We start from the raw sequence: 72,089 nt of genomic DNA, 5'->3' as shown, positions 1-72,089 counted from the left end.
TTGACAAAAACTAAAAGTGATCTGCTAAGATGACAAGAATTCAGGTACGCTTTCGCAATGTACGTAGTTTTACATTCTTGATGATTTGACATGATAAATCTTGGGAAACAATGATGGGTAAAATTTGGTCTTAACAATTGGTATTAGGAGCCAATACCCTGTTAAATTATCGAAATATTTGTTTGAAGTATTATTCATATTGAAAAGGAAAAGTTAAGCTGTTGCATTGTGGCAAAATGTTTCGGTTTGTATGCCTTAAGATTTCTGTTTTGGTATTATACATAATTAAAAGCACTTATTTGTTGATGTCTCTGCCGGAAAAAGAATCTGGAAATTTGAATTTTCTTTAAAGGCATCACCTGATTTGCAAAACAAATATCCGTTTAATTCCTTTTGGGTTAATATTTAATTACCAAAAAGAGAGAGAGAAAGAAGGAATTGGTGCTCTTGGTAGGCGGCTTCTGCCCAAACGATAAAATCCAACGTTTGTTATTGATCTCTAGAAAAAATAATTATGCTTAATTGATAAAAGGTAATTTTGAAATTCATTCAGTTCTACTCAAAGGTCTAACTAAGGTATATATTTTGCATAATTTAGACTTATTCTAAATTTGATATTCTGATTGTTGATCAGGTTTGAATGGAACCTTGTAATTACTCTCTGTCAATACATTAAAGTGTTAATTGATGAAAAGAATAATTTTAAGAGATTATCGTTTCGATATCTTTGTTAATTAACTATTGATTAAAATTCAAGTTGATAGATATAATCAATGAACTAAGTTCTCATGGAGCCACTATTCCTCATGCTATAAGAATTGAGAAACTGCTTGATACATTACCCAACTACTGAGCGAGCAAACTTGATGTCATTATGGAAGCAAAAAGTCTGAAGACAATGACAATTGAAGAACTCATGAGAAATATGGAAACCTATGAAAATAGGAAGCTCCAGATTTACAAAAATAGTAGAGATGTGAATCTTATCCTTACCCAAAATTAAAATCATGATAGAGAAGACATGACATTACTCACAAGAGAATTTCAAAGAATAATCAGGAGAGGTGGATTACTAAATAAAGGAGGCTCTTCAAGGCCCAAACCTAATAGAAGCAATACAAAAGGTTGCTGCAAATTTCATAGCTAAGACCATTTAATTTGAGATTGTCCACAAAAAAAAAAAAAGAGAAGATAACCAGAGAAATAGGGATCCCAACAAAAGAAAAAAGGAACAAATTCCTAAAAATAGGATAACAACCACGAAAGTGGATCAAATTGTGAAAAAAACATTAGCTATCATGGAAAATTTCTCCACTAATGATGAAGAAAATGAAACATAGGAATAAACAAATTCATGTTAGTTGACGAAGACTAAAATATTTTGGCATTAGTGGCTAATACAGACCAAGATTTTAAAGATGAGAATAATGAAACACATGTCTCTGTGATCAGAAATGACTAAGAAAATCTCCAAAATGCACAGGAAAAAGAAGTGGATTCATATACTTCCTTTGAGACAGAGAATAGAAAGATAGCCTAAAAATTGACGATCTAAAGAAATAACTTATCTCAATGAACAATAAAAATTACACATTAGGGACGGAGAAAGGATAACTTACATCTGCTCTCTTAGATTTCAAAGATTGGGCAAAAAAAAATTGAAAGGAACAAAGGAGCATGCTTAAAATTATCAATAAAGAAAGCTGTGTGATAAGATTAAAAAAAAAATGGTGCACAAGAAGATTTGAGCAGAGAAAATCGAAGTATGAAGAAGAGAAAACACTTAAAAAGAGTGTTGGAAAAACGCGGATTAATAAAAAATATATATAGTTAAAATAGTGAAATAAAATGGAAAAAATAATAATACCAAGAATTTTACGTGAAAAACTTTTTAAATAAGGGAAAAATCACGGGCCAAGAAGAGCAACTGATATTACTATGGTAAGAAATTTTATATCGTGTAGTCACAAGTACAATACTTAAAATGACTACTACACACTCAAAAGGAAATAACACTCTTTTAATTTAATACTTTACTAAAATATCTCTCACACTCTATTTTTCTTCACAGACTATTTTCTTATATATAATCTGTGAAAACCTCACACCTCTCTAAATATTTTTCTCTCTGTGAATTGGTGTGTCTTAAATGAGGAGCTGAAGAGCTCCCTTTATAGGTGAAATTTGCATTTCACCATTCACAGTTTGTCGAAGAAATTATGTCACTTTCCATTGAAATTTTGCATTGCTGCACTTTGTTGACAAAAGAAGAGTGAGCTGCAGCTGCACTTTGTTGACAAGAGGAAAAAAATAGGGCTGAACCCCATAAAGAGTAGGGTGTTCATATCTATTCAATGCAATCATTCTGCCATTAGACACCATAAATACATATTAACGATTAAGTTCAAAATATGACACAGAGGAAAAAAACTTGATCCTTTTTCAATGAAAATATAGTCATCTGGAATACACACTCCCTATAGGAGAAAGCTATCAAACAATGATTGGATTCCTAATTTTGAATCACTAATCATATTGAAAGTTCCAAGGTAGGAGAAAGTAAGAAAATATGTAAAAGTTTTTATACACGAGTGGTACGCTTAAAATTACATCTTAAGATGATGTAACACAATTGTAAGCAAATATAGTAACTCAAACAGGGTTAGGATTGAATCTTACAGAGAATAGGGAGAAATACTACTGATTGAATAAATACTAAATTGACAATTGATTTCTATTACGTAGGGGTTGAAAAGAGTTTGGAGTAACTAAAAACTAAAGAATATAGTAATAACTTTGAGTTGTAAAATATATATTAAAGAACTAAGGTTGTATTCTCACAATGGGATGCTGCGATCTTCGATTTTTATGCAATTAGAGATAATCAAATTTTTAAGTATGCACTCCGTATCTAAATCATCACTCAATATTTTTTAAGAGTTGAACGATTTATCTTTGCATGATGGTCCCACAACTATAAGAGTTATTTAAATAAGAATGATCAATTATGTCATATAAATTCAACTTATTCCTCAGCGAATTTATTAAACAAGGATTAGCGTCTTGCGTTCATGAAAATTTCTTCTCCCAAACCTTAATCCACTTTTTCAAGCTAAACTATGATATTATGGCGCAAGTTAATGTTGCAACTGTCAACCAATCAATAAGAAAAAGAAGAAGGTTGATATTTTAATTCTAAAAAATTATGCAAAACACAAAAACCTATGAATTTCAAGCCCTCATTGGGTTCACAACCTTAGTAAAAGATTTAGCTACTCATGATTGAAGACAAATAACAAGAATAACAATTGAATGAATTCATACAACTTACTATGAATATAAATAATAAAAGAAATAATGATTATTTTTCGTTCTTCACAGAAAACTTAAAATTAAAGAGAAAGACGATGAACTAAACTCCAAAACTAAAAACTCTGAATTATGCAATTCTAATTAGTCTTGTAACTCTTTAAAAGAATAATCTTATAAATACTATTGATAATGGTCCAGAAATTTAAAATTCTAACAACTTTAAATTGTTTGCCGACATGATCCGCGCGATCCAATCCACTGTGAAGGTTCAGAAATCCTAAAAGGCAATAGATGGCGAGCTTAAAAGCAATTCACGATCGTACCTTGCTCCAAGTTTTGTGGATTGCCTTTAATCTTGCCATATATTGTCTTTTAGGATTTTTGAATCTTCCCTCGTGAATTGAAGTTTAAATCCAACATCCAAAACTTCCATATTTTCTCTATGTTCATATACTTTTTGATTTCACTATATTTAATATATTCTATCCGTGTTTGATTAATAAGTGTAACTTCATCGAAAACGTTAAGTGTAACTTCGCCAAATATGTAAATCCTCATATATAGTATTGTGTCTACATTCCTTATATGTAATGTTATTGTGTATATTATCCCTTTTGATTTGTGTTAAATGAGTATATTTAAGGTGAGTGTGGTGTCATATCATATGTGTGTGTGTAAGAATTCTTTTTGTGTGAGTGTACTGTGTCAAACAATGAAATACAAATTATAAAAAATTGCAGAATTTTGTAAAAGAACTTCGATTTTCTACATTAGTGAAAAATGCTAGCATTCTTATGAGAAATGAACTTTCGATACATATCATTATACCAATGATTATACTTATACCTCTATATCAACAATTAACAATGATACATTCATTGAAATAAAATTTAAAACAAAATAATATGTCACGTGAAATTGTATGTGTTGATACAATTAGTTGAGTAAAACTTAGGAGTGTAACACCCCAAAGTATCCTAGCTCAGACCCCTTAGAGAAAAGCCAGAGGAAACTGAGCAAAATTCTTTGAAATTATGATCCACGACCAAGCATCTACAGACCGTAGATAGAGCTAGGGGTCATAGGTGAGATTCGTGGATCACTCCAGACTTAGAGAAATTTAAGCTTCCTTCAACTTTATACGAGTGGCTTTTATGTCCTATAGGAGTTCCTACGGGTGATGCTGGTAGAAGTGGTTCAGAGATTCAAAACTTAGGCATGCAGGATGATCAGGGTTTATGACCCGTAGCAAGGTCTACAACCCTTAGAAGGGACCATAGACACTAAACCTCAGAGACCCAAAACTCTTCCATGAGTAGCTTTGTACAACCCGTAGAAGGATCCACGACCCATAGGAGGGACCCATGGACCCAACCCCTACTTATTCCAGTAGATCTAGTAACTGGACCTAGTTTCTACGAGAGAGCTCCTATGGCTCGTAGAAATTTTTATGGTCCGTAGGAGGGTACCCGTAGATGGCCCTAACAGTTTTAATGAAGGGTAATTCCATCTTTTTCACCCTTTTTCAGTAAAATCCTGACGTTTTAGGACTATTTTAAGTCTCTTAACAACATCCTACGATCCTTTTTCTCTCATAATCACTTCAAAGACTTAGAGCAAGGATTGAAGAGGAGATAAAACTAGGATTCAAGCGTATCCGTTGAATTCTTCGAGTTTTGCAAAGAACATCGTTCTTTCAAGTATGTAAGGATAATCATAGCATTCGTCTGAGTTAGTTATCGTGCCCTACATCTCAATTCCATCATTAAAGAGTTCAAGTTTGAGTTTTAGCTCTATTGTGTTGAGTTTTGAGTGAGTTATAAATTTCTTTTGTTGTGTTCTTTGTATATTATTGATGATTGTGAACACTCTAATGATTCAAATTATTGAAGTTGCTATTCATACTTCTTCCACATGAATCCAATTGAGTTACTATTATGCATTGTTTTAGAATAAGGAGAGAGTATTTCATGCTTCGACTAAAAGAAGTATTTTAGGGAACATGAGTGTCCCAAGTGCATCACATTACTTTATTAGTTTATCAGAAGGGGTGTTGGACAAGAGTTAAAAATATTGTGCACTAATTCTATATTTCAATTTTCATCCATTTCCTTATGATTAAGGTCCTGAGAAAGATTTGTTTTGTGTATTCTCTCCATGTAACTTTTTTAGTTTGAATGTTTATAATTTTATTATTATCACATGTTTGTATATTTGCTTAGATGCAATTTAGTTATGATAACTTTGTCAGAAATATACTAATTACTAACCAAATCTCAAACAACATTATTGATACTTTAAAATCAGAATAGAGAAGAAATTCGAAAATATTTATTTGAGATAAAGATGTATTACAACAACTTAATGAAGAAAATAAAAAAAAATGATATATGATTAATTAAAACACCCCACTAATTAAGAATATGAAAATTTGCTTTACCCCTTTGATGACTGATCAACTATTTCAAAGTTACTTATCAACGGTCGAAAGTTGAGATAAGAGGATGATTGTTCAATGTTGGAAAAGGAATTTGATTTTCAAATCAAAGTTGAGAGGAGTAAAATGATTTTAACCCATAAGAAAAACAATTATTTCATTAAATTTGATTATCTCATTTACCTATTTTCTTGGCTAAACCCATCGGTGGCCTCCTAAAGTTGGCACCAACTTTCAATTAGACATCTCAAATAAGCTTTGTTCATTTTAAACACCTTATGTCAGGGTTCACTGTGTCATTTTAATACTTTTTGGAAAAGTTTTTTAAAGTTTCATGCGTGGTTACAATCACTTCCAACATGGATTAAATGACCAATTGAGTTTTGCCAACTCATTACTAATTTCCACATCATTACACACATACAAAAAAATTAAAAAAGAAAATAATGGCCAAAACATATGACAAAGTATCCGATAAATCAATGACACATGGAGTTTTTTGTTCAAATAATTAAAAAGAGGTTTTGACCAATTTTTTTTGAAAAGCTCTATTTTTCAGCTCCCCTATTCCCATTACAGTCACTCTCTGAGCTTTAACTCCATTAATGAAATTTGAATTTTCGAGTCAAGATTGTTCTTCAATCGTTTCTTTAGTTGTAGTAATCAAATTGAAAGAAAATGGGTCATTTCATTGTTAATTTTACATATAAAGAAAATCAAAATTCTTAAAAGAGAAAAATCAATATTTGAGATTGGATGGTTTAAAGGAGAAAAACCAAAAAATTTATGTCTGTGATTTTTGTGGCATGAAGTGTGTTCTTGATGAACTTTTTCTTCTTTAAGAATTATTTCTTCCATTGATACGATTATGCACTCCATGTAATGAACTCAAAATGTATTTATTTTTAATTTCTTGTACATATATTTTCAGACAAAGTTTTATTCACTTTTTGGGTTAAAAGTGACATGAAAAAAAATTAAATATTTTTTTCTCAAAGAGATGGAAAGAGCTTCAGAGTGCCATTGAAGTAATTTAAGTTTGAAAAAATGGTGGAAGGTAATAGTTGAATAAAGGGGGAAGAAGAAGAGAAAAATAAAATAAAACATTGATTAAATAAGCCTTCACGTGCTGATTTCGAGTGTACTACGCTCACCATGCCATATCACCGAAAAGTATTAAAATGACGCAGCAGACCCTAATATGAGATGTTTAAAATGAACAAAGCCTAATTGAGGTGTCTAAGTGAAATTTGATGCCAACTTTAGGGGGTCACCGATGGGTTCAACCTATTTTCTTTATCAAGTATATGCATTTGTAATTCAGAATTGTAGAATAAAACTACGAGCATTTTATGATAATAAATAATTAAACAATTGAACATAATATGTGCCCACATGAAATGGTACAATATTTATTAGGGGTGTTAATGGAACGGTTCGGATGGATATTTTATAAAATTTATATCATACCATTTATTCGGTTATTTTACTTTTTATAATCAAAATTAGACCTTTCAAAACCATCTCATTATCTTGGTTTCTCTTTGATATTGGTACGGTTCGCTTAATTTTCGGCATAAAAAATATGAAAGTTAGAACACGCTACTATGTATACTTGGGATGACTTTAACAAAAAATCTCTAGACATTTTTATTGTTTTAAATGTGATGAATCAAGAAAATAAAAATAGTGTCACAACTCGAGTTTATTCCCCAGTAGGTACTCGAAATCACAAGCGGTCCCAAGCTAACCCTTGACATAACATATTAAATCATATCATATGAAACTAATGCAGAGTCAGAAACATATGCTTAATAATTCTTAATAAGAAATCATTAAATCCAATCATTAAATCCATGATGACTGAACAACTAATGTCTGAAATAAGTCTCTAACATTTAGATTGAAGGAAATAAGTTTATCCGGACATGACCTCCACTTACCTCCAACCAAATAAACAAATAAATTACTAAAATCTGACTAACAACTAATCCAGGAAGTCCCCGAATGAGAAGGACAAACCAACTGTTGGTTGGAACTACTGAAACCTCACTAGCCACGAGTCTTACTGTGGCTGCCGAAATCTACATCATAAAAGGATACAACACAGAGAAAAGTATGTATCAGTACGTGGAATGTACCGAGTAAGTAATAGACACTAACATAATAGTAAGAATGGCATAAAAAAGGCAGTGAAATAAGGTTCTCAAAATCATATACATAGTGAGAGAACCGAAGAGAAAACAATTGGAGTTCATATTTAAATGCCATTAAACATCTTCTTTCAAAATCATATATAGAGATGAGTCTATTTCATTAATCTTTCATAAACATATACATAAAATAGCATACTTAAAATGACCATATATAATAAGTGAAGATCATACCGCAAAATATGCATAAAACTGGAGAGTTTCTTATAACCAACATACACCACATGAGCTCGTGATGTCCAACACCTAATCCAGTTCAGAGGAATGCCCTACACCTTGCTAGAGTATAGTATCATATCATATCTATGTGGATTCACTAGTCTGTGCCTCTCAGGGCCATATGGAGTTATTTGACAAAGAGATATACTCAAGTCCTGCGGTGGCAAGTGGACTTGAATTTTCTAAACTCATATTCTATCGGTGCTAAATAGTCCTTCCAATATACATAAGTACATAATAATGCTCATAAATATAAGAACTATCCATATATCTGAATTATACGCGAGACTAAGATCAAAAGTCACATCTTAAAATAACCTAAATTGAGATTATAGTTCATATCATGAAAATTATCATGCTTAAGAATCATAAGGTTTAAATAAAAACGGAAATCATGTTAATTCAGTATAGTAAGGCTTTAAAAATCAAAAGAAAACAATGAAAACTTGAGTTAATGAAAGAAAGATCATAATTTCATAAAAGCCTTAGTTTTGCTTCTAACAATCTTGAGAATTCTTAAAAATCAAAATACTTTAAGCATAAAAGTGAAGGGATATTCTCATTATAGCCTTACATACCTGAGAGATTGATATTTGAAATAAGAACTTGCTTAAAAGACCTGAAACCCTAACTTCTGTGTTGCTTACAGTAGTTTCTGAGTTTGAGGGAGTTAAAGAGTGTAGGAAGTCTTGAGCTTGAAAAGCCCATTTAGGATATGTATAATGTTGTGACTTAGACTTTGGAGAAGTGGAAAAAGAAAAAATTAACCCTCTTAAAAATTTGGGCAGAGCCATCTACAGTCCGTAGATACTTTTATGGGCCGTAGAAGTCGATCTTAGAAGGCTGACTGAAATTCTAGGATTTCTAAAGTTTGGGTTTATGTAACCTTTCACTATCCGTAAGCCCTTATATAGGTCGTATAAATCATTGATGCAAAATATTTTGAGACTGGGTTATATGACTTTGGGTTTACGAGACCATCTACGATTCACAAACTCTTTTACGGATCTTATAAAGGGCCGTAGAAAACATACTAAGAAGTGGAATTTCTAGACTTTGATCTACGAGCCCATCTACAAGGCATAGAAAAGTCTATGAATTGTACAATAACTCACCCTGTATATTGGAATTCCTAAGTCTCTGAACTTTTTCTACGACCACTATCTATGGTCCATGATTCATTCCACGAGTCGTAGACACCGTCAGTAGAAAGAAAAAAAAGGTAGTCTGAATATGGAATACGAGCCTCATGTGTGTCCCATGGTTTCATCTACTGTCCATAGATGCTGCTCATTGTTCTCAACTTCAGCAGAATTCCTAACTTTTTCTAGGTCTTTCTCATCAGATCTGAGTTAAGATTTTTAGGGTGTTACAATATCTCCCCCTTGAAATCATTCATCCTCGAATAATGACCAAGCTAGGAAACTTTACAAGGTGTGAATACAAAGCAAGAACTAAAACACTCATACACACGAATTGACATTGAATCTGAATAGGGAGAAAGAACATTGCCTGCAACATCAACACTAGGAAGGCTGAATAGATGAGGATATCTTATTTTTATATCTTCTTCGGCTTCATATGTAGCCTTTTCAACAAACTGATTCCTCCAACCTTAAATGATGCAACCTCTTTGGTCCTCAACTTGAGAACCTACCCGTCAAGAATATGAATCACAATCTCCTCGTAGGACAAGCTATCTTTCACACCAATGATTTCTATCGGCACAATGAGTGAAGTATCGCCTTAACAATTTTTGAGCATAGAAATGTGAAAAACTGGATGAACGGCCGTTAACTCTGATGGTAGATCCAACTCATAAGATACATTCCTAACTGTCTTCAAAATCAGGCAGAGATCAATGTAACGGAGATTGAGCTTCTTCTTCTTCCCAAATCTCATAACACCCTTCATGGGATAAACCTTCAAATATACCCAATCATTCACCTCAAACTATAAATCCCATTTGCCTAATATCAGTGTGGGGTTTTCAATCTCTCTTGGATGATCTTCACTTTTTCTATAGCCCGATGAATCAAGTCAGCTTGACCAACTTCGAACTAATCAACCGGATATCTAAGTCTTCACCCATAAAGATCCTTATATGGATACATCTGAATTCTAGAGTGGTAATTGTTATTGTACGCAAACACTATGAGAGGCAAGTAGTCATCCCAATTACCTTTGAATTTGATTATGAAATCACTCAACATATCCTCTAGAGTCTGAATAGTGCACTCTGATTGACCATCGGTTTGTCGGGGAAAAGTTTTATAAGGGTCCACATGAGTGCCTAACCCTTCTATAAAGGCTTTAAAGAATATGATGTGAATTGAGTACCTCTATCGTATATGATGGACAATGGGACCCCATAAAGCTTTACTATCTCTCGAATATACAATCTTGCATAATTGTTGAAAGAATATGAAGTCTTAACGGGTAAGAAGTGTGCTGACTTAGTCATCCTATCTACAATCATCCAAAAGAAGTCATAATATCAGTGAGTATGAGGTGGACCTATGATGAAGTCCATATTAATAATATCCCATTTCCACATTGGAATAATTATATATCTTGAGCCTTGCCATCAAGTCTCTGATGTTCCACCTTTACTTGCTGACAGTTAGGACACTTTCCTGAAAAAATCAGCAATGTCCATCTTTATACCACTCCACCAGAATACCTCTCTCAAGTCGCGGTACATCTTAGTGGATCCTAGATGAATAGAGTATCTGGAACTATGAGCCTCTATAAAAAATCGATCTTTTAACTTGTTGCCTCCAAAGCACATACAAGTGTACGTGGTCTTACAAGTAATACAGTGGCTCCTTTCAGAACCGGATTGTCGAACCCAAAAGACTTTAATCAGGAATGAATAATATTTCCAATTGACTAAATTGTTCGCATGTGTTGCAAAAATTTGATTTCAATTATATTATCTACTAAGTTATTAAAGATACTATTAAGAAACAATTAAGAAATTCAGTGAGTTGTGATCAAATAAGTAAATAATTCCAGGGTTGTAGCACTTGCAGATTTCAGGTCTAACATACTTCACTCTGGAATTTAATTGCCTACCTATGTTGACAACCTAACTACATTATTGAGCGGGGATAGTCATGAAATAACACAGATGATTTAATCTTATCATCCTGTCTAATAACCAAGCGTGGTGTATAGGTATGTGTCACGGATATCCTACACACAAATTATCCTAGACTATTCTAGAACGAACACACTCCTTATATTCTAGTGTTCTATCTCTATCCTATTTCTCGAATTTTGAGTCGACAACTAATATATTTTAATATTGATTAGGCATTAAAATAGTATAAATGAGAATATAAGAGCAATTATATGAAAAAAAAACCATTTTCAACCAAAGCAAACTATATTAAAACCTTCATCTTGTGGCTACAACCCTAGAACAAGGGATTTTAGCCACTCATAATATTTTGTAAGAATCTAAAACATAATTAATAGAATGAAAAACTCACTTACAAATGAAAGAGAAGAAGAAATAAAATCCAAGGAGAGTTCTCATTTTGTCTTCCTTCATCAGAATGTCAAAAACAAATTGAATGTTTTAAAATAAAATACAAGTGGACTATTTATAGCCTCAGAAAATGCAAAGTTTCAACCCCTGTATTGAAATTTGTGATGCGGATATGGTTCTGCATAGTGTAATTTTGCATTTTCTTCCTCGACAGATTTTCTCTATCTTGAACCAGGTTCGCGACGTGGACCTGGCGCATACTCCTCTGTTTAGCTAAATAAATTTCAAGTGTTGGAATTAAATAGCAGCAGTGAACTGCGCGGAGCGAAGGCACTTCAGCATGGTGTATTTCCTTCACACTTGTTCCCAACTTCTTCTCCAAGCTCCACTTTTAATTCAATCCTTTTTAAATGTTCATTGTTCCTCATTTGGACCTGAGAGTGTCTAATCATGTTGGTTAGCTATATTCACATACAAGTATTCTAAAAATGAATTAAGTATAAGAATTTGCTCTCACACTCTACTATGAACATGGATTATTTTTGCTATTGGATGCATAAATGCACCCAAGATCACCATCCCACACTTATAGTTTTATTCGTCCTCGAACAAAATCTCAATCCTATGCGCACAAAAAACACATATCATGCATGTAAAGTAGTCCTACCAAACCATAGTGATTTCACAAATAGTTTACTTTCATAGCACGTTATTCAAACAATCGACTGACCCAAAATGACCTAACCTCCAGAGTTGACTCTTACATGCAGCAAACTCACATGAATCACTTAATCAAAACTCATTCAAAATGACTATTCTTTTACTAAAAAGGTGCCCTAAAAAAAGAATTACCCATATACTCTCATAGTTACATCCAATGCCAATAACAATGGGTATTAAGCAGAATTCGTTCACTCTCTCAAACGAAGTCACAAGTTACTCGAGATAAACCATAGGCTTGCCCTTAGTGTACTATGCAGCTCAATTAAGGTGGGTAAGACTTAAGAATCACTTAGGAGTTTTTTGGGTTGTAATGTAGGCTAGGGGAAGAGTAGGTATTAATCTGGACATGTGTAGTGACCAAGTTCCCAAGCGCTTTTAATACACTACATTTATTCATTCCATGCAAGTTCTTCATAACCTCATTCTCACCACTTTATTCTTTTGCTAGCTTGCCCTTTCTCTTTTCAGCTCATTTATCTGTGTAGGGAATGTCTTCTTATTCCTACTCTTGTTTTGTTTTTCTCTTTTTGTTTTTTTTCTTCAAAACCATAATGTAGTCGGATTTATTTTAACTTTAAAAATGCTTTTCTTCCATCACACAAGATTTTATTTCATTTTTGCACCAATGGCTTTACTCTTCGCAACACAAGGTTGTAACTCCCCTCCCCCCTAATTTTTTTTGCTTATTCTTTCCTAAAGCGCTTAGGCTTTTTGGATCAAAATTATGGTCTAAGAAAATATAGGAATAGGCTTCAAATGAGGCTACCAAAGAATCAAGTCAAAGCCTCAAAAGGGCTAACTATGGCATTGCATCACAGTGGGTTTTTACAATTAGTCATTTTGAACTGAGGCTAACTAAGAAATACCTAAATCCTTTTCCTAATTCTAACCTTCCTTTTTTTCCCACTACATAAACACACTAGGCAAATTCTAGCAATCAAAAGTAACACGGATGTAACACCCCCCAAATTGTTTCCCTAAGATTCGGATCCTTCTCGTATTCGTGTAGGGTTGAACTCAATTATTTTGAAGTATATGCATGAGTTAAGATGAGTCTCTGAGTAATTGAAGAGCATTGGAGGTGATGTGGGGTCACAAAGGACCCCTAGGACCAAGCTAAGTCCGAGATTCGTCGTGGCTATGTTTTAGGATGAGTTCGTATAAGGGGTCGACTTCTAACGACCCTATATTTTGTAAGATGATAATTTGGATGGCCCACGACCTATTAAATTGAAGGTCATCGAGTCTTCTTTCTAACGCCACCAAGAATGTATTTTTTGGAGTTTGGAGTTCAAAGATATGACGATACTAAGACGAACTAGCACGACAGGAATTTCAGGCCTGGGTTGCAACTGCTGGGAATCTGGACTTGGCGTCACAATGGCGCGACACGCCACTATCGCGCCAGGAACAAGCCTCAGTAGTTCGGCTCCTGGCGCGGTGCGCCACTGCGAGATGTGCAGGGTTTTCAAGCCTATTTTCCAGAACCCAGAAAACTTGGGCTTGGCGCAGTAAGGGCGCGATGCGCCACTATCGCGCCATAAAATAGCCTCAGTAGTTTGGTCCTTGGCGCAATGTGCCACTAGCAGATGTGTAGGTTTTAAGCCTAATCGACATGGCGCTATAATGGCGCGACGCACCACTATTGGCCAAGAGTGTTTTTGGCCTATTTTTTAGAATTTTGGAGAAAGGGCAATTTGGGAATTTTCCCAAATTATATATGTATCAGCCTTAGAACGTTTTGGACCATTATTTTCAGCTCCTCTCTCTCTCTAAAAGCCCTAGAAATCCCTCTCTTCTTCTTCAATCCTTCTCCAACAAAGATTTCATTCAAGAGCTTCAAGAAATTCAAGTTTCCCATTGAAGACCCAACATCAAGGTTTTTTTCAAGTCTTCACTAAGGTATGTAAGGCTACTCAAAGCATGGGTTGAGTCCACCCATGTGCCCTATACTTTCTTTGAGGTTAAATGTCCATAAGAATGGAGTTTCTTGGTAGGTTTATGTTCAAATGAGTCTTGTCACCTATTTAATTAATTTCTATTATGTTGATGTTGTTGAGCTAAGAAATTCCTAAAATCTTCTTATTAGCATGAGTCGATGGAGATGAGTTGTTAACATACTTTGTTAATTTTGTTAACCATGTGATTATGTTAAATATGTCAATTTCCTTAAATGTGTTATTCCTCTTGAATTGTTGATTTTAAAACCTTGGAGTTGTGATGAGTCCTAAGGATGTGATAAATGAGAAGAGAAACGGTTGGTTATATTTGTAGGTTTCTATAAATGAGACTTGTCGTGATGACTTATTTGAGATGATTGAATGGAGTCTTATGAGCATGGAGTCATGGGAGGAGTATCGAGCACCAAAGCGGGTGAGAGTATATTCCATACTCGAACCCCATAAACTACGCCGCCAATGTAGGTAGGGATGGAATCGTTAAAGTCGGATGCTTCCCATGGGATCGAACCGTTAAAGTCGGATGTTTCCCATTTTATTATCCTGAAATAATAGGACTTGACTGATTGATGAAATCCATGATTGGTGACTCGTTCATACCCTGGCAAGGTATGAACGGACGTGACAACAACGTCGGCTTATTGTACTATTACTGGCTCATAAGTGATGGTTGTCGGATAAGAGAAACTCCCATTTAGGTCTGCATAGTACTCTGATTCGGTTTGAGTTGAGAGACATATGATTTGGTTCCGTCTAACCCATTTCTTGTTAGACCTAGGACACTTGATTGAGTTATTTCCTTCCTTCTGAGTTGAGATTTCCGAGATGGTTTTACCCTTTTTTGATGTTGTATTATTCGGTCATTTTACATACTCGTACATTCCATGTACTGACGCCATTTGGCTTGCATCATTTCATGATGCAGAGACAGGTACCAGAGATCATCAACCGGCGCACCATTGAGGATCTACACACTCCCAGCTACTTGGTGAGCCCTCCTAGCTTCCGGAGGATGCCAAGACTTTCTTTATAGTTTTGTTTTGTTTCCTTTATTTTTGCTTGTTGGTAGCCATGGGCTTATCATTGGCACCTCCTAGATTATTGATAGAGGCTTCATAGACCAGAGTGTGGGAATGTTGGACTATTATTTTGAATAGTTTTATTATACTTGTTTGTCGATTTGATAGTGTTTGGCCTTCGGCCCTATAATAGGAACAGTATGTCTATGTTTGAGTCTTCCGCTGAGGGAATGTGAATGAATGAAAGTGTGATCGGACCAGATGGTTCGCTTGAAGGCCAAAAATGGCTTTCGAGTGCCGGCCACGCCTAGGGTATCCTCCCGGAGCGTGACAAAGGACTGCACAAAATCAACCTTTCACACATGGCACATGCTTAATTTAAGAATGACAAATTTCCTGATATTTTAACCCAATCACTCACATGAATTCCAAATTAAGCTTACATATTCAAAGTCTAACAAAAGAATTGTAGATGTCATGACTCAGTCAATGCTTTCTTTGATTACATGCTTTTCAACTCATTTGTTAGCTATTTATGCAGTCTCGTGGTCTAGCAAAATACTTCACATACACATTATCATAATGACAAAAAGAACATATCATATATAAATAATAATTTTTTTGTACGGTTCAAGGGGACTATTCACAGCCAAAGAACCAAAAACAAATGCCGTAAAACCCAAAATAAAACATCTAAATAGTTCAACTAAGATAAAAATAGCTAAAGAAGTTCCAGAAATCAACACATATGTACAAAAGTAAATACTCAATCCCCCACCCCACACTTAAAGAAGTGACACTACCCTGTCTACTCATCTATCTCTTCTTCCACAGCCGGACATCAATGTCCAATGGTGGGAACTTCGCAGCCTCAAAGTACAACTCAACATCTGAGCCTTCCCTCCTTCTGTCCTTATCAGTGGGGACATCCTCCTCAGTAGGCTCATAAAAATCAGGCCCTAATCCCAGTACAGATTGAGCATATTCATTGAGTGGATATTGGTTCTTCACCTCACGTAGTTCTTCTTTAGTCGACGGGCGGCCCCCTATGCGGTGGTGGAGCATCTCCAAGCCAAACATATGGGCCGTGATCATGTCTTCTCTCTTGGCTCACTCCAAGGATGTAAGGACATGTCCATATATGGTGTCTGGACCCTTTATGTTTGTCACATCATAAGCCTCAGAAGTAAAGGGGGCTATACAATCATGCAGGTCATCGGGGACCCCGACCTTACGATATATCTCAGTGATTAGGCCTCCAAAGGCATAGACTCATCCGCAATGGACTTTGCACCTACGGATAATCGACTTGATCACTACACCTACATTAATATCCATACCTTTCATAAGGGAATATACCAAACACACCCTGTCCCTCATCACATCGGTGTAGTGTAGGCCTGGGATAAGGCATGCATCATAATTTTCACCCGAACATAAGCTACCTTGTTTAAGTAGGCATATATAAATGTTTGATAGTAGCCTTGGTGCCTGTGACAGATCCACTTAGGTGTCGATCGGGGGCCATATAAGGTATGTCAAATATCTCGGTAAGGTGGTTGAATGTTTATCTCCATCAAGGTGGCAGTAGGTAGCTCGGGAGTTCCCAATATCTTATTGATGACCATAGGAGATAAAGGAACATCAACTCCTCGCATCGTGATGAAATGAGTGCGGGCATCCAGCTGGTAGTTTGCATAGAATTCCCTCACCACGTGCAAGTTGCACGACTTTGGGTTAGCGAAAGAAAGCTTATATTCAGCTCCATTAGACTTCTCATAATCTGTTGGTATTCTCTGGTCAAGCTATCATCCTCTATCGGCATGTTAGAAATTCAGCAAGCCTCTGTGTGCTTTTTGTACCAATTTTTTCATGCTTGATTCACCGCCTTCAAACCAAACCTACGAGATTGACCTCACGGTGTAGATAGTGCAGGAGGTATGGATGGCACACCTCTGTTCCTCTTTCTGCTACTAGAAGCTGGTTTCTTACAATGCCTTCGACTAGAGGACATAATTTACTGCATGTGAGCCACAAAAAGAGAGAATATATAAGCGCCTACACGTATATTCACAAACTGAAGGCCTATAACATGAACCATCAACCCCACACTTAAAGATTATAGTAGCATAAAAGTTATATGAAGGTACTCAGACTTCTCTTTATTTGAACAATATGTGCATACATGCTTTCACACCAATCCATACTACAATCAATCAACAGGGTGAACCCGATACAATATGAATTTATAGAAGCCCCCCTTTATTCTAGTATGCCACGCAGGAATATACATGATTAAACAAAAAGGCCTTATCCCAAGTTAATACCCTATACTTCAAGCATACCTTCAACCCAAACATTAGGACAATAAAAGCTCACCTTACACTTAACTCACAAAGTAAACCAATTTTAACACAATATGGCTTGCATGCTTACTCAAGACTTCAACATACATGATTAATCACAATCACAAACATCCACTCCCTATAATATCAAAACTAGAGTTTTAGGTCAACAACTTTAACCCATAAACAATTACCCACAGTAAGCAAGTTCTCAGCAAACTTTACATATCCATAACAATTAAAATCAAAGAACACAGCAAGAATCAATGTTATGGAGCCAAAACTTAAAGCTCATGAACTTACCTATGTAAAATTCAACCACCCATATCATAAAACTAGTTCAAGAATACATACGTTGTATGGGTGAAGAAGAAACTCAAAAAATCTTGCTTGGATTTCACTAGGGCGTTGCGGATTTTTCTTGAGAAGAGAAAATTTTGAGAGTTGAAGAGGTTTAGTTTGGTGGTGGGGTGGAAAACTAAAGATCAAATGGTTTTTTTAAGGTTAAAAACAATGTAGGGTTGGGTTAAAATAAATAAAAATTGGTAAAACCCATCTTTTTTACTGAAGCATCTCAAAAAACACCTAGGTCCGTGATGCAGAGATGTCGCGGACTCCACTGTTTAGTGTGCCAAAATTTTAAAAACAATAAATTTACACAGGTCATGGACCTGGAGCGCATTTACCTTGCACATAATGTTTTTTTGAAAATTCTTGCGAAACATACCTGGGCAAACTTGAACTAGGAGGGAGTAGGTCCACGACGTGGAGACGTTGCATCCTCTACTGTTTAAACATCGTTCACTGCTCTTTTTATTTTGATTTTGTTTTTCATGTACAATTAATACTAACCTAATTATACACTAAAACAAAATAAAAGTTCCACAAATTTGAAGAATCACATTTTCATCTATAACTAACAAGTTTTACACTACCTTACGGGTTGCCTCCCGTGTAGCACCTGATTTATAGTAGCGACAAGACTTAGATCTAGCTTGACTCATTCTCGAGATCAATTTCCTCCTCTTCACGATCAACATCTTTCCTAACACGGTGCTTTACTCATTGTCCATTTACCACAAACATGGTCGATTTGGTGCGATCCCATAGTTCCATGGCTCCATTTGCTGATATTCGCACCACCTCGAATAGTATATTCCATTTGAATCAAAGCTTACCTTTAAAAAGACACTTGGCCTGGCTCGAATGTTCTAGTGAAACTATGCTTGTCGTACCATCTCTTCGTCTTCTCCTTATACAATTTTACATTCTCATAAGCGTGGAGTCTAAATTCTTCCAGTTCATAAAGCTGATCCATGCGCTTTCTACCTACCAGCTTTGGGTCTTGGTTCAGCTTTCTGATGGTATAATATGTTTGGTGTTCCAGCTCCACCAGAAGGTGACATGCTTTTCCAAAGACCATATGGTATGATGAAGTGCTAATTGGTATTTCGTACGCAGTCCATTAGGCCTAGAGCGCTTTATCTAGCTTAATGGACCAGTCATTTCTTGTGACATTGATGGTGTTCTAAATGATTTGCTTTACTTCACAATTTGATACTTCAACCTGTCCTCTATTCTGGGGATGATATGCTGTGGCGACCTTGTGCCTGGCACCAAACTTAGCTAACAGATATGCTGTGGCGACCTTGTGCCTGGCACCAAACTTAGCTAACAGATTCTTTATCATTTAATTTATGAAATGCTTATCTCCGTCACTGATGATAGCTCTTGGAGTGCCAAACCTTGTAAAAATGTGCTTCTTAAAGAAGTGACTTACCACTTTAGACTCATTGGTTGGCAAATTAATAGCCTTGACCTATTTAGAAATATAATCTACCGCCACCAGTATGTATTGATTTCCATATGACGGTGGGAAGGGACCCATGAAGTCTATTCCCCACATATCAAAGATCTCTACCTGCAGGATGTTATTCAACGGCATCTCATGCCTTCTTGATATGGTGCCCATCCTTTGGCATTGATTACAACTTTTGACAAAACTTGTAGCATCTTTAAATAAATTAGGCCAAAAGAAACCAGACTGCAATATCTTATGAGCATTGTGTTCTCTTCCATGATGTCCACCGTATGCAGATGAATGATAACTTTGTAGAACCTGTTGGACCTCAGATTCAGTCACACATCTCCTTATCATCTGATCAACACCTTATTTCAAAAATTAAGGTTCATCCCATATACAGAACTTTGCTTCATACATTAGCCTCTTCTTTTGCTAGGAGTTACTTCGGGGAGAAACACTCCACTCACTTTGTAGTTCACAATAAATGTATACCATGGGAGTTCTTTGACCTCTAATGCCAATAATTACTCATTTGGAAACTCTTCCTTTATCTACCTTTGTGATCCCACATATGACGAATCCTCTAATCTGGATAAGTGGTTTGCTATTTGATTTTCGCTCCGATTTTTGATTTCTATATCAAATTCTTGGAGCAGAAAGATCCATCTAATTAATATGGGTTTTGCATCCTTCTTGTTGAACAAGTACCTGAGAGCTGCATGGTTAGTATAAACAATCACTTTTGTACCTACTAAGTGAGAGCAAAATTTATCAAATGCATAAACCAATGCAAGCATCTCTTTCTCTGTCACAGTGTTATTTGCCTGAGCGGAGTCAAAGTCTTGCTGGCATAGTAGATAGAGTGAATGATTTTCTCCTTCATTTTTCCTAGCACTTCTCCCACTACTATGTCACTTTCATCGCACATTAACTTAAAGGGTAGCTCCCAGTCAAGAGCTATCAAGATTGGGGCTTCAATCAGCCTCTTCTTCAAGAGTTCAAAATCCTGCAAGCATTTATCATTAAAAGTAAGTTTTACCTCCTTGAGACTAAGATTTTGATTAATGGATAAGCATAAGGATTTGAAATTATTGGAATCCTATTGATTTCAGCATTTTCTGCTATTGATGAGCTAGAGGTATAATTCCGAGCAGCCATTTTAATTATTTTGGGCTAAATTGTTATATTCATTGTTGATAAGCTCGAGGTATGAATTTCAGGTGGTCCATCGATACACATTCTGAGTTATTACCTTGATATTGATAAGCTCGAGGGTTATTCCGGGTGCTCCGTAATATTTTTGGGATTATTGTTACATATTTGTTGTGTTATATATACTTGCTCTTCTAGTATTCTGTGAGTTAAGACAATTGTTTTGGTTATCTATTATTGGGTTAATTGGCCTTGCATGTTCTCACCATTCTCCGATGTATCCATAGTTGTAGTTCATGGTTCGCTTTATGTTGTTATTAGTATCATCATATTGTTTATATATATATATTTATTCTTTTTTAGCCTGGTCGGCCTATGATGCCTACTGGGTACCCTGTATTTTGGTACTCATACTACACTCTGACATTTTTTGATACAGCTCTCAATTCGAGCTGCCCCAAGCGTGCGCATGATCATCTATAGATGTGCCAGATCCGGATAGTGGTGAGCTCCTGGCGTTCAGAGACTTGCTACCTTCCTTCCTTTGTACTGGCTAGTATTTTGTATTTTGGACAGTTAGTTCTGCATTGTATACATATATTGTCAATGTTTGTACTTAGTAGCTCCAGTATAGGTGACACTAGGTCCGGGGTTTGGTCTAGCTTCATTTTTGGTCACTTTCAGGCCTTTTTGTATACTTTGTATTGTATTTACATATTTATACCTTGACCTGATTTCTTTTGTTATATTATTCTTGCTTCCACCCTCTTATGTTATTACCTATTTATTTAAATTGATGTTTGACTTCTGCTTTGAGTTGGGTTTGGCTTGCCTAATCAGGGGATTATACTAGGCGTCATCATAATCCAGATTCAGGTTGTGACATAAAATGACCATAATAAGTGAAGATCACATCATAAAAAATGCAAAAAACTAGGGAGTTTTAATAATCGGCATACTCCATATGAGCTCGTGATGTCCAACAGCTAACTCAGTTGAGAGGGTTGCCTTATACCTTGCCAGAATATAGGACCATATCATATTTATGTGGATCCACTAGTTTGTGCCACTCAGGGCCATATGAAGTTTTTTGGCAAGGCGGTACAGTCAAGTCATATGGTGGCACATAGTTATGGAACTTGAATTTTATAAACATGTATCCTCTAAATGCTAAATAGTCCTCCCAAAATACATAAATACATAATAATGTTTACAAGTATAAGAACTATCCATATATCTGAATCATATGCGATACTAAGCTCAAAAGTCATATTAAAATAACCAAAATTAGGATTGTAGTTCATATCATGCAAATTATCATGCTTAATAATCATATGGTTTAAGAAAACATACAAATCATGTTAATTTAGTACAATAAGTCTTTAAAAAATTTAAAACAAATATGAAAACATGAGTTAATGAAGTAAGATCATAATTTCATAAAAGCTCTAGTTTTGCTTCTAACAATCTTGAGAATTCTTGAGAATCAAATACATTAGGCATGATAGCGAATTGATACTCTCATTGAAACCTTACATACCTGAGAGATTGAGATTTGAGAGAAGAACTTTCTTGAAAAACTTGAAACCCTAATTTTTGTCTTGCTTATGGTAGTTTCTGAGTTTGAGGGGATTAAGAGTGTAGGAACTGAGTCTTGAGCATAAGAAACCCTTTTAGGATATGCATAATTTTGTGACTTAGACTTTAGAATAGTGGGAAAAGATAAAAGTAACCCTCTTAAAAATCTGGGTGGAGCCCTCTATGGTCCATAGATGCTTTTATGGGTCGTAGAAATTGTTGTAGAAGGTTGACTGAAATTCTGGAGTTTTGGGCTGACTGAAATTCTAGAGTCTCTAAAGTTTGAACTAACGGGACTTTTTACGGTCATAAATCCTTCTTCGAGTCATACAAGTCATCCGTGGAAAATATTTTGAGACTAAATTTCAGGACTTTAGGTTTACGAGATCTTCTACGGTCCGTAAACCTTTTTACGAGTTGTAGAGAACTTACTGACAGGTGGAATTTCTGGACTTTCATCTACAATTCCATCTACGATCCGTGGACAAGTCTACGACTCATACAAGGACTCTTTCTGTACACTGAAAATTCCTAAGTCTCTGTACTTTTTCTACGGGCACTATCTACAATCCGTGGTTCATTCCACGAGCCGTGGACACCGTCCATAGAGAGTCAAAAAGGGGGCGAAATTACTAAGTCTGAATATGGACTACGAGCTTCATCTACGATCGTGGTTCCATCTACGAAATTACAGACTGCAATGTCATATGTTTATAGCTATAAGTATACTAGTTGATCATTATTTTGAAAACAGGAAAAGGTTGCAACTTGTAGAATTATTTTTACAAAATCTCAATCTCAGTATGATTTTCAACAAACACATTACCCTTGCCTTAGATGGCTTCAACAATTGGTCAAATTGATCCTCCAGAGGCATAATAGGATTGCAAAAAAATTTGGAAGGAAGCCTCTGGAGTCTTGTGTGATTAGAATATACCACTAAAACTTAAAAACAAGTTGTACAGAGTGGTGGTTAGACTGACTATGTTGTATGGAGCTGAGTGTTGGCCAGTTAAGAACTCTCATATTCAAAAGATAAGAGTTCTTAAATAAGGATGTTGAGATGGGTGTGTGAGCATACTTGGAGAAATAAGATTAGAAATGAAGATAACTGGGGCAAGGTGATAGTGACCTCCGTAATGGATAAGTGTAGAACTTTGTCTGGTATTTTAGAATTTTGAATTAAACGACTTTAAAAAATGTATATACTAATAAGATTTTTGAAAATAAGAACCGAGATATTGTATTATGACAAATGACTAACATTTTCTCAAGTTAACCAACCTTTTCCATATTATATTAAAATATCGACTCTTTACGAAGTATAATCTCTATACATGTACAAAACAAATGCAAATAAAAATAATATTTTCGGTGGCATTGGACTCTTGGGGGTCTAAAGCAAATATTTTAGTTAAGGTAATAATTATTATATATAAAATCCAACATTTGTGAAAAGTGAAGAGAAAAAGAAACATAAGAGCTCGCTGGAAATTAGATGTATGGATCTTGCCTTGAGCTAACTAAAAAGATTAATTAGATGAATTTTTATTATTATTATTCTTTGATATCACATTTTATGGTATTTTGTAATGAAAAATATGGATCTATATCAATAATCACCATGGTTGTATAGTTGAGTATGATATAGATAGCGATATTGACTTAAAATATACATATATTATATACCTATCAAGTTATTTTTAGTTTTTGAGGTTCATGGATAGGATTTATTTTTTTCTTTTTTTGAGAACAATAAAAAGCCGGTTGTATGTAAGGTAATTTTAGTTCATTAATTAAGTGTCAAAGTATGAGCCTAAAGAAGCACTAAAAGAAGGTAAACTTGTATTTTATTCCTAAAGAAGCACTAAAAGAAGTAAAGTTGAATCTTATTCCTATAATTAAGCTTGTGTAAGAGCTTATTTATGTAATTTTATCCGTGTGGAGGTTTATTTATGTTGTTTCACCTGTGTGAAAGTTTGCTTATGTTGTTTTGCCCGTGTAGGAGATAATTTACGTTGTTTTACTCGTGTGGAAGGCTTATTTATGATGTTTCGCACTTGTGGGGGCCTATTTGTGTTATTTATCCATGAGGAGCTCTATTATATGATATTATTGCTTTAAGAGCATTTAGTTTATATTATTGTTTCGAGAGTACTTTGATGATATTTATTATTTTGAAAACACTTTGATGATAATTGTTGCTTTGAGAGCACTTTGGTGATGATTACTATTTTAACATGTTTTACTTGAAATGCTCAAGTTAGGGGCTTGAGCTAATTTTATCACTTTTTAAAATGATTTAAACATCTTTCAACTGATTTAGACATCTTTTAAATGATATATACATCTTTTCAATTGATATTCTTGAAGTAGAAAAAACCCTAATACCCTATTTGTATATATAGGGAATAGGGTAGAACAAATATACTTAGGGAATAGGGTAGAAAATATGTTAGTATAGTATAGTACATATGGATGAGACGACAAGAAACGAAAGCCAGAACGATGGTTCATCATCAGAGGGACTGACGCTGCGACTCTAGACATGTGTAGAACACAAGACGGATAATTATGACTTGGAATTGGAGTTTAGCCCTCTTTTATACCATTCTCTTGAGATCCATCTTGCAAACACCCTCCTTATGACATGACACGACATAACACAATATATGAATGAAATTCTACTTCGCTACTCTCCTCAATTTGAGTGCAATCATATAAGTAATTAATTGCAATTTGTATATGTGGGGATTTAAAATACAAATGATAAATAAGCATTTATATAGTTGTTGCATTATTCTGTTTTAATTCGTAATTGACCGTCAAATAACAATTTTTTAAGTCTTAAAGTTTAGTCAACTAACACATGGATCAAAACTGCAATAACAATGGACAAAAACCGCCATTTACTTTATACATATAATGATCACCCATCCTCCTTCCTAAGCTACTCTAATTTTCTAATTTTGGAGTTTGTGGAACGAGAAAATTGAAGCTCGTAAATTTATTTATTTTATTTTTTGGACAATCAATTCTTGATATATCTTTTAATTGTGTTGCTATTATGTATCTATAGACGCAGAGACAAAGAGAATTCACAGACAGAAAATCATATCAAACTATCAAGTACATACATAACAAATAGTCAACTATTATCATTTTTTAAGTTTAATCGTGACCAAAAGAAGATCATTACATATAAGCAATATAATCATAATTGTATTCCTTTCATAGTACGTACACACGTAATTGTCTTCCCTATCTTTCAGCCTCTACACATGGTATTATATACTATGCATGCAATAAAATTTTTTGTGCCTGCATTTATTAAGGCAATTAGTGAGAATTCAATGAAAAGCTTCAAAAATATAATGTTTGAACCCTCTCTAGGTGTTCTAACATTTGAAATGATTTAACCACGTTTTTGTGAGGAGGTACATACTCTCTCTGTATAATTTTTTTACTTTTTCTGTTTTCTTATCAAATTGTGATCATTGTTAATTAATTAGCTAGAAAATTTTGAAAAGTGGATTCGTGAAACAAAATTCAGAATCATGCGTCCCAATACAGTGAACAAATCTGAAGATGTTCTTGATGACTTTGGTCTTCAAACCATGCTTCAGAAATTTATGGAGTATTTTATACGCCCTATTTCAAAAAGGTAATTAATAACTAATTAATTATATGAACTAAAAAGTAATTAAGGAAATGGATCTTTATTATTCTTTGATATAATTGTGCAGAGCTATTTGTTGAAGTTGGTGGATCAACACTCAATAGCCATCATAATTTTGCCGTTGAGTATGGGACAGATAGAGATATTGACTTGGCTGAGCATGTTTGACACCTTTCAGATTTAGATAAAAAAATTCGTTGACGCACTTTGATATAAAAAAAAGTGTATTCATAAAAAAAATGAAGAGATATTGGGTAACATTAAAGGGTTTTTCATAAGTGAAATTTCTTTCTACCATAAACTTAAAAAGGTTTCCTGGTATGCCGAACAATAATAAATAAGTAATAAAACATTAAAGTAATTTAAAAGAATTCAATTATTCTTAAATACTATTATCTAATTGATTAATTTTATAATTTCTTTTTCATATTCGATATGAATATGTATTTGGCAGTGATATTTTATATGCCCCTTAAATATTCTAAATTGCTAATTATTGTGACTTGTAATACTAAATGAAACGCGTTAAGCTTCTCTTCCTCTCCTCTTCACTTATTAAGTGAAAAATAGTGTGTTTTTAATAGATAAATTGTATTTAAAAAATTAAAACATTATATATCCAAATTTACAGTCACAAGTAAAAAATACTACTCTCGAAATTTAAATTTTACTACATGAATTGAGACAAATTAAAGGGCGTATAATGGAAAACCTTTTTCAAACTTTGTATTTTTTGAATATCCTAAAAGCTTCCATTATCAGGTCTCCATGTTGATGATGTCGAAGTTACTTTGAGTGTGTGTGCTTGGGGAAATAATTCACTGGTGGAAAAACATGTAAACACTGAAACACAATCAGAGGTAATTGTTACTTAATATATAGTTTAATTATTCTCAAGTTGATTAATGGAAAGTCGTATTTCGCAATTAATCAAAATAATTGTTCCTTCAATAGGAGATCTTTGATTATTCGTTCATTGTGATTATCATAGACATGGTGCTAGAGCCATAACAATGGAGAGGAGGATCAACTTGTTGATGTAATGCAGAAGGTCTTCAAAAATTATATGCAAACTAATGATTATGTAGAAGAAGGTAGTATAATACCAATTATCAAAAATAATATGCAAACTCATAATCATGTAGAAGAGGGTATGCAGTTGCAAGAAATTGAAGAGAATAATCTCATGATTATGCATATATGAATACCTAATTACTACTTTCATATTACACTAATATCGATTACTTATTACAAATTTACAATTACTTTGATTTTTAATTTGCAGCTCTGTCTTTAGAGAGAAGAGGAAGTACCAAACAATTTTTTCTAACTGATGTGCAGAGTGCAAGCATGACAAAGAAGAAAGAATTAGGCAAAAAGTTCTAATTCATTATTGTACGATTACCAATTAAAGATAAACAAAAATATTAGAACTAAAGAATTTTTAAATATAAAAATGTATAACTAATATTTTGGATTCACTTAAGAAAAGATATCATATAATTTTGTATTCGTGATATATGATTGAACTAAGACATACTTAACTCATTATATATAGTGGTGACCAATACATATTCTAAACTATTTTTCTTATATTTTTAGGAGATGCATAACTAATTTTTTTTATCCATTTTCAAGAGCTGCCTAGAAGAGGAGGGGGAAAAGTTAGTAGGGTTGATTGGGTTATAAGATCCTGCAAAATTTAGCTATATAATTATAAATTTGAGATATATATATAAAAATTGTTTTTATATTATTTTATTTTATTTCAATTTTCACCTATACTCTAACCAAAAAAAAAAAAAACCTTTCACCTATTATACAGAATTAAATTCCATCATCAAATCCGATTTCCTTCTAATTAGTATATGATAGATGTTAGTAGTTTTTGTGGTTTGCAAAATAATCTTTACACTAAATTGAACCATTTATATTTAAAAGAAAGAAATAGATACAAAATAAGAATGAGCATGGAGGATATATAACATCATCATGATTTTTTAAATTTATCAGCTTCTAATCTTTAGTTTCCAATACCCTATCTATTCCACCGCAACTTATTTTTTCGTCTATTATATAATTATTAGCGATAGAGGAAGGGATTCAGTTAGTAGTTAGATGACTCCAACAAAGTCATAAATTACTATTTTTAATCAAAAGAAATAATAAATTTATGATAGTTAAAAAAAATTATAAAATATAAAATAAAGAGAAAGTTTAGAAAGAAAATATAAAAAATAAATAAATAATGCAATATCATTCCCACAAGTCGATCGCCATTCAATAGATTTGCAATATCATTCTTCGACCTTAATTATTAAGAATTAAAAAAATAATATGAAATCAATGCACATTTTTTTTGAGCTCTTCTCAACATCCATACACACAAGTCAATAACCTTTATTTTATTATTAAGTCAAATTAAATTATGAATATAATAAGTACGTATCTAAAACATAAAAACTTAAAAAATTTAATGTGATTATTTCTACAAAGTGTATTTTTGATATAACTTTAAGGGGTTATTTGGTGTGAGAAATAAAAATAAATAGTTCGAAAATAAAAAAAAGATTCAATAATAAAAAAAATTATGTCTTATTTAGTTGCTAAGTTTGGAATAACTTATCCCACATTTATACTAAGATAAATTACCAAACTACATACGCATCTTTTATTACCATATTTGCTAAAAGTCCCAACCCTTTAAAAAATTTACCAAAATTTCTTATTTTCAGTTTACCCCTTCATATTCCGGATACATAAGTCAAAAAAATTCTCTCTCCTCTAAATCATTTTCTCTCGTTCTCTCTCCATCTTCAAGATCCAAAAATTTAAGGAATTTACTGAGCATATCCCGAATTTCTCGCCTAAAATCACTCACACGAGTTAGACTATCATCTCCTTTTGATTCTCAACTACATTCTCTCTATTTTCATAGCTTTACTTCTTCTGATATATCTGTGACCTGATTTCCAATAAACAGTCTGCAAATTGAATTCATTTAGGAAAATTCTGTCCTAATAGAAAGGAGCAAACGAAGCATGGTACACATTGCTGACCTGGTGTTTCTCCGAGCAGTAGTGTATTCTTCGGCAACCACCACAGACTTTATCTCCTTTCCATTACCACACCAGCCACAGAGAACAGCTGAGAAATGAAAGACAAGATGTATTATAAAAGATCCAGGACATTTATGTGTAGATATTTTTGGGTAATCAATTAATATGGAGTTGAAAAAAAAGGTAAGGTCAACAACTTCGATAGATAATTTATTTTTTTTAAATGTAGTTTTTTCTGAAGATTCACTGCTTCTGATATATCTTGTTTATGTATCAGATTCTCATGTATCAAGCTTTAATGTTTCTGATACATCGTGTTTTTGTATCGGATTCTCATTTATCAAGTTTTACTGCTTCTGGTACATCTTGTTTATGTATCAGATTCTCATGTATCAAGATTTAATGATTCTGATACATTCTGTTTTTGTAATAGATTCTCATGTATCAAGTTTTAATATTTCTGACATATCTACAACCTATATCAATACAAGATGTTATGTATCAGATTCGGTACTGCATATTCATCTCGATTCACTTGATGAAAAGCGAATTTTGGATGAATTTTTTGTTCGTAGTTATGCTCTATTTTTTGAGTTTTTCTTCTTCTTCTTCATAACTGTTACGTTTTTTTAAAGATTATTTCCTTTAATTAGCACGGTAATTGATTGAAACAATCAATTTTAATTTAAATTACGTTACCATTCATAAATAACTCAACAATATTAATTATTCTACACCAAATTTCTGATGTATCAGCAAAATAAGTAATGTATCAGAAATATGGGGAAAAAAAGAAAAATCGAGTAATTTAAGAAAAATGAGGAATATATTATAATTGATTTTTTCACTATGAGATTTAGATAAAATATATTCTATACTATAATAATGAGATAAGTTATTTCATATGCATATTGAATAATTAATATCAAAATAATTAATCGTATAATAATTTGTTTCCAAAAAAGTGACCCAGGTATGAATTGGAATTAGATAAAAGTATGGTATACTTGATAATTATGCTAATGAGCATATGCTACGTGGCCTCCTATCTTTCACTGTTTCTGTCGGAGATTTTTACAATGATTGACCAAAACTAAAAAAATACTGTTCTTGTTTTCTTGATTTGAGAAAAATGGCAGTTGTTACAGTGTTAAGGGGCGTCTCTCATGGCCGCTTACCACTATTCCCTCACTCTCAGGTCTGCTTCAACTAGTACCACTTTTACCATCTGGGTATATTTTGAATCTTGAATTAAATTTCATTTTATTTTGCAGTTGCCAATTGTTAGACCAAGAAACATTCCTTATCGGAATCGGCACAATGTTTTGCGAATTTTTGCTCGTTATTCACAGGCACAGGATCTATTTACTTCTCGTCTTCAAGGTGCTTCACTTTCTGCCTTCTTCATTTTTCCCCCTATTTATTTCATTTAAACTCTTCAATTCCCTTTACCTTTTCCCCAATAAGGAAAAAGAATGAAAAAAAATAATCTATCTTTATGTTATTTTAATTCACCTCATTAAGGGCACAGAATCAGTTTGGCACCTTTTTATAGGCTATGAAGATAAGAAGCATTTGAAAGATGTGTATTCTGGATTACGTGGCAGTTTGTCATTGTTGAGCTTAACTCAAGATATTTTTTATTCTGGTAGATCGTCTAGAGAACTTGCCAAAACTTGTGGAGGATATTGTCCAAACATCTCTAAACACAGGTCCTCGTGGAGCCTTAAGGTTAGCTCAGGGTGTCCAAGCTGTAGTTGGAGTAGGCAGTGAGTGGCTGCAAGATGTATCTAAGGTAACAGCTTCTAAGTGCTAATAATATCAACTGATTGTCAATAAAAATCAACTTTATAAGTAACTAATAAGAAAATTTTATGGTGTGGTTTTGTTTTGTCAACATATTTAAAGGAGTAATTCACAGATTCACTATTGAATGTATGTTGTTTCCCAGGTCCCATTAAGGTTCATGATGTTCTGAATTAAATTACTTATTAATGTATAAAATGAACTTTTGTAAGTGTGGTAAAACCATATACCAACTTGGGTGGTAGTCATCTCTATTGCAAAGCTTCTTTAGTCGAACTCCTTGAGCTTTCAAAACCATGCAAATTGAGAATCAATAATTCAACTTGTACTTGAGCAATATTTTTAAGAAAAGCTTCCCATTTCCAGATTTTGATGACTTATCCTACTGGTCAGAGGATATACAAATGTAATTTGTTGAACTTGCTGGAGGTTGTTTTAGAGTTGCCAGATATCTGTTGATCTAAAGCACCCTACTCCACAACAAAAAGGGAAAAAAGCTGCTTCTTCTCTTTGACTTATCTTTTCCAATAATCTAATTCACTAAGTTCTTTCATAGATATAGACTCTTAACAGTTATCGTCTCTTTAATTTAATTATATTTTACTTTTTAGACGGCAAACTCATCCACGGGACTACCAACTCAGCTGCAGCTTGGGCTATTATCTCCCTTATATTTGAGGAAATTGTTTGAACGCATGGGTGCAACTTATATCAAATTAGGTCAGGTAAGCATGAAGCAAGATCATCTTACTTTCTGTCATGATCTTTCATTACATGCCAGTGACGCATGACTTATACTTTATTGCCATACCATTTGCAGTTTATTGCATCCGCACCCACATTGTTTCCACCAGAGTATGTTCAAGAATTCCAGTACTGTTTTGACAGGGCTCCTGCAGTTCGTTTTGAACAGATCCAAACAATCTTGTGTGAGGAACTAGGCAGACCAATTGATACCGTGTTTGAATATGTTGATCCCACACCAGTTGCCTCTGCATCAATTGCTCAGGTTCATGATTTTTTAAATTTTTTTGGTGCCTCATGACAATTGATGATTCCATTCTTCAAAATGTTTTATCATCTGCTCTGTTAAATGGCTCAACTATGTTAAATTTCCAGGTGCATGGTGCAAGAATAAGAGGCACAGGAGAGGATGTAGTGATAAAGGTTTTGAAACCTGGAATAGAAGATATTTTGGTAGCAGATCTGAACTTTATTTACATTGCAGCACGTATCCTGGAGTTTTTGAGTCCTGATCTAAGCCGTGCATCTCTGGTATAATGCATATAATTTTTTAACAATTTACTGTGACTGCTGATATGATTATTATTTTTTTCTAGAACTTCTACTCTGGTTATCTTTCGACGAATGATTAAACATTTATCCTCAAATTCTAAGAAAAAGCATCCCCCTGCCTCTTTCATCAACAAAAGGAAAGAGGAGTGGTTCTTGAAACACATACTACTTTCTGGAACAACTTCTTAAACTAAAGTAATGGGCATCTCTAACACCATAGCTGAAATTTAAACCTGTTCAATGTAAATCCTTTCCGCTCATTGCTCGGATTATCCGTTGTCAGATTGAAATGTTATATAAATTTTGGCAATAGGTAAAAGCTGTGGCCCTATTGCATCTCTTTCATTAATGCGATAGTTCAAATTATACTTTTGTTTTGTATTTTTAATTTTTGTTTATTGCTGCTCTACTTTAATTTTGGTGTCATTTTCTTGTGAACTTGTTGGAACTGGAGCATGTTCCATATAAACAACATTTTTGCTTTTGTCTATGTCTCACCCTTCCTCAACACCCTGTACCAAATTTGTTTCCTTATATGCAAATTTTATACAGGTTGCTATTGTCAAAGACATACGAGAATCAATGCTAGAAGAAGTTGACTTCAACAAGGAGGCTACGAACATTGAGTCATTTAGGAGCTATTTAGTAGCCATGGGACTTACTAGGCAGGCCACTGCTCCAAAAGTCTACCGTCAATACAGTACTAAGCGTGTTCTGACTATGGAGAGGCTATATGGAGTACCTTTGACAGACTTAGACTCTATTAAGTCACTGGTTTCCAGTCCTGAGACCAGTCTTATTACTGCCCTGAATGTTTGGTAAGACTTCTGATCTTGTTTTAGTCTGTTTGGCTCTTATGTTCAGTTTACTCTGACCAATAGAGTTCGATTTCTATGGCCCATATGCAGGTTTGGAAGTTTGCTCGCCTGTGAATCTTTCCATGCTGATGTACACGCTGGCAATTTGTGGCAACTACGTGATGGACGTATTGGGTTCCTTGACTTCGGTACCCCACACTTCTTTTCTTTTTCCATCCTTCTTTTGGGTATTTTTTGGCTACTAAGAGATCAAAAGTTTGTGTGGGCAGTGAATAATTGGTGTCAGCTGCTTCATATTTTTATGTGTTTCTTCAAAATATATGTCTTTTTTCTTTTTTTATCTGAGCCAAGGGAAAGCATGACAATCATTTAAGAGAAAGAAAGTGCATGAGAATAGTTGTCAGATAAAGGCTACTAGGAAAATGCACAAGAAACGGAACTTATGTTATAGTGGATATTCTGCTTAGTAAAAGGAATAATTGGTTAAAACTGTCATGTAGCAAGATGCTCAGTTTTGTACAAAGTTCTTACTGAATACATCCTCTGTTCCAACCTGCGTGGCAGTGTTTGACTGGGCATGGAGGTTAAGAAAGAAAGACCTTAGAAACTTGTCGTCTAACACAAGCCATAGGCATTTGTGTTGTTATAAATCAGCTTAACGACAAAAATGAGAAGTTTAAAGTTAAATTGTTTCTAAATAAATCTATTTGGAGCAAATTAAAAAGTAAAGTATGCTGACGGAGGGAGTATTAGTTATCTACCTGATTTTTTGTAGAAGCTTATATCTATAAATGAAATGGAGTCTTAGGATCACCAACTTTTGCTAGCAAATAGTTTATCAACTTGGACGGCAAAGCAATTTCTGACCCATTTACCGGTTGAAAAACTGTTGACTGGTCATCATGGGTTCTTTTTCTTAACTAAGGGTTCAGAAAACTGTGTCGGTCTCATTCCTGATCAAACTTTGATAGATTATTTTGCTCTAGTTTTCCAATGAGAATGTTATTAGCAGTAGTTTGATTTATTTAACCACATCGATCTTGTGCAGACTCTACATTAAGTTTTTCCTATGGTTGGGGTATGGGCATGCCTATTGAGTTAAAACTTCCCTGTTAACATCTTTTCAGTCAAATGGAAATACTAAAAAAAGTTAAGGATTTTGTAAGCAGGAATTGTTGGTCGTATATCTCCAAAGACATGGGCTGCTATGGAAGTGTTTCTGCAATCTATAGCAATTGAAGATTATGAGTCGATGGCATCTGCTCTAATTGACATGGGTGCTACTGGAAAGGATGTGGACTCAAAGGCTTTTGCAAGGGACTTGGGGAAAATATTTTTATCAATTCAGGTAAAATATAAGATCCAGCATAAGTGCTGTAGATTCTGATGATAGTTCATATGCTTCTGTTGACTTCTCGGCTCTTAAGGATCCTGTGTATACTTGTCCTTGGGTTGGGGTCGGCTAGTCAATGTTTATTGGCTACATATGGTTCATCAACCAAACAGCTATATTTTTGAAGGCTGCAAGACTGGAAAAAGTTATCATATTTCTCCATCATTAACTGACAAATAGAAGGACGTCCATAAGCGAGAGAGTAATCCGAAATGAATCAAATCGAGGTGGTTTTGAATTCTATCATGTCAACCTTGTCCTGAATCTAGTCAACTGTAAATTCATAGACTGAAGTTTCGAATATGATGGATATCTTATTATTGAACTTCCTTTGTCTGGGATCAATACCTCGGTCTAGGTCCGAGATAATCCTTTGTTCCATAGCCCAGCTCTCCTGCCTGGAGAACCACAAATTCCACGCTACAAAATTTTGATTTCATTGGACTAGCTGAGCTTTCAACTAGTAATTTTCTGACCCATATCGTTATTTCTACACAGGGTTTAGATACAGAAATCATTGTTGCTGCTGCCAGGGACTCGAGTACAAATGCTACAACTGTTGCTGCCAATGTAGCATTTGATGAGAGACAGATGAATGCACTATTTCTGGATGTGGTAAAAGCAGTTTTAGCTCTAGTATTAATCTATACATATTCTTTTCCACAGCTATGGATTTGTGCTTCAAAATTATGATGTAACCAAAGTCAAATAGCCCTATCACTTTCCTGTTTGCTCTGAAGTTTGCATGATTAATAAAAGCAAGGGCATTTTTCTAAAACTATCCCGTACTCTTTTATTTTTCTTCTTTCTCTAGTACTCAAGATGTCCTAATATTAGGCTAATCATATGTGGAATGAACAGTTTATTAGATCTCCAGTTCCAAATGTCAAATAGATGCAGCCAGCAAAAAGAGTTGCATTTTTGTGTTCTAGAAATCTTTTATTATACAAAATGCTGAACTAGTACATAGGCTGAAATACAAATGTTTATATGTTTTTTCACTTTGGTGTAAGATACAGAATGTTTATGATTTTAGCACCTTATTAGTATTGATTAGCTCCCTCCATTTATAAAGGGACACTCAGTTCTTGCTTGTACATATTCATGCACTTTCTAGATTCACATTTGTGGAATAAGATACTTACAGATGAAAGAAGTAAAAATAAAATGATGTTATTTCTCTCCTTCTTGTCCGTGTAACCTTTATTTTCTGATCCATGTTCTTCAATGTTTGGCAGGTTAGAGTTAGTGAATCTTACGGATTGAAATTTCCTCGGGAGTTTGCACTTCTGATGAAGCAACTTCTCTACTTTGACCGCTACACCAGACTGTTAGCTCCAAACATGAACATGTATCGAGATCAGAGGATCAAGCTTGTCTCTAATCAAAGACGAAGGAACATATATCAATGATGATTGTAAGTCACACCAAGAGATCATTGCCCTTCCTGAGATTTTCTAATATACTAATATACTGTATATAATAGTAAACTTTACACAATAGAGGGGAAAAGAAATTGCATCATATTTTCTGATGTATGATGTTGGTTGATGTGTATCCCAATATTTGTGGGAAGAGAAATTTGAATTAGAACTTTTTGTTCATTCTCTGCCCTTACAATATCTTTGGCTTTTGCAACAGAAAATCAGTATATATTAACTAGAATGTGCCTGATGGCTGACTAATTTATGTAAGAATAGATCCACCCATACCCAATTTTATCCAAACCCATTTCAAGTAATAATGGTAAAACTGTTGTTATGAACCAGCCTGCGCCCAATGTAGATACCTACATGGATGCCACACAACTAGTTATTGGGTGGAGAAAAGCAAGACAAAGGTTGATTTGGGACCCAAGACCAATTAACTACTAGCTAAAAGGAAGACGGATGAGAAAGAACAGTTTATGCGTATTGTGAAGAAATTGTCTGTGCCTCTTATCTTTTTTTGTGTAGTCTAAACTTCTCATCTTTGTTCTTATCTCTATCTTTAGGTTAATTGTAATTTTAATAGTTCTATTGTAATTCAGTAGTTTGAGAGTTGTAATTATTATTCTAAAGTTGTAATCACGTTCCCGTTCTTATTAATATAGTGAGGAAATCGGGTTTGTTATAACTGCGATAAGAATGTCTTTTGAGTAATCGTCGTTCTGTGAGACCATAATGAAAACACACTTTTTGCTCAACCATAAAAATGAAAACGGTTGAACGCAACAAACAACATATTCAGTGTAATTTCACAACTGGAATGGTTGTGTATGCGGCTTTACCCCAACATTGTGAAGGTAGAGAGGTTTTTTTTGATAGACTCTCGGTTCAAGTGAAGCATATAAAAAATATTGAAGAAAAAGAACAATAGCAAGGACAAATAGTATGATAAATGAAATAATAGTAAAATCGAAGAATACGATAATATTGATAAGGGAATTAAACAATGCTTCCAGAGACGTTGAACAAAGAAGATACTTGTTTAAATTCTGTGATGGTTGTGTGACTAAATCACTTCTTTATCCAGGTAAATCATTCCATGTATATATAGCTTAAGTGGTTGCGTATTCTTTCTTTCTAAATAATAAAATAAAAAAATGACGACTTATAAGTTCTCCATGCTTTATGAGGTCCTAATTGCAATTCCAATTAGGCAGACAATCCTAACTATGAACTATCAAAAGTGACTACGATCAGTTATTAATTATAAACGTGACAAACTGCAAGGGAACTAATTCCATTTTGGAGAATGACGTATACAATACTTGAATATCCGATGTAGCTCTTTCTGTAGTTAAAAAGGGAATAAGGTGAGGACGAGAAAGAATAACGTAAAAGTAGTCATAAAGATAAAATGAAGTATAGAAGATAAAGAAGAAAGACCGAGGAATATGTCCTTTATTCTAAATATGATAAATACATATAATTATCATCACACAAATAACTGTATTTCCAGACACTTCTACCATGAACACCTCAATTTTTCTATACAACCTACAAGCTGCCACTTTGATTCAACTGTACATAGTGTGTGAAGTGAAAAACTACAGAGAAAAAAAAATGATACTCAAGATATACAAATGGATGAGCACCTGAATGAAATATTGTTTGTGTTTCAACATCTTTACCACCAAGAAAACTGTTCCAAGAAAATCCCTTTACGCCAAGTATCTATCAAAAAAATGACCTTTTGCTCTTTGTTGCCTAATGACCTGCCTCTTTCTTTTTTGATCCTTGCTTCATTTCCTGGAAGTTGAGCAGTCACCAATGTATCACTTCACTTGCCGAATTATAACCCATAAGACGATGAAGAGGAGAGCCTCCGTTTGGTCGTACTTCCTCAATTTCTGAAGATGATACTTTTCCCCACTTGGACATCTTAGCCGAAGGCTCTGGTGATCCAAAGGTCCCCATACGAGGTTCCCTCATAACAGATTTCATTTTTCTATCTTTTGTGGGAGCAGAAGAACTACTAGAGGATAACTCTCTGTTAAAAGATGTCCTTCCAAGAGGTTGAATTGGAGGTAGTGAAGACTCCCCTTCAGTAGAGACGCTTCTGCAGAAAGATGGTCCCAAATCATCAGAGCACGATATTCGTTCAGTACGGGGACAAGAATTAAGATGATATTCATATGCCAGATTCTGTTGATCATTGGCACCAGTGTTGTCATCAACCTCACTTGGTGGAGGAGCTAAAGCCTCTGCATGGAATGGGACTACATGTATCTGGTTTTGGAGAGAAAACTTCAGCACCTTTCTACAAGCATTGCATCTAAGCTGATGGCATCTCCTTTTGAAAAGAAGAAAGTCTGCAGGCAGCTGTAGAAGTTCGTTGCAGTAGTAACAAGAAATTATTGGTGCTCCACCAGCTACTGGTCGGAGATGCCGCATTTTTGAGTATTTTTCTCGCAGATACAGTTTCTTCATCTCATGATCTTTGTGCCTCCTATCATCAGATTTTGTATCACGGTCCCATCGAGAATACTCAGAGCTTGAGTAATGCTGAGGACTTGAAGAATCAGACTGGAGGTGATTGCAACAGTTACAGCTGGAACAGGCAACCCCACGGCCATTGTTATAGTAAACTGAAGGATGCAGCTGCTCTGAAAAACGCCGGACTCTAGGGGAGCAATGCGAACACAGGCAATCAGCTTGGTGCCTGTAATGTGAAGCCTCTGCAGAAAAAGGTATTCTTGAGCTTTTAAGTTGTTGCGGCCAGCCTTTTTCACAACTGCATCTTACAGGATATCTAGAATAGGTCAAATCACCACTTACTTCACCGTCTTCCAAAGACTGATCATAGTATGAGGGGTTATACTCTTCATCCCTCATTACCTCTGCAGAAAACCGTCCATTGGCCATCCTTTTAGTGATACGTGTCTGGCGCAATTGATCTTCAAGTTCATACACCATTCTCAACAATTGTATTTTGTCTGGTTCTGAATCTGAGGGAATTCTGGGTGGAAGGAGACTAGAACGGTGGGTGTGGGTCATATTTTTCCGATAATTTGAAGAGTTTCCATGCTTATGTCCTGCATGAGAACCTGTTGAAATAAACGGAAATGCTGTGGCATGCTCATCCTTGTCCGATGTTATTCTACCTCCAGAGGCCTGACCACGTTTTCTAGACTGAGGCCATTCCTCACGACTCCAGTTGCTGCCTTCTGTAGCTTGATGACTCCTTCCTAGTAATGCTGTGGAAGAATTCATTGTTCGCTGAACTATCTTTGACTCACCGCTTATTGTGTGGTTTACTCGGCTTCTACCATCCAAAAGAAACTCTCTGGGGCTGACAGGGTATGCTTCCTTGAACTTTCTTACAGGTTGGTGATGGTACTGATCAGGGATATGATCATCCCCATCACATGAAGATGCACTGCCATCATAGGCATAGTAACTTCTGTGTGTGGGAGATCTGATCATATTCCTGAGATTAACAGGAGGCTCAGATCGACAAATATTTAGTGGTTGATTTTCTAACGTATCCATAGAGCTTATACGGTCAAAACCTGAGGGGATCTCTTTATGAAATTGGTCAAATTGCTCATGATCAGTAGTCATCAAAGTGTCTGATATGATGCTTTCATTCAAAATACTTTGGTACATGTCAGAGCATACAGATGACTGCTTCTCAAAGTCACGGGCTAACTCAGTAGATAAAGAGGTTTCCTTGGTGTATCTTACATTTTCAGAAGATTCTGCATTGTCACCTTGGAAATCATTTTGTCCCCTTCCAATGATTTGTTCCACAAGATATTTTCTTTCAATTCCATCATCATGTGCCCCACTTCCAGTAGATACTTCATCTCTGTGAACGACACATCCAGAGTAAGTAGAATTCTCATCAAGGGAGTTACTCTTATGATTAACTCCACTTCTATTTTGATCATTTACAGTGCAGTCATCCACAAGGAAGTTGTCTTCATCCAGTTCCAGTTGTTCTGTCACTTCAAGGGCTAAACCTTCCATATCTTGTTCAGTTTCATGGATTGGACATCCAGTGTCACTATCCAGCTCCAGTTTCTCTCTCTCTTCAATAGCTGAGCCTTCCGCATCTTCTTTGGCTTCAACAATTGGACTTCCCAATTCAGGACAAGTAAGTTGATCTGAGCTAGCAAGTCTATTGGAGAAGTTTTCTCCTCCTGCGAACTGGTGGTGATCCCGAGATTCATTTTCATATTGTTCTTTCTTTTCATCCAAAGAACAACTGTGTTTATCTCCTTTATGTACTGCAGATTTGGATAAAGAATCTTCATTCTCAAGGCAGCTAATCCCAGAAGAGCTTGAAAGCTCAGTGGAATTTAACTGTCGAGGTAGCTCCTTGTTACAGTCTCCAGCGCCCCCTTGATCTAACTTCCTCCATTCGTTCAGTGAAGAATCTCCTTTCGAAGGAGGACAAGCTTCTTCACTTGCGCTGCTTATTTCATTCTGATCAAGTACGTTGTTCTTTGTAGGAGCTCTTTTCCTATTCTTAGCTGCATCCAAGATAAAATTTGTGAGGAAGTCATTTCCACTTAAACCATAATCACTTATGTAAACTTCCCCCCTCCCCCTCTTTTCTTTGAGAATTAACCATAAAGTAAAAATTAGTTATCTAATTCTACTGGCATACTACATTACCCATAAATATCTACTCTCAATTGTTAAGGATCTCCAGACTCCAGACAATTGATACCACCAATAATTGTTCCTGTTCCGTAATTTTTATGCAACAAAATTTGTTCTTTAGCACAGAACTGTTAGTAAAGCTGTAAGAATAAGAGCTACCCATCAAAGGAAAAAAAGAAGAAGAAGAAGAGCTTAATCCATGTCCTTTAACAACCCTAGATCTTTTTGTTGGTTTTTCTTTATTTATTTTTCCTCCAACACTATACATATTAACATAGGATGGGAGCCTTGGCACAATGTAAGAGTTCAACCAGTGGAAAAAGTCTCTTACAAGCTAACCGAATGTCATGGATCAGCACTTGACGACAGCTTAGTGCGCTGGACTGTAGCATACAAACAAAATTATAAATATATTTGGAAAGAAAAATGACCTTGGAGAACTGTGCCACACCCCCCACACTTGTAGACAGGAATGTCTGGTAACTCGGGAAGAACCAATTGGCATTTGGGACATCTAACAAACCGAACTTTAGTGGTCATTTGATTACTCATGTCACTCATGTTAGCTAGTAGTAACAAAAACTGCAAAATAAACCAACTGATCATTAGCTAGTAAAGAATAAGAAACCAATTGAATATGAACAACAATAGTAGGTCAAATACCACTATGAAATAACTCAGATCATTCCTTTCACTTGCTTCTCTTTTCTTAGCAAAAACAAATACTGTTATAATTTGTTTGGCTTACTTTACTTTTTAATCCGTTTCAAAAAAAAAAATGTTTGTTTCGTTTTCCATTCTATGTTAATCCATTTCAAAAACAATTACTTTCTTTAACTTTGTGTCAAGTAATTGTAAGAGGTGGAACAAATAACAATTATGTTACTGTTGAATATAATCTGCTGATTCATAGAAAGATGGAGCCAAAAAGTAGCTAATGTTTCATTAAAGCGAAGGTATAGAATAGATCCAGAGAATAGAAATTGTACACTACAAAATCCAAAGTCAAAAGAAAGATAAGTGCAGAGTATTATAGAAAGTTGTAATCAAACACGAAAAAGGATGAGTTTCAGGTAATTTTGGATGAAAATGATGTAGTTGCACTTAACATAAGCCACAAAATACAATTAAACCTTTAGCAATCTACAAGGATGAAAGATCAGGTGAGTCTCAACAGCACAAGAATGGTGACATACCCTTTATTTATTTATTTTTATAGGAAAAATCTTAAAAGAAATAGAGAAAGTCATTTGGTCATAATTCAAGTTATATTTGAGATAAAAGAGAGGAAATTGGGAATGAGATATACGAACCTAGGAAGAAATAGGGTAGAAGAAGAAGATGTTTACGTTAACACCAAGTATTTGTGCAGTAGCATTATAACTATCAACGCCCCCACCTCATTTTTCTAGTCTTCCCTGGCGTGTAGGAGAAGGAGAAGCTTGTCAACCCACAAGTCCAAACTCTATTACAATGACTTCTTTTTCTGTGAACCGTAAAGAAATGGTTTGTTGTGAACGGAAGAAACAGGTAAAGGTGAAGGAGGAGAAAGTTGAAGTCCGCCATCAAATATTTAATGATGTCCACCACTTTAGTCTTAAACTAACTAGTAAAGTTACTCTTATAAAAAATATTTTAGTGCACCAAGCTATCCTATATTATACTAACACCACGGTCTTTTTGTTTTTAGTTTTTACACTAGAAAAAAAAAAGATAGTTACTCCTTTTTTATGCTATAATAAATCATATTTCCATCTAAACTCTAAATCTATTAACAAAAAATTCTGTTAAATCATTTATTTTCCCTTTATTTCATGTTCATATCTCTACACCCATCTTATAATTGTTCTAGATAATCTATAACTTAGGAGATTATTATTATTATAGTCACCAAAAATTAAAGATAAGATGAATAATTTGGGAGAAGGAAGGAATTTAATGCTAAGAAAGAAGACGCCCTAATTGAACATTTCTACGTGTTGTTGGGAGTGTAGGTCCTAAAAAGAAAATAGCCTCTCAAGTCATTCTCATTTCTTTTAAATATAAAAATAAATATATACAATTAATTGCATTGCATTGCTAGAATTAACTAAACAAATACATAATACGATTGGAAAATCTTTCTATTATGACCACTTCATTCTTATGCTCTGTTTTCCTCCAATAATTTCTTTTTTCCTGATCAAATATGATCATGGTAATACTTTTTCCTTCACTTTTATTGATAGAAAAATTTCACAAATAATCACTATAATAAATTTAATTAGGCTTTTTAGTTATAGTTTGTATATTTATGTATTGTAGCAATAGTTTAAACTATTTCGTTTGTATGATTTGCGGGTGAGTTTGTATAATTCGCGAGTATGTTTGTATAATTGAACTATTTTTATATAAACTCAAAATAAAGAATTTGTACAAACACAAACATCTGAACTTTAAATAGTTATACAAATTATATTATACAAAAGTTATACAAATTATATTATACAAATTTTGAATTATTAAAACATGTGATTTATACAAACTCGAAATGTAATTAATGTTAAATATTTGTGGAGAATTATAAATTAGCTAAACTATAATTATGTTAACTAATTAATAGTATATGTTTGCTTGTTCTCGTAATATTCCCTTTATATATTCATTTTCAACTTTGCACGTTTTAAAAAAAATTAATATAACGTTTTATTATAATATTCAATGATGTTTAGAATTAAATCTTGAAAAATGATTTTAAAATTAAGTAATTAATATTAAAAATAAAACATAAAACAATTAATTTTGAAATAATAGATAAGTAAAAGTGAATTAAAAAAAAGTATAATAGCACTATTTATACGTAAATTAACTAGTTAGTTTAAATTCTACTCCCTCTATTTCACACAACAACAACAACCCAGTGAAATCCCACAATGTGGGGTCTGGGGAGGGTAAAGTGTACGCAGACTCTACTCTTACCAAGGTAGGACAACTATTTTCAAGAGACTCTCGGCTCAAAAAAAGCATAAAAAAAGGTCAGATCCAGGCTAAGAAGTTCAAAGCGATATGGAAAAGCAAATAACGAATAACGTAAATAACGAAAGCGACACAGATAAAATAGAGCAATCAAAGTACAGAAAGTAATAGAAAGACCACTTTGTAGCCGGTCTAACCACCACTTTGTAGAATTTGCCCTTAAGTTGTGGTGGCACCTTTTTGTCACATAGTACATCGGAAGCGAGCCTCCATTTCATCCACCCTGCCCCAATACGATGTGTGACATCATTGTCAATCTCCCCGCTGTCTTGCATGATAGACCCAAAGTACTTGAAACTACTTTTTTTTTGGATGGTCTGGTCACCGAGCCTAACTTCTGTGTCAACCTCTTGAGGTGTCTCACTGAATTTCTAATTTTTTTTTTATTATTCAAAATAGTTGAATTGTTAAAAATTTAAGAGAAATGTTTGAATTTTTTTGATGAAATGGAGGGAGTATTTAGCAAGTCAAGGAACTCAAATTCCCTAATGATGAAAAAGTTTAAAATAAGAGAAAATTTTGTGCTATTTTGTTTTAAACTTGGCAATTCTTTTTCCGAACAAAAGAGAAATATTTTTTATTTTATTTTACTCATAAAGAAAGGATAAGAGAAGACTTTACTAGTGAGTCAACGCTCCCCTCGGCGAGGATATTTATAAAAACTCGGCATTGACGACTGAAAGTAGACGTGGCAGTCGTTGGTACAGAGAGCGCTAGCTGTAAAGCTCACAGCAGTTTCTCTGTAGCTTTTCCTTTTATTGAATTAAAATTTAATTTATCTTTTTCAGTTTTCCAATTTGGGTCCCACTGGAATTTAAAGAGCGGTGAGGCAAAGGAGTAAAGACTCTGGAACCGACGCCATCAGAGCTGACTGACTCCAGCCTGGAATGCATTATAGCCAATGAAAATATTCCACGTGGACTAGAGGATGATGACAGCATGCTTCTGCTGTCATGACGATCGTTTAATGGGAAAGATTAATTAAACTTAGGATAATCACTTGTTTAAGATTTTCAATTAGTGCTCCAACGATTTCCTGCTTTTCTTTGTCTCTCTTATACTTATACCAAACCCAATTATTATTAGTAGGGTATTAATTAATTATTATTATAGATAAAAACTTTTGGAGCATGAGTTTTGACTTTTGAGACATTAGAAACGATATTATGTGCTTCCTCTTATTAATAATCCCTCCGTTTACTCATTTTGATTCTGTTTGAAAAGTCATCTGATAATTAATATTGGTATAATTATTAAGATAATAATTATCAATCTATTTATTATGATGACCTATTTTTTTGTCATAATGCAATTACATTATAACTGCAGTGTAATTGCACAAGTATAATCACGTTATTATATTAAAATTTTAAAATAAAAGTTAATTATCAAAAATTAAAAACTATATAAGGGAAAAAAGGTTTTTATAAATGATATTAAATTAAATATTTAAGATATATTTTTCTAATTCATAAAATATGTGTTCTTAACTAATATTATAAAAAAACATTTTTTTTTCAAATTAGTATATTATAATTAAATTAATCATAAAAACTAAAAGTATATGATTTTTAAGAACATTATCAAATGTATGTTTGAGAAAAGGATTATTATTATAAATATAATATCAAAAAATTACTAAAATATTTGACAAAAAAAATCTATCAATTCTAACTAAAAATAAATGGCTTGCAATGTGAAATATCAAATTAATACTACTAAAATAAATAATTAGAACCAAAAATATAACATAAGTTAAAAATTCAAACAAAAAAGTTAACATAATACTCTTATGTTAAATTTCAACATAGCCTACACATATATTGATTCTTTCAAAGTAAAACATAAGTGCATAACCTTATTCAACAATGAATTCTACGTCGATTTAGAAATTAAGAGTACTAACCAAATTATGCTAAATGGAAAAAACAAGCACAAATAAATAAAAAAATAAATACAAACAATTACATGGAATCATAAGAAGTAAAAGTTGGGAAATAAATTAAAGGAAATGAAATATAAATAATAGAAATTAAAAAAAAAATTAAAAAATATTAGAATAATAAAAGTAGAAAAGAATTTAAAAATAAAACATAAATTAAAGGAAAAAAATAAAAATAGAAATGAAAGGAAGAAATTAAAAAGTAATCAGCTTGTAATTAATTATTAGCAATTAACAACTTCTCCCTGAAAATTGGAGAGTGTAATTACTTTTTGCCAATTGCACTCAATTACCTTCTGACCAAGTAATTATCTGGTCAACCAAACATGTCAAATTGTGTGATTACACCCAATTACACTAAATCTAATTTCCAAGGCGACTTTCTAAACAGTCCCTTTAACTACTCCTTATGTCCAACAATAGTTTTCCACTATTGATTTGACACACACCTTAAGAAATAATAAATAATAGAAATAATATTATTATATTATCCTTCAAATATATTAAATTTAATGCTTTGGAAAATGTATTAGATATTGAATAATATCTAGTAGCAAGGGTAAAATAGACATAAATAGGTAAATAATTCATTGATTTTTGAAATTGATCAACGAATATTGTTGAACATTTATTTTTAATATAGTGAACAAGTAAAGAAGGAGGGAGAAAATATTGTTTACTTCATTGTTTATTAAAAAAATATTATCCAATCAACACACCCACTATGGTACTGCGTTAGCAATTAAATAAGAGAAAGAAGAAAAAAGTCTCTCCAATCCCATCGAAGACAAACCATTGTTATGTAAAAAAGATTTTTGCCAATATTAGAAAATAAGATAATCTCATTTAATAAACGCTAATCGGTAACCAATAATATAGTATAATGTACATACTTTTGCTATAGCAAATTAAATTTCACTTATAGTGTGGAAATACTTTTTATACTATCAAGGGATCGTTGGGTAGTTAGTTAGAAACTTAGAATTATGTAGGTATTAGTCATGTATGTATTAGTTATGCGACTATTAGCAATATGAGTATGAGTTATTTCATGTTCTACTTCACTTAAGATAATATATCAATTACCTCATAATTTATACATATATTAGTTATATGAATTTCTAAATAATAAATCAAGCATCGTATTAAATTTTGTACATGAAAAACTTATTTTCTAACTAACTACCAAATATTATATCTTAAACCAAAATCAATAAATGAATAAGTTACCTCTTTATTAGCTACTGAACGACTTGAGTAGTGTGTGGGTGTATATAGGAGGGGAGGAGCAAAGGGCAAAAAGAGGGACAAGAAACAAGACAATGATTTAAGGTAGACACTTTGGTCTCTTTTGAATGAAGTTTGAGTACTCATGTCCTCCAAATTTAGTGCACAAATTCCTAGAATGATCCACCCTTTATTCCTTTCCATCAATAACATCACCCTTGCTTTTGCAAGCACTATACTCTTTTCTAATGTCATTTTGATGAATTTTTCTTCATATTTTCTTCTTAGTTTGTAGGAGTACTAATAAATATTTAATAATCAACTTCATATATGTGTTAAAATAATAGAGTAGTGAAAGGTTTAATTCTAAAATTGGATTGAAAGATGAATTTCGTAATGCGGAAGTCACTTTTTAAAGGAAAAAATAGCTTATACGATGTATTAGGTCAGACATGTGATTTTCATAAATTTAACTAATTTTTATCACTAATAAGTCATCTATAAAATCAAAGTAAAACCCTTAAAAAATTCATAATATAGCTTTTTGATCATCAATTAAAATATAATTAAGAAATGTTAGACCATAATTCATAAAAAAAATAAATTAAAGAATTTGTATAAATACAGAATTTGTTTATATTTATCCTGTTTGTATATTGATAACGAATTATACAAATAGAAATATCCGTAACAAATGAAAATATAGTTATAGAGCTTAATTAGGCAAAATATAATTAAGAAAAATAATTAAAATATTTATAATAGTTATTTGTGAAATCTCCCTCTTAACTTATCTACATGATTAATACTTGAGAACAGACATGCGCAAAATTTTGAACTGGAAATGTTTAATAAAAATAATTTATCATAATTTCAAGGGACTAATCAGATATAAGTGTCTAAATGAAATCTATAAACAAATTTAAAAAGTTATCGATGTATTCAACCTTTATAATTTCAATAATTAATTTTAAATTTTCCATTATATCCTTAATAAGAAAATCATGACCACACATTATTAAGATTGCCCATTTTTCAGTTTTTTCATAATTTCGATTAAATTATATCACATAAATTAGAAAACGCTAGTACTGACTTCATTAAATGGGTGGGAGAATGTATTTCTTTGGGCCTCCCTTTAATTATGTAGGAAAGTTAGCCAGTGATAGATGTTCGGTACGAAAATAAATGAAGGATTTATTGTGGGGGGGTGGAAATTTGCATATGAATTAAAGTCAAGAAATTAATCGTAATTTACAAGCTAAGGTATGTGAACCAAAAATGCATACTCTTCCACAAATTTAGACGAAGAAATTGATAAACGAAGAGAGGGTCCACTTTAATTGATTTAATTTGAGGAAATTTCACAAATAGCTATTATAAATATTTTAATTATTTTTTTTAACTATATTTTGCTTAATTACGCTCTATAACTATAGTTTCGTTTGTTATGAATATTTTCATTTGTATAATTTGCTGTCAATGTACAAACATAGTAAGTATATACAAATTATGTTTTTATACATTTATGAATTTTTCAGAACTTATACAAATCAAATGTATCAACATGATAATTATATACAAGCTAGGGTAAACATATACAAATTCTGGATCTATACAATTAAGAAAATTCTGGATTTATACAATTAGAAACCGAATTGCACAAAGTCTGAATTTATATAATTGGGAGTCGAATTATACAAATTCTGGACGTGAACCACATAATTATGATTGTAAGTTATGTGAATGGTAATTTAATTAAATTGTAATTATGTTAACTAATTAACTAGTATATGTTTGTTTATCTGCATAATTTTCCCATAAGTTAATCATTCAAAATTTGTCGCATCTTTTTAATTATACCCATTTATCTTAGTAAGCCGTAAAACCTCATGTATGTTCCAATTGATATTTATGTGGAAAAAATACTTGTGAACTCTTTTTCAAAATATGGGCCCGAGCTCAGTTGAAACAAGTTCATTATAATATTCAAACGTTTTTCAAAATATGGGCCCGAGATATCTAATAAGAAAATTTATCATATATTCAGATACTTAGTTGAAACAAGTTCAATATAATATTCAAATATTTTTCAAAATATAGGCCCGAGATATCTAATAAGAAAATTCATCATATATCCAGATATTTAATTGAAACTAAGCATTGCAGCAATATCGAAATCGGAACAATCGAACTGGTATCTATCGGAATCAGATCGAAAATGGTCATAAAAATGATGGTTCAGTCCGGAACCGAACCGGACCGGTAATTTCTATAATGACCGTTCAGGTCCAGTACATACTAAGACGGAACCGGCACGGACCGGATGTGTATTCCGGAATTTAATTAAAAAAAATTAATTAGTTAAATTAACTTAATTAATGAATAAAAAAACTTCTAAAATACATTATTAATTTAATATTTCTTCCAAAATACATTTTTAAAGTTTAAAGTTTAAATTTTAAACTTTGAAAATTTAAAATTTTTGAAAGTTTGAATTCAAATTTGAAAATAGAAGTTTAAACTTTTAAATTTTTAAAGTTTGAAATATTTGAAAATTAAAATACATGAAAAATACTTGAATTAAATTGAAGACAATAATTTTAAAAAAATTAAGGCGAATAGCCTATCATTTTATTTATAAAAAAGTAATTAGTATAATTTATATTATAATTTACAAATATTAGAAGAGTACCTAATCGACGCAGCCACCTTCTAGAAAGGGTTTTATTTTAATTAGGCCTCGAATAATTTAACCCAAAATACATTTTTGTAAATTTAAATTTTTATCAATTCAATGACCGGTAATTGTAAAATAATCATTACCATTTAAACTACGGCCCATATCAAAAGTTATAGCTATTCTACAAGTATTATAATTAATTAAACAACGAAGGTAATGAAAATGTTGGCCTTGATAATCAAAAATGGCTTTTTGTAATATTATTTCTTGAAAAACCATTAAACGATGGATTATACACTAATCTAATATAATGAATAAAATCAGAATTTTCACCAAAACTAAAAGGTAATCCAGTAACAACAATCATTTTAGCCAATTCTTCTAAATCTCTTTCTCTACTATATGATCGATGTGTACTAGGGCCAGAAATATTAGAAGGGTTTAACGTCGATTGTACCATGTTAGAGCCCCCTACTCCCACAAATGCATCTGAAAGGGGCGTACCATTTTTTATTGCATCCGCTATCGCGTTAGCTTTCAAAAATTCTCTTTTACAACAACCCATCAAATAATTTCGTAAATGCCCTGTACCACCAACCTTTCCCGTAGTTTTATGGATCATGACATGTCTACATTTATTACAAATTATTTTTATTTTATCTTCACTTTGAGTCATAAATTGTCAAACAACATATTTTTTTTACGTTCAGGCTTAGAATCTACTAGGATGTACAGGGGAGTGGGAGAGGGAGCGGGAACGGGAGCACAAAAAGGACTAGTAACCGTAGGTGGCTCAGTTTCATCATCATCAAAAGTATCAATATCATTATTATCTACATTATCATCATCATCATCATCATCTAGTGATTCATCAAAATTATCATATCTTCTATCTAAATATTCATGGTCTAATTGAGTATTACTATCAATATCAAAATAAGTATCATTTACATGCGTATAATTATCAGTGTCAATACGTAATGGTGGTTGTCTAGTTTTAGATTTAGAAGAATTACCACCAAATTTAATTTTTCCGATTAAAATATTAGCAACACTATCCAAAATTATTATTTTTTACCTTTTCTTGAAATATGTTTGTCTCCGTAATCCATATTAAATTTTTACAAATATTCAAATTAAATATAATACAAAAATTAAACAAAAACAAATTAATAAGTAAACTAGTGAAGACTAAATAAGTGAACTATTAAAATTTTACAAATATGCAAATTAAATTTATTATGTAAATTAAACACAAACAAATAAATAAGTAAACTAATAAAGACTAAAAAGATGAAAATTGTAAGTTGGAACGAATGTACCGAACGTCTGTGTAAAAACAGACGTAAAAGTCGAAAATTGTAAGTTGGAATGAATCTTGAAACTTGAAGATGCTCCAAAAATTTAATCCACCAAAATTCTCCGACTAATAGAATTTAATAAGTAATAACACTAAAGAGAGTATTTTAGAACTTTGAAAGAGTTGAGAGTTGAGAGAGTAGAAATGTGTATGTAAAAACTGAGAAAGCGGTGGGAGTTTTTATAGTTAAAAATAGGATCTAAATGCTATTTTTATAAACTTTAGGGTATAAAAAAAATAAAGGAGGGTAGGGGGTCATTTGGAAGGCTGGGGTGTTCTAGCCGTTGAGGTGGGCCCATCCAACGGCTAGTTTAACGGAACAATTATTAAAAGATTTTTTTAAAAAAATTCTGACGGATTGAACCGGAATGGACCGGACCGGTAATCCCTAACCCTTTCGTCCCGTTCCCTATCCCATACCCTCCTACTCCATACCCCTACCGGCATATAACAGACTGGATCGGAATCGGAGTCGGACCGGAACGGATCGATACCGGTAAGTGCCATTGTTGCCTGCCATAATTGAAACAAATCATTATAATATTCAAATGTCTAAATGAAAATTATTGATTACAATGTTATCGATGTTTTTAGCCAATATAGATATAAATATCATTTTTAACGAGCTAACAGGAAAATATTATCAAGGATACTTTTATTATTGAGACTTGGACTTGTTTATTTTATTTTCTTAGGGAAAATAATTATCCTTGGAGAGCGTGTTGACTTTGAATTTGTCAGACACCACCTTAGAAATGAAATTGAGTGAGGACTTAGTCAACCCTTCAAACGGTTTCTACAAAGAAAGTCTAAGTCAAAACCCTAGCACAAAGTCTGGTTCAAGCACATTTAATATTAGTTGGTTCTAAATCTTGATGTTTAAGCTATTAGTATTTCTTTATAATTTACACATAATGATAATTTATTTAGTAGATTTCCAGCTAACATTTGCTGCTCTATTTTGGTGTGACCCTCTGGTTGTAAGTCAAGACATGGATGGACCCAATTTTTTTTTAAAATTGTGCAACCGATGTGTTTTCTTGAAAAAAGAAAAATGCTTGTTGAAAATACAAAGTAAATCTGTTGATTTTTGAAGTTTAAGGTTGAACTAATTATTCGAATTTATAGAGATTTTGTGTTAAAAAGTTGGATATGAAAGTTGAATTGGATTTTAACAACTTTTAAAACAAAAATGTGTTAGGTGAAATTCTTATATATCAATATGTTGTGATCATATTCTGAAAATCCATGGAGATTTATAGCAGAATTGTGGCGATTCCTAAGGAGGAAAATTTTGCCTATCAATTTGAAATCCATTCAAGTTTGTTGGTGATCCGCATAATTCTTGCGATTCATTAGAGTTTGTAGTGAATCGTCAAAATTGTGCTACCTACTGATGGCCTCAAAATTTGAACAATGGCACTAAAATCATACCATAACTTATACTAAACCTACTATAATTTAGCAAAACTACAAACAATAATACTACCAATTGTGTACACTAATCCTGAATTTGATAATACATTACTAACTCTAAACTGAACATACATTATCAGTTACAGCCTATGAAAGCAAACAGAAGAAGGCATTTGTATGTGGTGCATTTTAGGAACTTCAAATTGCTTTAGTCCATACTCCATGACACCCCTCGTATTCAGTACTGACATGAATATTCAAATAGATACATTTAGAAGCAGCCACATTTGGCATAAGCATCGACAAAAGCATCCCGGATAATAAATACGACACAATACCACAAGAGTTAACTACAATGAAATATAAAGAATCCAAACTTCTTAAGCATAAAGGTAGCATTTAGGAAACAAATAATGAAGCTATTAAGTGAACTAGGTAGCTGTGATAGCATGTCTTCTACGCTGCACACAATCCTGCAGGAGTTCTTGATATCCATTTCTGTAATGCTCCAGTGAGAAACACAGTTGCCGTATAGCCTCCCTTTTCTCCTCAGCTCTATCTGAGAGTACCAACATTTGTCTTTCCACTTCATTCTGCAACTCCTCCACTTTTAGTCTTAGTTCTTCTATTGATTTCTGAGCACTTTCAGATCCTGTAATCAGCTGCTTCATATGATCCTCCATTTCTTGGATTTGGACATCCCGAGACATCGCTTCTGCACCCAGTGTCTGTACCTTAACATGAACCTCATCTTTCTCCGCCACTACTGTGTCATAGTCCAGTTTAAGCTTATCAAGGTCTTTATTCAAAGCTTGGACTTCTTCATCTTTCTTATTTATCTCCATTTTCAAGCATTCGATTTCAGCCTTCCATTTGATTTCTTGTACCTCATGCAAAGTTTTCATTTCAATCTTCTGAGCTTCAGATTGACTCGCCTTACGTTCTAATGATCTGTTTTCCATCTCCAACTGTTCAGTCCTCACCTCTAGCAGGGCCTGCTGTTTTGACAAACTAGTCATTTGAGATTGGAACTGCTCTCTCTGCATGCAGAAGTTTTGTTGGGCCTCCTCTAGTACAGCACTGATTCTCCTGATCTCTTGGTCGCGTTCTGATATGTCAGCTTTGTACCTCATAACGCTCTCATGTAGTTCTGAGGCACGTCTTTCCTCAGAATCAAGCTTGCCCTTTAGCAAGATTAACGCTTCCTGAGTTAATTCAAGCTGATCAACCAAATAGCAAGTGTTCTCAGTGATCACTTTTGAACAATCATGCTTTAACCTGGCAACTTCTTCCTCCGATGCCTCAAGCTTTTCTCTAGTCATTTCTAACTCACTTTCCCATGTCTCAATCTTGTAATCAGAGTTTGATATCTGACTTTCTAACAGAGCTACTTGCTTTTGCAGTTCCTGGATTGTTCTTTTGTCCATTCCAAGATCATCCTTTTGCATCGTTACCTCGCTTCTAGCTGAATCAAGCTGCACTTTCAGGAAAACTATAAGCTTGGCAACTACTACATTTCTCTCAAGTTCATACTTCAATCCCTGTATCTCTTCTTCTGAGAACTGGATTTTTTGGTCAGAAACACTGAGATTATGTTCCTGATCCATGATACTATTCAGCACCATTTCATACTCTCTGTCTTCTCTAAGCTTTGATGTACAATCCAAATATTCATGGTTGATACCATAGGCATTTTCGTCCTTCTTTAGCAGTTCAGTCCCCAACTCCAAATAGTCTTCTTGCAAGGTTGTTTGCACCCCACTTAAGGCTGATTTTTGGTTCCCATCAGGAGATGAGCTGTAAGACTCTGAATCAAATTCTGGTGATAATAATGAAGAATCAAAACCTTCCTTGGCAGATACATCAGAGGAACTACAGCAAGAGCTTGCAGATGAGTTAGAAAGAAGAGCCTGATCTGCAGCTTCATTAAGAACAAGTTTCTGTTTTGGAGTAAGCAGATTGGAACCATGCCGAAATGCAGCAGTATCTTCAGAAAGCTGCATTGGAGGGGAAGCTGGGCAGATATCTTCATTCAGCTGATAGGGACCCTTCTGGGCAGAATAATATTCTTCATCTTGTTCAATCACATTCTTCATTTTCTTGACAATTGTTTTAACACCTGCATTTAAGTGAAAGTTTGCCTTTCATGTGCCCTGACTATACTAATAAGATGAGTGATACAGAATTACAACTCTACCATAGATCATTATACAGTTTATTTTGAACAACACACCAAAGCATTCTACTAATTCAGAATACGGCAAGACATGAAGTTCATTATAAAGGAGTTACTGAAACCCTATTATTCTTTTTCAATCAGGGGTTTAACCCATTGTGAAGGTACCCCCAGACCCCACTTAGTGGGATTTCACTGGGTATGTTGTTGTTGTTTCACGAAAAGTACCATCTTTGGATTGTTTATGAATATATATAATTGATGGTTCTGACTTCTGATATTAAATGCTTCAATTGACAACCACCAAAAATACAAAAGGTAGAAAAAGATCCTTTTTCTCTAAAAGCATATCAAAAGGGATAATCCCAAATCAAGCACTGAATAAACAGTATGAACCAAGTTTTAGCTTACAAGACTTAGCAGAGTGAGAATACATAAAACTTTTTTGACCGTACTGTGTTCACTTCAGGTAGAAATGAGTTACTTTTAGTGAATAAATAAGTATAAACTTCATTGGAAACACATAAACCTTGTTCCATATTAGATTGGGTAGAACAATGATCAGAAATGCATGAAGTCAATTATATTAACATACAACAACAACATAGCAAGTGTAATCTCACAAGAGCGGACTGGGGAGAGTAGTGTATACGCAAACCTTACCCTTACAAGGTAGAGAGGTTGTTTCTGATAGCCAACTGTATTAACATACCCCATCAAAAGTCTAATAGTTCACTTGATGGGGGACCAACCCCGAAAACCTCTAAAGCACATAACAATGATAAATTTTCCTAAGTCATGATTAAGTTTACCATGATTCCAGTGGGAGTAACTGGAAAAAAGCGGAGACGAAGTATGGTTGCAATTAATAGATGAAAAGTTCCACAAGGAAATGCTAATTTATATGCAGAGCACAAAGGTTAGAATGTTCATCTTCAGTTAGGTATTATACTAGATGTTGTGGACAAAATGAATTATATTAGAGATAGCTGGGAAAAACATAGTACAATGGAAAGTCGGCTTGGAAAAGGAAACAAACATCGCATCAAAGTTTAAATTATGGGTTTGAATTCTTGGAGGATACTAAAGTTCAAGAAAATAGTGCCAAACATTTTAGAACATCACAAAATGGAAGAAGTGTGATATAAGGTGAAAACAAATGGTAGCAGAGTGTGATCATGCAACTCCTATATTAAACTTTTACAAGGAAGCTGATTTATATCTGGATGAATTGAAGGTAAACAAATGGTAGCAGAGTGTGATCATACAACTCCTATATTAAACTTTGACAAGGAAGCTGAATTATATCTTCATGTGGCAGTAATATTTTGCCGGTATCACTCTAAAAAGGGAGTTAAAAATAGCAGCAAGTTTATTTTCAGCAATATAAGAATATTACTACTATTCTGGAATTTCTTTTGAAGACTGATAAATTATGTCTTTGTAGACTCCGTAATATTGGACCAACCACAGCCTTCGAAACTCAAGGATAATAAACCTGCCTCTTTAATTTGCACAGCACAGGGTTCAAATATGTGGTCTAGACCACAAGTCCCTCAAACTTTGCCACTTGAACTAAGACCAGTGGCTATGCAAAAATTTCAATTGAAATAAAATGACTATAAAGATTTCTAATACAGATCTTTTGTGTTATTCTTTTATTGATTTTCTCAATAAGTACTGACTTCCTACTTAATTCTTCAATTATATTATTAGATGTTGTTTCCTCTACTTTGATTATTGTACTATTTGTTGTTACCACTATTCTATTTTCTACTATTTTCTATATGGTTTCTTTCATTACTATATTTTCTTTACTTATTGATTTTAATATGCTTTACTTGAGCCAAGAATCTATCAACTTCTGTGTGTTCACAAGGTAGAATAAGGCTCCTCAGACCCTAGTTGTGAGATTACATTGGGTATATTATTGTTGTGTAAAAAAAAGTCATATAACTTAAATGCATTTGAAATGGAATACAAAACCAAAACTCCTAGAACAATACAACATATCCAGTGAAATCCCACAAATGAGGTCTAGGGAGGTTAGAGTACACAAACCTTACCCTTACATCGAGGAGGTAAAGAGGTTGTTTCGAAAGGACCCTTGACTCAAGTACAACAAATCAAGGTAGGTATGAAAAGAAAAAATGACAATGAAGAAAAAATAGCAACAAATAAGGAAACAATAACAACAACACAATAAGATGGTGATAGATATCAAAAGGAAGAAACTACAAAAATAAATCTAATACTACAACTGACACCGCCAAGCCCAAATCCATCAAAAAGCAAAACAATACTCCACTACCTACTAACATTTTATCCAAATCCGCAACCTCCAAACCCTTCTATCCAAAGTCATGTATTCGGTAAGCTGAAATTATGTCATATACTATTAAATTACCTCTCCCTGATACTTTTCTAGCCTACCATATAGAATCTCTAGAACCTCCTCATTGGAGCATTTTCGCATCCCCTCTTCACATGTCTAAACCCAGTGATGAATCCATCTTAGAACAATGATGGATCTAAATCCCAAGAGCAATCCATTTCAGGATTTTCCATCTTAGAGGTTATATATGTATTTTCCTTGTTTTCATACCAGGGAAAGCTCCTCCGCCAACATTCTTCTCCTTTTCATTCCAATTTGGGCAATTTCTCTCAAATTTATAAAAATGTACACCAAGTAAATTGTGAATCTATTAGTTTTGCACAATTCACCTGCAATTTGGCAACTAAAGCTCGTGTTTCAACATGTCGATTGGAGAGTAAAAAGACCTTAATAGAGTGTTTTGACACATAACAATGTATTTATGAGAGAAACCCAAACAAAGTGAAGCAGAAGGGAGAAAATTACAGCAAAAGGATAGCCAACAATTGATAGACAAAAACAGAAGCAAGAAAAAAAAACATAAATGAGAGACATACCTCGAAGAATGGAGATGGAAAATAGAGAATTTTGAAATGAGAGAGAGAGGAGGGTAGTGATTAGTGAAGAGAAATGGGGATTTTAAAAGACAAGAAGAAAAGGGTGACAAGAAGGAAAGGGTGACAAGAAGAAGGAAAGGGTGACAAGAAGGAAAGGGTGACAAGAAGAAGAAAAGGGTGACAAGAAGAAAAGGGTGACAAGAGGGGCCTCCACCCACAGTAGATGACAAGGACTCGGGACTCCAAGGCGGGAAAAACAAAGCAATATCCGCCCCTTTTCCGTTTGAATTCTTTCAATCATTTTTGTCATTTAATTTCAAGATTCTCTCAACAAAGCATATTCACATTACCTAATATAGTAATGAATGTTCAATACTATTTTCAAGTATTTTGACCTCAATCTTACTATATTACTTGTTATATATATATATTAAAAATAGTTGTCAATTTAGAAAATTAATTCACCTTTACCCTTAACATTAATTATTCTAGAATTAAGAGGTACATAAATAGATAAAAATCAAAGAATTTATAAGGGGTATATTACTTAAACAACGCTCCTAATTAATATATTTTTCTTAAGAATTGTATAAAACCTTATCATGACAACTAAAATAGGATGGAGGGAGTACTTTCTTTAGTTCATATTAAGTGAATTACTAGAGAATGATAATTTCTTAAGTTTAAGGACATAAATTAAAGATTAATTTTTACTATTATCCTTCTGATTATTTCCAAATTAGTCTCTTAAGCATGTAAATAATTAAGAATCTCATTAAATGAAGGATAAATATGAAAAAAATCTCAATATTTTTTTTTGGAAAAATGGTCAAAAACGCCCTTAAACTATTTGAAATGAACAAAAATATCTTTCGTTTATAGTTTGGTCCAAAAATGTCTTTGCTGTCAATATTTTGGTCAAAAAATATCCTTATTATTATTTAATGGGTCAAACATGCCCTATTTTAAATAAATATATATGTTATTTTGAACACATATTTTATCCTAATAATATTTTTTTTATTAGCAAATGTTTATTCTACTTCAATTAGAATTTTTAAATTTTTTTTTAAAAAATATTTCTTATTTTATTATATTTATTTTTATCGTTAGTTGAATAAAAATTATTGATGGATTTATTATGATCTTATATATATGACATATATTATCCGGTAAAACTCAGAGTACATGAAATTATTCTAAAATGAGATTAAGAAGAAAAAAAATATTTTCCTATATTTTTATTACTTAAAATGGTTTAGAAAGAAAAAAACCAATATTAGATTTCCTTAAAAGTAATATTTTTATAAGGAACATGATTTGTTTTTAAAAAAATATTATTTATTCGGAAAAGGACATTTTTGACCCATTTTGTAATAAGAGGGGCATGTTTGACCCATTAAATAATAATAAGGGCATTTTTGGATCAAAATATCGACGGCAAAGACATTTTTGTACCAAACTATAAATAAGATGGTGTTTTTGTTAATTGCAAATAGTTTAAGAGCATTTTGACCCTTTTTCCTATTTTTTTTAATTTTGAATAATTCATTTATTTTGAACTATGAAAAAAAGTCTCAACAATTCACTTAATATAAACTAAAGTCTCAACTTTTTTATATAAAACATATATTAGTGGATGTTTGGATTGACTTATTTTTAATAGTTTTTGGCTTTTAAACTCTCTTTTAGTTTTGAGTGTTTGAGTAACATAAAAAAGAAATTAAACACTTTCTTTTAGATTGAAAGTATATAAAAAATAAATCAAAAGTTGGGTGTTCCCAACTCATGACTTTTAACTTTTTAACTTATAAACTATTTAAAATAAAGTCAATTCAAACACACTTAGTAAAAGAGGGCTAACTACATATATCTTAGTAATAAAATGATTAACTATACAAATATTAGTAATATAGATATTAATTATGTGGGAATGAATTAATTCTAAAAGTTGACATGTCATTTTGACACAAATCTACGGGTAACACAGGAAGGACAAATTTGAGTTACTTTTATAACATTAAAGGCGTATATGAATTAATAGAATAATATTAAGAAAATATGTGGATCAATAATATAATAAAATACAATATTAAACCTTTTTTTTTATAGTAATAAAGGGACAAATATGTTCCTTTTCTCTTTTTGAAATTTAGCTACATAATCTTAAATTTTAAATAGAAATTTAGCTACATAATCTTAAATTTTAAATAAAAATATATGAAGTTTGGCTTCGTAGTAGCCAACTTTTATTATATAAACTTTGATTAGGTAATTTCAGGGCCGTCTCAACAAGTTCGGGGGCCTAAAGCCAAACTTCATAGAGAGGCCTTTTTCTTTCAGTTGTCATATGTAAATTGAATAACTATAACATATTCAATGTAATCCTACAAGTGAAGTCTCGAGAAGGTAGGATCTACGTAGACTTTATAAAATAAGAATGTTAACAATGAAAATATTCAATGAAGAAATATAATATAAAGTTAGAATAATAGAATCTGGCTCAAAATTTAAAAAGTTTATATAATGATACTAGTATGAATTTGTTGGAGTGCTTAAAATTTAAAGAATACGTCAAAAAATAAATTTGCTTTTTATAAATACACAATAATAGATTTTGCATAATGCAAAAGGTTTGACCATTTGGTAGACATTAGAATATTCAATAATGAGATAATAAAAATTGATTAGGGAATAAAAAGGATAAATGTAAGAATTGTAATGTGAGTTTATGATAATCACCAAAATATAAATAAGTTAACGAAATAGGTAACCACGTAAAGAAAGATGCTACAATTAATTAAATACTATTTAATTTCTCAGTTATTATGACGACCTCCACATTAAATAAAGTAAACAAATACTATATATATATTCTTTAGGAAGAATTGGGGGCCCTAAAAAATTTGAGGCCCCAAGCGGTTGCTTTAGTGTCCTAAAAAATACATGTCCCTAACTCACCCTAAAAATAAGTGTCAAAAAATGCCTTAATAAAAGTCTTAATGTTCTGCATAACAAAAACTTAGAATAAAAGGGATGTTGTTCCCATACCATGGGAACTCACCACAAGCAATCTTCAAAACTAATCTGAGCTAGCCACGTGGAGGAGGTCGAGGAGCGACGTCGGTTCCTACATGGTGATATCATGTAAGCAAAAGTATGCGCTAGTACTTTGAATGTACTAAGTATGTGAGCATGCAATTCCATATATCATTATACAATAAGGTGATACAATGGACCATGCTAGAACCTTGTATTCAATTGAAATACCATTTGGAGTTATGAAACTTAGTCAATAAAATATTGAAACCATCATGAATTATAAAAGAAACTTAAACATTATAGAGGTAATCACGAGTCACTATAAGAAACCATATACATGCAAAATACCATGAATCATAAATAAGTATACCATAAACTTTTTGAAAGAAATCTTTAGCTTTGTGAGAGCATATACTTTACTTTGTGATAGACATAGTAGACATCAAAGACCTTTAATTTGATAGGTAATGGAACACCTAATGCCTTATATAATAGTATATATGGGTGTTTGAAATTGACCATATTTCAAATTCATACGAAAACTTAGCCGATGGAAATTTTTTGGACTTTGCTTGGTGTTAGAGATCCCTTATGACCCTAAAACACATATAATACACTTCAAATACTTAAGAATTGATCCTAACTCATATATACAATTAGAAGTTATCGAGTTCGATCCTATATGCATATGAAAAATGGTTTGGGTCGTGACAAACTTGGTATCAGAGCACGAGGTTTTGAAATGGTCCTCGGAGTCCAATATACCACGTCAAATAGGGTCTTGTTCATAGTTGTGAAGCATACCACAATTATGAATAGGAGACTATGAGGCGTTAGGAAAGTTTTACTTTTTTCATGATTCACGTCGTGCCCTAGAGTTGTCCTAAGACTTCCCTTATTTAACGAATTATTTCATGTTCTCTAGATAGTACCTTGAAGAAGAGTACCTTCACCTAGAGCAATGGATGCAATCAAGGACCGAGTTACTCCGGTTCCGGAGGCTTTAGTTCAAGGAGGGGTTGATGCTAATGGGGGAACAAATCCCTAATGACCCTCTAGATAAACAAGTGACTAATGTAGAATTTCGTGATACCATCATGTTATTGGCACAAACTGTGACCGCTTAGTTGAATCAACAAAAGGTGACTCCTATGAGAGCGAGTAGTAAGAAAAGGAAATGAGTGAACAAAAAATGCTATAAGAGAGAAATATAAGGACTTCAAAAGGGAGCGTACCAATAGTGGTTCATCCTGTGCTAATGCCCAAGTGTCTAGGCCTAATGAAGAAGAACGTCCTTTTTCCCATTGTGGAAGGTGTGGTAGGACTTACCAAGGAGAATGCATGACTGGTAAGGAGGATTGCTACAAGTGTGGTAATATGGGGCATAAGATGAGGAATTGCCTGGTGGTTACTAGAAGAGGAAGGGAGATGGCTCAGGCTGCTTCATCCGATAAGTGTGAATTCCCTTTTTAGAATGGTAATAATTGGTATGAATTGTTTACATGCATCTTATACTTCTATAGATTGTAGAACTCGTTGAGTCAAGTTTCAATTCCCAAATAAGTCTATTCTAGAATTGAAGGTCATGATTCAGTAGTTAAGGGTAGGTTATTTCTTGTTTTAAGGCCTGAAAGTTGATTCTAAGGGTTGTATTTATCATACGGTGTGGGTTAGGAATATCAACTCCGAAAGTCCTTCTCTTGAGTCGGCTCCCATGGTTAATGAGTTTTATGAAATGAGTGTGCATTCTCATCCAGGTAAGGCCAATGTGTGGCCAGTGCACTTAGTAGGGTGTTTATGGGGAGCGTGGCTCATGTTGATGAATGGAAGAGACAGTTGTAAGGGATGTCCATCGGTTGGCTAGATTGGGGGTGAGGTTGATTGGTTCTAATTATAGTAGTGCAAATTCGGTCCAAATCATATTTAGTAGTAAATGTTAAGTCAAACAAGACCTTGATCCATCATTGGTAAAGTTGAAGGAATTGGTGAGAAATAAGAGAGTAGAAGTCTTTCCCCAAGGGGGAGATAGAGTACCTAGTTATCAAGGTCAGTTAGGTGTTCTGAGGTTGATGATATTAGATGAGTCATGATAGATAGAGAAGGAGTAGATGTTCCGTATTATGATGATTGAAGTATGCTTATGCCCTTTAAGGCTATGGACGTAAAGAAAGAGATAGATGGGATCTTGTTGTGTGAAATAGATAGGTAAGATTATATTGGTGTTCTCTTGGTAGGATTTAATGAAAATGTGGATGTAGAGATGCTAAGGTAGGCATGAAAATTCTTAGGTGATTACAACTTCAAGGGAGCCATAAAGTGGTTAAAATGATAGGCTTGAATACGTGGTTGTAGGTATACGGGTGATGGTAGTAGGCTATTGATGACTTCTCGCTAAGGGTTTCAAATGAGCGTATTAGAATGGTTATAGAACTAGACTTGAATGTGGCATTGATGGCATGTGGGTGAATATGATGTATTGGGTGTTTCATTATTAGGTCTCGAGGTTTATGGAATATGATAGTAAGGGGTAATACTCCCGGGATATATTTTCCTATAGAGGTATAGGATCCTGAGGCTTTTTGGTAAGGTGGCCTATGAATTTGATTTGTCATTGGAGTTTGCCCCGGTTCATTTGCTATTCCATGTGTCTATGTTTAGAAAATGTGTAGAAAATCCTAGTTCCATTGTGCCTTTGGAGATAGTGAATGTTGATGATAATTTAACCTATGAAATGGTTCCGATTAAAAATCCTAGACCGGCATGTCAAGAGATTGAGGAACAGGGAAGTTCCATCCGTTGAAGTTCTTTGGAGAAATCAACTAGTTGAAAGCGCTATATGGGAAGTTGAAACGGATATAATGGAACGTTACCCTCATATTTTTCACTCTAATCAAGCCTAAGGCACTAAGTTATCCATGCTCAAGTGTTAAAGGCTCCTATGTTTCAGTTTTCTTAAGTCCTCATATGCTTGCATGTTCATGAAGTTAAATTTTAAAGTCATGTTTTATGCCAAGTTTAAAGATCTTATATTTTATGCATTGCAATCGTTATTTTGATCATGTTGGGTTGCTAGTCATCTTGCCATGTCCCCTTTTATGCTAATTATTCTCATTCGAGGATGAATGTTTCCAAGGGGGAGATATTATAACACCCCAAATATTTCTACACCAAGACCTAAACCATTTTTTATATGCATATAGGATCGAACTCGATGACTTATAGTTGTATATATGAGTTAGGATCAATTTCTAAGTATTTGATGTATATTAGATGTGTTTTAGGGTCATAAGGGATCTCCAACACCAAGCCAAGTCTAAAGAATTTTCATCAGCTAAGTTTTCGTATGAGTTCGAAATAGGGTCAACTTCAAATGCCCATTCTATGACTATCAAATTAAAGATCTTTGAGTTCTCTTTCCAACGAGTGCCTCATTCTGAGTTTAGAGTCAAAAGTTATTATTATTTTACCAAAGACGCCCATATAACTAATTAAGTGTTACCTGTTTTGTAGAACCTCTTGGTCGACCTTTTGCTTTTCTTGTGGTTGGTTGTGATTCATTTGGTGTTGCAGAAGAACCAACACTTGATATTCCTGAACTTATCCCTCTTGGTCTTTCTCTTCCTCTACTTGTATTAGCTTGATCATTCAAATGACAACCCCTCTTATTGTGACCTTTTGCATGACAAAGACGACAGGTCATGTTTACACCTCTTTTGGATAATTTACCTATCTTATTTTCATTCTACTCCTTCCTCCTATACTTTCTAGGTCTTTCTGGCATTTTTCTTATATCAGGTGGTATAATAAAAGGATAACTTATTGTGGCCACAACTGCATATTAGTAATTGACCGAATGAAGTGACTATAGGTCTTGAGGTAAGTCTCCTTGTTATACCAATGTGCAACATATTTAATGAGCTTCAATCTTCTAAAATGAAGTGCAGCTATAGCATGACAACAAGGTATACCTTTTAGCATTCAACAAGTACAAGTTTGTTGCTCAAATTCACTGAAAATGTGTTACCCAAGATGTCTTTAACTTCAAAACCAAATTCACTATTCCATTCAATATTACACCTCATTGACTTTGTTGTGTTCTCTTGCAACTAGTTATCCAAGTATCAAAGAACTCCCTCAGTTGTCCTATTCTTCTCATCACTTTGGCCCTTATTTATTCAAGCATTGTAATGATAATTTTGTATTTTGGACCCCAAATTCAAGAATTGAAGCTTTCAGCCATGTTATTGTCAACACTATCATAACAACTAAAAAATTAAAGTATACCTTGGACCACTTCTCTATATTGTACCACAATAAGTCTTGACATATATTCTTTCCCAACCTTTTCATATGATTCATATTTCTTCTCAATTCTTGCTTATATGTAGATTTGGCAGATCTCCAAAAGTAGTTTCTTCTTTCAATGCCTTTTCAATCTTTGGACCAATTGGCTAGAGTATGTTTTGCACACATTCTTTGTTCTATATTTGGCAGAATAACTTGAATAGCTTTGTCAAGATTCTTCATCAAAATATAAATATATTAGATAATATAAGTATATATAATGTAGTTAGAAAAGAAAGAGTAGAAAACAAATAGAAAAGAAAGAGTAGAAAATAAATACCTTCTGCATATTAGTAATGGTTGTCAATTCAGATCCATCTCCAAGCTCAAGATCATCCCTTAAGATCTTGACAAATCATCTCCAAGTGAATGTGTTTTCTATTTCAACCACTGCCCATGCTAGTGGTAGCATCTGGTTGTCCTAATCCTTACAAACAACCACAAGTAATTGGCCTTTAGAAACACCTTTCAAAAAGAAGCTATCCAATCCAATACATCTTCTACATCCAACATTGAATGCCTTCTTCAAAGCATCAAAACATACATAAAATGATTGAAACATTTTTTTCCACCTTCAAAAGTTTCTTGACTAAGTCTCACCACATATGTCCTATTTGGATTAGTCCTTAAGAGCTATCTCTATAGTCCAGAATTCTTTTAAACTCCTCCACACGATCACCCATAATTTATTGCAAGACAATGTTCCTAGTTTTTCTTGCTACAGTCCTCCCAACATACACTTCCAACTCTTTCTTCACTAATGCCTGAAATTGAAATACTATAATACCTGGTTAAGAAATAATTATATCCTTGTACCTTTCTGACAAATATTTTGAATTCAGCAGTTTATTTTTGTTTGTGCCATTAATTTGTGCACTAAATTATAACTCTTCACCACAAAATTTTCTATTCTTGAATCATGACTACCAAGTAACAACCATGGACAAGCAGTAGTACACTTTACCTTCACCCTAGTTGCTTCATTAACATACTTATCCAATTCAACATGTTCTTGAACTACATATCTAGTTATAGCTTCTCTAAATTGATTAACACTTTCAAAAGCAAGACCAGTCTCCCAAACTATTAACTGACAAATAGAATAAAAAAACAACCTATTTTTTTAATTTCTTTTTGCTCTTCTAGCTTTTGTTTTCTCTTCTTATAGGTTGTTGAACCTCATCTTCCTCATCAATGTTTTCATCAGTATTTATTTCAAAGCCAACAACTTCATCTAAATCAAAGCATGGCTCATCTCCAACTATATTACCCTCTAAAGTATTTTGTTTCTTGGATATATACTCATCATATCCCAAATCAACTCATTTTTTTCCTAAATCAACTTCTTTAGATCAGAACCCTTTTCTTTTCTCTTTTTTGTTTTGACAACCCTTCTTTCTTTTCTAAGAACTCTAACCTCCTCATGAACATTACTATCCTCTTCATCTTCACCTTCATCAAACAAATCTACTTTGTCTGAATTTTTACTAGCTTCTATTTCACTTTTTCAATCATATTCAACTACTGGAACATCAGATGCAGCAATAGTAGAAGTTTCACCAGACTCCTCCCCAACAGGTTGTGTAATCTATTGTAATGACTCATTAGGTCATTTTGAGTACAAAAAAACTTAAATAAAATTTTAAATTATTCAATAGCTATAGTTATTATGTTATTATTATATTAATAATTGAAAGGGATGAGAAATTGGAAGTACAAGCTTCATATGGCCACTGTAACGTTCTGTTTGTTTTGGATTTTTGAGGGGGACAATTTAGTTTCTATTGTTAAATAATGATTAGGCTATGGTTGAGTAATGATAGTTGGGTTTGATATATATGAATGTATGGTGTAGGGTTGAGGTTCTGAAATGGTCGTTCATAGTGAATTGTTCATAATTGGTTTTCATTGTTTTTCTAGATTTTTCTTATTATTATCACATTATAATTTAAGTTTTGATATATTGAGATATGTAATTAAATAATAGGTGTATTGTATTATATGAATATAATTAGATTTATGTTATCAAAAGAAATTGAGGCTTAACCCTAAGCTTGAGATTGAGGGAATTAATTATTGATTTAGGTGAGTTTTTGGGTCTAAGATAGACATATAGTAATATGGGTGTCTACGAACTCATTTACTTATGAATATTATACATTTGATAGATTGAAAATATTCCGAGGCATTGAATAAAGAAAAATTATTGGTGAATTGGCTTGCTTGATTTAGTTTTTCGGTTGAAGTAGATTATAGTTTATTCTATATCTTAGAGAGACTCTTAATAGTGATTGATAGTCGTTGAGTAGTGTTGTGAAGTCTTATACTCATTTAATTGTTGTAGTTTGGATGTTTGATATGTTATTGTTATTGGTCTGCAATCCCAAGACCATGAAATCCATAATTTTAAACTTGTCCTATCAAAAGTAATGCCTTGAATAAAGAAGGCTTGATGAAATATTGTTAATAAAGTGGAAAGTGATAATAAAGATTGATGAATTAATTATATTATTGGATTGAGTATCACATTCTGACATGATATATTTGGATTAGATTTTATGAGCCAACATAATTTATTTGGATCAGGTGTTATGAGCCGACATGATATATTTGAATCGGGTGTCATGAGCCGACACGATATATTTAGATCGGGTGTCATATGATGACATGATATATTTGGATCGGATGTCACGAGATGACACAATATTATTGGATAAGGTGTCATATTTCGGCACGATAATATTAAAGAAAAATAAATGAAATGACTTAATACTACCAATCTCAAATAACTCATTTTTTAATAGACCGTGGTGTGGAGGCCTGAGTCCTCATGTATACTCTTAATATTATTTACCAATTATGTAATTGTTCATTGTGTTGTCACTTGATCTTGATATTATTGGTTTCCACCTGTTAAGTGTTATGGTTGATTTTTTGGTATTACTTTATGTATATTAATTTCTATTTTGAGTCGACCGATGGTACTTACTCAGTACATATTGTCCTATACTGACTCCTACTTGTATTTTTCTTTGTTTTATTTTATGGAGTGCATCGAGTATTTTATTGACTTCGACTCGACCTCAGCTCTAGCCAGTGTCCAGCACATCAGGTTCCAGGGTGAGCTATTCCTTCTAGCTCATGTTGGATTCTCTCAGTCATGGCATGATGTCTTTAGTTTTCGGACACATTATGTTATTTGTTTTTTGGTGTTTCATATTTTCAGACTTAGTATTTTAGAATTTAAATATCCTTGATGTGATGACTTTCAAATTTTGGGGAATGCGTGTAATAGACTTAAGTGTTTTTGTTATATCTTACTTTTAATAAGTTGAGCTTTTACATTATTGTCATATTTTATAAGTTAAGTCGCTAGTATAAGTTGGGGTTGTATTGTTGGTTCTTCCATCTAGGAGGTTAAGTATGGGTGTCACTCATTGCCCATTTTGGGTCATGACAATTTGGTCTTATAGCTTTAGATTTGGTGATTTCATTATACATGGACGACTCTAGTAGAGTCTTGCGGAACAGTATGAGAATGCCTTTTCTTTACTTCGAAAGGCTACCGGACTTTAGGAAAACTTCATTACTTCTTTCTTTCGTGCTATTAGTTGAATTCAATTGGCATCTAGGTGATACAAATTGGTATCTCAATGGGTTATCATATCAGGTCCAAGCTCCCCAGTATCTAAGATTTAGGGGGTATAACATGCAGCCGTGTGGATCTCTACATGGATACACCCTCAAGAACAAGCATATTTTCTCAATTGACTACAGGTACGGTAATAACTAGTGACCAACATGATCTCTTTGTTAAGTTCTTGAAGTTGAAACCCCCCATCTTCAAAGGTATTGAATGTAAGGATGCCTATGATTTTCTTGTTGATTGACATGGGCTGCTTCATAAGATAGATATAGTAAAGCGATTTGGTATTGAGTTTGTGACATATAAGTTTTAGGAAGACACCAAAATATGATAGGGTCTTATGTTGAGTGCCAACTAGGAAAGACACCACCTACGACTTGGGCATCATCTTCTGACTTCTTCGTCCAGAAGTATATCCCCCAGACTTTGAAGGATAAGAGGGGAGATGAATTCCTGAATATAAAGCAAGGGATGATGTCTATTGTCAGGTTTTTTTGCCTATCCAGATATACTACTCAGCTTTGCTTTAGCATAAAAGAGTGGATTTTGCCGCTTTATGAAGGGATTGAGGTCAGAATCTTTACGACGGTTTCATATATTAAGTGTATATCAAAGAGGGTCATGATACAACTACTACAACAATATCAATGCTTACTTGGTTAGAGTTATGGATTGTGTTACTTCTGCTTGTGACCTGATCTACGAAAGAATGCATATCGCTTGGGCCAGAGATAAAATAGTTGTGGTAATGTTTTACATCTATTCAATGGGTAGAAATGTGCGGGCTATTTGGGTATGATCTTCTCGATAGGTATGATGTAATCTAGTGGTGGATCTAATAGAATTTCATGGTGTGATACTAGTGGTATATGGAAATGGATACGTCGATTGTCAAGTGCGGATATTAACTACTTAAGGAGTTCTCAGTATGGAAATGGATATGTCGATTGTCAAGTGAGGATACTAACTACTTAAGGACTTCTCAGTTATATCATATGCTCGTATAATGAGATTCAATGTTGCATCAATATTTGAGAAACCAACTAATTTATTACTACGAAATCTTGGGTTAAGCATTATTTATAAGGAACTCCCAATGAGTAAACTTGGATAAAGGCAACTGAAGATTTTAGTATGAAAATGCATATAAAATTGGGTTAGTCCTTTGGATTTGGTTGGTATAGCTGGGTTTGAAGTGTCATGTCGACGACAACGTTGATTTATGGTAATGGAAATGGCTACTGAGCATGATGGTAACAAAAGTTTGTGATAGACTGTGATTGGAATGCAACTATATGCTAAGAAATTTTGGTGAAATAGATTCGATATGGTAATAATGACTTGCGAGTATCTAAGGTTGTGGTTTGCTACTATTTGGTGAGCAGCGCAGACATTTGGAAAGTTATAGGATGTGTTGAGACACCACTCGAATAGAATTGAAGGGAACTGAGTCATAAATGGCAGAAATTAATGGGATGTAGTTTAACCTTTGGAAGGAGGCAAGAACAAGGATAGTTACTCTGATTGCAAGGCCAAATATATATCTTTAGAGAGAGTGGAGAATTGGATTTATAGACACATGGTTCCATATGTTTTGCTCTGTTTATGATGATACTGTTACGTGTCATTTATATGAGTTTAAAATATTGTATAAAATTTGAGAAAAAAGTCTACAGGCGTTCGGCTCGAGTGTGGTGATAAGTTCTTTTGTAATTTTGATTTTGGTAACTGGTACCATTGGATTTTTAATAAAATATATAGTAAGGTCAATGGAGAGATGATCAATAATAAGATAAAATACGTGAATTCATAAAGATCCTCAAGGTATGAACTAATGTTGATAGATAAGGGAAATAGGTGACACAGTTGGAATTAGAATTCAAGTTTTTCATTGTGAGTCTATGTTTGTGGTAGTATGTTGTGTCAAGGTATGAATTGATAAGGTAAGAAATAATCGATCGCATCAGAAATTGAGAATTTAGAAGGACTTGTGCATGACTTGGATCATAAATTTAGTACTTTGGTTTATTAAAGGACCTAAGGGAGGCTTTCACTTAAATTTTTGGTTTAGAGGATAAGGTAAAATATCACGGGTTGTTTGTCAAAGGATAAGATTGGTAAATGAGTTAGCGAAAGGAACAAGAATTTGGCATATTAAAGAGTTCAAGGTATTTGAAATTTGCGTCATGGGAAGAATCTAAGAGAGTGAAGAAATAACATATCTCGTATAGACCCTTGGTTCGGACTGAAAGGTTGTATATATTTTTGCCTTTGAGTTTATATATGACCATGCAATGTGAACTAGTTCAGCACAGAGTTACTAGGGGTTTATCAACGATTTTTATGAAGTTTGAGTTTTGATTTGAGTGAAAGCAGTGATGTGTGGAAGATAATGCATTTTTCTGTTGGTTTAAATTATTTAAATTATGGTAAATGGCTTAGGAGTTCAAGTGTGAAGGGTATACCAATCATTGCAGTTTATAACATGTGTTCATTTAGAAAGACTTGAATTTGAGGTAGAGGAGGTGGATGGAATTGCGAAAGGACTATGATATTACTATCCTTTATCATCTGAGAAAAGCTAATGTGGTGGTCGATGCCTTGAGTAGAAAAGTAAGAAGCATGGAAAGTTTAGCTCATTTGCAGGTTTCTAGGCACCCATTGGCTAAAGAGGTTCAAACTCTGGCTAATGACTTTATAAGGTTGGAAGTAACTGAGAAAAGAGGATTCTTGGCCTGTATAAAGGCAAGATCTTCTTTCCTTGACAAGATTAAAGGAAAGCAGTTTAATGATGAGAAACTAAGTCGGCTTCGTGATATGGTCTTGTACTGAAAGTCCAAGGAGGCTGTGATTAATGAGGTAGGCATTCTAAGGATTAAGGGGTGGGTATGTGTGTCCCATATTGATAATTTAATTTAGATTATTCTTAAAGAGGCTCACGGTTTGAGGCACTCTATACATCCTAGTGCAACCAAGATGTATTGTGATTTGAGATAACATTATTAGTGGAGTAGAATAAAGCGTGACATTGTTGATTTTGGTGTCTAGTGTCCGAATTGTCAGTAGATAAAATATGAGCACCAGAGGCCTGGAGGGACACTTTAGATAATGCTCATTCCTTAATGGAAGTGGAAAAGGATTGCAATGGATTTTGTGGTTGGTCTTCCAAAGATAGTGGGTAAGTTTGATTCAATATTGGTGATTGTTGACGGGTTAACTAAGTCTGCCCACTTTATTCCAGTCAAGGTGACTTATAATGCAGAGAAGTTAGCCAAACTCTATATTTGTGAGATTCTTCGATTTCATGGAGTTCTGATTTTCATCATAACAGATAGAGGTACATAATTTACTTCTAACTTTTGGAGGACCTTATGGACTGAGTTAGGTACTAGACAGGATATTAGTACCGTATTTCACTTCAGATCAATAGGCATTCTGAGTGCACAATTCAAGTACTGGAGGATATGTTTCATGCATGTATGATGGATTTTAGTGGTCATTAGGATCAGTTCTTACTCTTGGTAGAGTTTTTGTACAATAATAGCTATCACTCGAGTATTGATTTTGAAGCATTATATGGGAGAAGATGTAGGTTCTCCATTGGTTGGTTTGATGCATTTGAGGTGAGACCTTGGGGCACTGATCTTTTGAGGGAGTCATTAGAGAAGGTGAAATTCATTCAGGAGTAGCTTCTACCAGCTCAGAGTAGGCAGAAGGAATATGCAGATCGAAAGGTCAGGGACATGGAGTTTACGGAGGGAGAGCAAGTATTATTAAAGGTTTTACCTATGAAGGATGTGGTGAGATTGGATAAGCGAGGTAAGCTCAGTCCGAGGTATATTGGGCCATTTGTAGTTCTTAAGCGTATTGGTGAGGTGACTTGTGAATTGGATTTACCTCCAGGT

The 72,089-nt window shown here is 33.5% G+C and overlaps 3 protein-coding genes and 1 pseudogene across 6 annotated transcripts; 2 read left to right on the top strand and 2 right to left on the bottom strand.

Moving 5' to 3' along the window:
- Nucleotides 1–24,730: 24,730 nt before the first annotated feature.
- Nucleotides 24,731–27,321, top strand: LOC129894670 (2-oxoglutarate and iron-dependent oxygenase domain-containing protein CP2-like; annotated as a pseudogene).
- Nucleotides 27,322–30,026: 2,705 nt separating this feature from the next.
- Nucleotides 30,027–36,393, top strand: LOC129894286 (uncharacterized aarF domain-containing protein kinase At5g05200, chloroplastic). 3 transcript variants are annotated; one of them, XM_055969898.1, is made up of 12 exons: nt 30,027–30,192; nt 30,269–30,377; nt 30,647–30,789; nt 31,412–31,525; nt 31,621–31,809; nt 31,920–32,075; nt 32,649–32,914; nt 33,005–33,102; nt 34,084–34,262; nt 34,806–34,922; nt 35,546–35,724; nt 36,077–36,393. In XM_055969898.1, exons 1-11 carry the CDS (start codon nt 30,127–30,129, stop codon nt 35,717–35,719), a joined length of 1,611 nt encoding a protein of 536 aa, XP_055825873.1. In that variant the 5' UTR covers nt 30,027–30,126; the 3' UTR covers nt 35,720–35,724; nt 36,077–36,393. The 3 variants fall into 3 exon arrangements, with proteins under 3 accessions (XP_055825873.1, XP_055825872.1, XP_055825874.1); XM_055969897.1 differs by lacking the exon at nt 36,077–36,393 and having other exon boundaries at nt 35,546–36,075; XM_055969899.1 differs by lacking the exons at nt 30,647–30,789; nt 36,077–36,393 and having other exon boundaries at nt 35,546–36,075.
- Nucleotides 36,394–37,163: 770 nt separating this feature from the next.
- On the bottom strand, nt 37,164–41,974 carry LOC129894215 (uncharacterized). Of its 2 annotated transcripts, XM_055969783.1 has the most exons (3): nt 41,716–41,974; nt 40,834–40,984; nt 37,164–40,269 (listed from the first exon to the last, which is right to left on the bottom strand). In XM_055969783.1, the coding sequence occupies exons 2-3, from the start codon at nt 40,961–40,963 to the stop codon at nt 37,556–37,558; spliced, it is 2,844 nt and encodes a 947-aa protein (XP_055825758.1). In that variant the 5' UTR covers nt 40,964–40,984; nt 41,716–41,974; the 3' UTR covers nt 37,164–37,555. The 2 variants fall into 2 exon arrangements, with proteins under 2 accessions (XP_055825758.1, XP_055825759.1); XM_055969784.1 differs by lacking the exons at nt 40,834–40,984; nt 41,716–41,974 and adding an exon at nt 40,415–40,816.
- Nucleotides 41,975–52,331: 10,357 nt separating this feature from the next.
- Nucleotides 52,332–57,292, bottom strand: LOC129896429 (protein NETWORKED 4B). Its single transcript, XM_055972331.1, has 2 exons — nt 57,153–57,292; nt 52,332–54,164 (listed from the first exon to the last, which is right to left on the bottom strand). Exon 2 carries the CDS (start codon nt 54,139–54,141, stop codon nt 52,477–52,479), a length of 1,665 nt encoding a protein of 554 aa, XP_055828306.1. The 5' UTR covers nt 54,142–54,164; nt 57,153–57,292; the 3' UTR covers nt 52,332–52,476.
- Nucleotides 57,293–72,089: the final 14,797 nt, after the last annotated feature.

This window comes from Solanum dulcamara, chromosome 7 (genome assembly GCF_947179165.1).
Source record: "Solanum dulcamara chromosome 7, daSolDulc1.2, whole genome shotgun sequence".
NCBI lineage: Eukaryota > Viridiplantae > Streptophyta > Magnoliopsida > Solanales > Solanaceae > Solanum > Solanum dulcamara.
This window is presented reverse-complemented; position numbering and strand designations above follow the sequence as displayed.

Coding starts and splice junctions, on each gene's coding strand:
- LOC129894215 (XM_055969783.1), bottom strand. CDS start 40,963: ATGAGTGACATGAGTAATCAAATGACCACTAAAGTTCGGTTTGTTAGA. Junction 40,270..40,833: donor GTGTGGCACAGTTCTCCAAG/GTCATTTTTCTT, acceptor TCTTGGATGCAG/CTAAGAATAGGAAAAGAGCT.
- LOC129896429 (XM_055972331.1), bottom strand. CDS start 54,141: ATGAAGAATGTGATTGAACAAGATGAAGAATATTATTCTGCCCAGAAG.
- LOC129894286 (XM_055969898.1), top strand. CDS start 30,127: ATGGCAGTTGTTACAGTGTTAAGGGGCGTCTCTCATGGCCGCTTACCA. Junction 32,076..32,648: donor ATCTAAGCCGTGCATCTCTG/GTATAATGCATA, acceptor AATTTTATACAG/GTTGCTATTGTCAAAGACAT. Junction 33,103..34,083: donor TATTGGGTTCCTTGACTTCG/GTACCCCACACT, acceptor TTTTGTAAGCAG/GAATTGTTGGTCGTATATCT.